At 27.8% G+C, this 72089-nt stretch overlaps 2 protein-coding genes and 1 long non-coding RNA gene across 3 annotated transcripts in view; all 3 read left to right on the top strand.

The window, feature by feature from the left end:
* Positions 1-2091: 2091 nt before the first annotated feature.
* On the top strand, positions 2092-44667 carry LOC129968279 (zonadhesin-like). Its single transcript, XM_056082135.1, has 25 exons — positions 2092-2172; positions 6023-6205; positions 9584-9760; positions 10673-10717; positions 13187-13363; positions 14342-14386; positions 16493-16669; positions 17652-17696; positions 18774-18950; positions 19935-19979; positions 21076-21252; positions 22237-22281; positions 23376-23552; positions 25414-25458; positions 28939-28977; positions 31139-31315; positions 32647-32694; positions 34232-34408; positions 35293-35337; positions 36863-37039; positions 39808-39852; positions 40756-40932; positions 41772-41816; positions 43392-43436; positions 44486-44667. The coding sequence occupies exons 1-25, from the start codon at positions 2121-2123 to the stop codon at positions 44665-44667; spliced, it is 2724 nt and encodes a 907-aa protein (XP_055938110.1). The 5' UTR covers positions 2092-2120.
* A 2803-nt stretch (positions 44668-47470) lies between these two features.
* On the top strand, positions 47471-50556 carry LOC129968126 (uncharacterized). Its single transcript, XR_008784368.1, has 3 exons — positions 47471-47515; positions 48211-48387; positions 50316-50556. It is a non-coding gene; the product is annotated as an uncharacterized LOC129968126 (long non-coding RNA).
* A 16182-nt stretch (positions 50557-66738) lies between these two features.
* LOC129969606 (venom peptide SjAPI-2-like) overlaps positions 66739-72089 on the top strand; it is a 7057-nt gene continuing 1706 nt past the window's right edge. Inside the window, exon 1 of the mRNA XM_056084252.1 lies at positions 66739-66872. Coding sequence (XP_055940227.1) covers positions 66818-66872 — 55 coding nt within the window. The 5' untranslated portion in view covers positions 66739-66817. The remainder of the gene's footprint in view (positions 66873-72089) is intronic.

Here is a 72089-nt window from a genome sequence, read left to right on the forward strand (position 1 = left end):
AATCTTTAATCGAACATTTTGATTTTTTAACCGAGAATATAAAAAATTAAAAAATATTTTCACGAGTCCTTCTTAGTAAGAGAACTATTATAAGTGCATTAGAGATTTGAAGCGTTCATTAAAACATAATGTTACCTGGTTTGAAAAATTCTCCATTAGAGAGTTTATTACAACATTTAAAAGCCTGAATCTCTGCAAGAAAGTGTCATATTAAATCATTAAAACAATTAGTAATATTTATAATATATATTAATTAAAAATTAATGGTAACAAGGAAATTGTTTACATTTTTCTAATATTTATAATTTAATCCTAACGTTGTTCTGAATTGAAAATTCTTTCACAATTCTTTCGATTTTTTTCTATAAATATTATAACTGTGCATAATCCTTTTATCGTCTGAAATATTTTTAAATTAAAATTTTAAAAAATCTCATTTGAGCAGAAAATTTTTAAAACAGCTAATAGCTAATTTTCTCCAAAGACTATTAATATTTGTTATATAAGTACTGCAAATTTTACTCATGAATGCCGAACTATAAGAAAAGTGTTAAACACCTTTTTGTAAGGATTAATTTAATAGTTAATTTTTCATTAATAAAAAACATGAAAATTAACGGAATCAATAGTTAATCGTTTGTAAACAAAATACGAATTGAATCGTCAGATTAAAAAAAATTTTTTTCAGAATTTTGTTAGTATACTCTGGCAATATTTTTCGTATGTATTCTTGTTCTTCTAAAAAATTGTTTTTTCGAAAACTTTATTTGTCTAGCCTTTATTTCAATTTTACCTCCGTACTTATGCCTTCTTTTAAGCATAGTTAAATCATTATTTTAAAATAAAAAAAAACATTGTCAGAAGATATTAATTAAAATGAAAGAAGGAATTTAAAAATGTAATTGTAAAGTAGCACAGAGTCTTGATGTTACTGAGCAAAACAGTACTAATAAATTACCTTATTTCAAAATTATATGCTTTAATTATTTTTTAAATACAATTAATGATAATTAAAGGTAAAACGAACGAACCTTTGATATAATATATTTTTCTGGAATAATTTGCCAAAAAATAGGTAAAATTTCCGGTTAATTCTCATAATTGCTGCTATTAGAAATGTTTTGTTTTCTAGAAAAAGCTTTGATTTTTTTTATTTTGTCTGAATTTGAGTGATTGAATTTACTCTCAATCTTTATTGAATCACTATATTAATATCAATAAAAAAACTGACAAAAGATATTTCTAAATTAAAAGAGAAATAAAAAAAATAATGGATAATTCAATGGTTTATCTTTGCATAGAAAAAGAATATCTTCCTTCTTAGAAAACCGTCTGCTTTGAATTTTAAAAAATTCGTGATAATTGTAAGAAAACAGCATCGAAATGTAGCAATGAAAAATAGCAAAATAATGTGCAAAAATAGTAATTAAATTGTTACCCTTGGAAAGGCAAAATTTTGAATGTCAAATGATATAGATTTCTGGCATAATTTCCTCCGAAGCTTTGTGGGGAAAAGGCATTATTTTGGCTATTTTTTTAATTAATTGAATAATTAATATACTTTTGTAATTGAAAAGTTAATAGTATTCTTTCTCTTGTTTTATTTAATAAGTATGCGACATTTGGTTGAATTTATTCCAGTTGTATAAATACATATAGCCACAATGGCATTTATTTATACTAAGAATTACAATTTTCACCACCGGCTTGTCGTTCATCTTTTGGACACGAATTCTATAAATCAAAATGAAATGGGTAACTTTTTGTTTGTCAATAATGTTGCAATATCGAGAAATATCTTAAGTATATTCGGATTTATAAGGTTTCCTCACTATATATTTCAGATTCTCATGTTTTAACTCTTTTTTAGTGAATACAAAGCGGCTCATGAATACTTCTTCATAGGTATTAATCATGGCGCAGAAATTTATTTCGTTAATATCAATACCAAAGAAATGCTACCAGGGATTAGATAGCCGATCATTTCATATACATTACCACCTCTGATTAGTATCCAAATGCGTATGTGAGCTGTGTGTTTTATAACAGGTGAAATGCATTGCAGTTTCTTTAAAAACTGGAATTGTCCGTCGAGAATGTAAAGAAGACACTGAACAATCATGAAGATCCTTTCTGTCCTGCTTGTGGTTCTGGGCTCTTTTGTGGCCATAAGTAAGTGATGTATACATTTAACAATTTAAAAGTTGGGAATATAATGCGCTTTTCCTAGTTTCTCTCGTTATTTTATATTCTTTCAAGTGATGACATTGAAAATTTCATGTTAGCATTCAAGGTTCCATTTGCTTCTAAATTTGATGAATTTGACTAAAAATTAGATCTTGGAAGTTCACAGATGTTAAGTATTTCTATATTAAAGATACCTGGAAATAATATGAATAGAATGCTGGTACATAAATACACCAAGAGGTTTCAAAGAATTGCCGGCTTCAAATCTATTTTATAGTATAGAATATGCGTTTTGAATGTTGAATATGATTGCTGTTGCTCTTAACAAATATTTTAAGTATTAATTCCCAATAAGTTTTTTTTCAGTAATTATCATAAGTAATTTTTTCTATATATATGTTCCATACTTTTCCATTGTGCATTAATAGTTTTAGGTCTACGAATGATCATTATTCATTATTTAAGTAATCTAAACATGCGAAAATAAATAGCCGAAATATCTGGTTGTTTAACGACAAATAAAATTAAAGCCATTTGATTGATTCTTGTTTTATTTTTTCAAGAAGATGGTAATAAATTTAGATGTGTAGTTATCTGCTTTGTTAACTGCGTTTTAGATGTATAAGTAAAGAAATAGTATCCCTTTTTTTTAAATATTTTCAATAAAATATAATTTTGCAATATAAAGAATCGATATTTCTTATGCTTCTTTTTTCAGAATTTTCCGCTATATCAAATACGGCAACATCTATTAATTCTATTTAAAATTTATTTTATAATCACTGTAACCGTATTCCCAAATTATCTTCTACTTTACAATACATAAATATAGATTTTTTTTTTAAATTATAGAAACAATTTGTCCAAGTTTCATCAAATGTTGCAAAAGTCTCCCCTCTAACGAAGAAAAAGAGATAGAAATTATAATTTTGTTTCCTTGTTAGGATTCACCTCTATGTTTATTATTTTATTATAAATGACATCAAGAAATTTATTTATTTTGCAAACTTTTTTTGTAATGGTAAATTTTATTTGAACATTCGAAATTTGAAATTTACTTTAGAAATATTTTACTTTCTACTTTAAATTAGTTAGAAAAAAATTTACTTACTACTTTAATCAGAAACTTTACATTACTTTTACATTCTTATATTACGTACTACTAGGAATATTCTGGAATTTTTCTCAGTTTTAGATACGTTTTTGAATTTCTTCTCTTAGCGAATTTGAAATATTTGCCATTTTTTTCTTTTTTATTAACAAATATGTTTAACAATCCCATTACTTATAATATATTTATTCCAAGATTTTTACAGAGTTTCCCGAAACAAACTATGAATATTACTCTTGGTGAACTATAGAAAAACCATAGGACCGTTTTTCATCTGTTGCTCATCTACAAGCGATTATTAATAATTAAAGAAAATAACATAGTGCCAGATTATAATATTGAAGATCATAACAGATAATTACATAAAAAATAAAGCTATTTTAAGCCTAACGATTGCTTATACATTCCTCAAAAACCTTAAAAGAAATTGTGCAAATAGCCTCTCTGATCTAAGTATATCATTTATTTGGTAGAATAAATTTATATAAGCAATTGTAAGTAAATTTTGTATTTTAATGTTCTGTTTTCAATAGATATAAAAAAATTAAGCTATTCTGAAGTATAAAAGCTCTTGAGATATAGTGTTACCAGCATATAAAAACCGCCAATTGCATAATATGAATAAATAAATGGTTGTTTTGTGAAAAATTAAATAATTTGTTTCCATGTATAAGCCTCTAGTAAGGTAAAAGAAATTTTCTTGTCAATAAGAGTGCTGTCTGTGTGATTCGATTACAAAATATTGAAACTTTGTTGGACTTAGGATATGAATAGTTTTTTTAGATCTCATTGATGTTTATTTTTTAAACTCGGTACACTATTATGGCTGTAAATAATTTGAGTATCTGCTCTAGCTTATCAACAAACTCCGATGTTGATAAGTAACTGATGCTGATAAGTATTACTCTGATGTTATTTATGAGATATCGGAATAGTCATAACATCATTGTCATAATTATTTAAATGTTTTTTTCTTTAGCTTAAAAGCAGTTAATACGAGACCTAAGAATTGGCGGGAATTCTTGGAGCAAAGTTACTGTATTGATGCATTTAGCGCACTATTTGGCTTCTTTCAAAAAAGCAAATTATTTTGAAATACAAGATAACTGAAAATACAGAATACTATTTTAAAAATTAAATGTGAATCTAGTATGAAATTTGTTTTTTCTATAATTTGAAATATTCAAACTAAAATTGGACATATTTATAATTTACCGCTTTCCGTGATCAGTCATTTTATCTATAATATTGGTTGTATTTAATTCTTATTAATCTGATATACGTAACTTGATGTTCATGATTTTTTTTCAATGAAATATTTTAAGCATCAAATTGTAACCAACATTAAAGACATATTATATATTCATATAGCTTTAATCTGTCAGTCTATTGTTCAGACACGCCATCCTGAATCCTATGATAACATAAAGCATTTGAAACTTCAATGCTCTATGTATCTATTTCAAATTGCACAATATCTTTTGTTGTAATGTAATTTCACTTGCAATTTCCTCAAGTAAACCGAGCAAGTAATAAGTAAAATCTTTCTTCCATAGCATTCAACAATGGAAAAAAATTACGCGATTAATTATTTAATGAGAGAATGAACACTGTGTGAATTTCATTGTAGCAATACAATTTATCATTGAAAAAAATATTTTTTTCGAAATTACCAAATTTAGGGAAGGATCAACAAAACTAAATTAATATCAAAAATACGTTTTTTAATTGAAAATTTAAAATGATATTTTAATCATTTGTTTTAAATCATAATTTTGTTTTAATGATAATTTTAAATGATATTGTTATATCATTTAAAATTTTAAAATGATATAACAATAACTTTTTGTAATACTGTCAAATCTGTGTTTGTGTGGTTCTTTTTATGCGATTTATTTTGTGCGATTTTTTTATGCCGTATATGAATTCTAATGATGTTGGAATTATAACACCGTTGTAGTGTTCTATCAATGTACATATGTACACTAATACAATGTGTGTGATACAATGTATGTAAATTTCACGTGAACGAATTCCAATATTCCTAAATAAAATAAATAATATATTCCAAAAATAAATTAATTCTAATGTTTTCAAGTGACGAAAGTGATTTCAAACAAAAAGATATGCGTTTTGGGTTAGTACTAATTATATGCATTTTAAAAATTTCTCCATGTTTAAAATGAAAAATTAAGTTTTTAAAAATGCTTTCATGTGTAATTTAATTATTTATTTAATTTGGTAATTACTTTCTCATTATTTCGTAAATCTTCGACACATTTTGAGACCTTTTTTTCTATGCATTTCCCTTTTCACAGCGTAAATTTTTTTTCTTTAATATGTTGTAAAAAATAATTGTTTATAGCTATTTACGAAGTTTCGGAATATTTTTTGTGCGATTTCTTTTATGCTCTCCCTATCTACGGCACAAAACAGGCTTGACTGTGTCTTTTGAGACATATCTCTAAAAACCGCCCAAATCTCGCTTAATTTTTTATTAATTAAAGTTCTAATAAAAATTACAAAAATAGAATCGTTTGGAAGTGTGCAATACCAACCTTAAAATTTATATTTGTGTCAAATTTGATAGTTGTGGGTCAAACGGTTTTGACTTATAGATCGCCGAAACAGACACATTCTATTTATTTTTATAAGACTTAGCAATATATATATGCAAATTACGTAAAATCTTTAAATTTTGTATTTCTTTCTTTTACATTTTAGATGGCAAAAAATGTCCACGGAATCAGAAATATTTAACTTGTGGTGGCTGCGACCAAGTTTGCAATAAAGAACCAATCTTCTGCGCAGCGGTTTGCGGACCACCTGGATGTTATTGCCTCCAAGGTTATTACAGGGAGAATCCATCCAATCAGAGTGCTTGCGTTTCTCGCTCAAATTGCCCAGGTTGACTTTTATATTTCATTGAAAATGTTATCAATAAGATAAGTGCAATATTAAATGCTAAAAGATAATGATCATATGAAGATCAAATGAATTTCTTAATGATGTCCTTCTTTAATCATGAAAATAATGGTATCCTTCTCTAATTATGAAAATGATGACATCTTTCTATAACTATAATTTATTTCCTGGAAATATTTCAAAACTTTACATCTTTGCACATTTTATGTGAGAAAAACTCTGAGAAACTTCTTCTATCACAGTCATCGAATAAATTATTTAATGTGCCAATTTAGACAATTTTTACATGCCTAGGGAGCATTAACTTTCACTAATTAATTTTCCTTATTAATGTAATTTTTTAAAATTTATTTTCTTGAAATTCGTTCAGTGATTTTGACTGGTAAGATTTCTTCATAGAGAATGCATTACAAATTTTTGCATTTATGATTTCCCTCAAAGGATATAGGAAAAAAAAACAGATGATCTTTTATGATGTATCTAGAAGTCATGAGCTTTCATATGAATCTGAAATTATCGAAATCAGTTAAGTGGTTTTGGCTAGCAAACTCAGTCTCAAGATTTCCCCATCGAGAATGTATTACACAATTTTATTTTTTAAAATTCTTTTCAAAAATGTTTGGTGAAAGAGGACAGACGACAATTGATGAGCAATGTAGGAGTCATTAGATTTCATAAGAAACGAAAATTCGAAATCGGTTTTGGCTGATGAACACTTTTACAAAATTTTTCCATAGTAAATGCACTATAAATTTTTTTTTAATAATTTGTTTCAAAAATATAGATGGAGCTGGGAAAGTGACTTTTGATAACATATTTAGGTGTCAAGAGCTTTTATGCGAAACCAAAATTATCGAGTTCGATCTGTGTTTGGCTGCATACTTATCGTTTTATTATTATTATTATTATTATTATTATTTTAAATTCATAGATAATTGTAAAACTTTTGATTTTAATAATTCTTTTTGCCTTCATTTATTTTCTAAATTTATTCTTTTCTGATGATCAATTTGAAATGCGGCTTTATATTTCTTAAACATTCTTTCTTTTTGATAGATGCTATCGATACTCTTATTTTATCAAACTGTATTTTAATTCTATCAACAAGAGTTTTTCGTCTCAAGAAACCATAATAATAATAATAACTGTGATAGTATATAAGTGTGAATTTGTGTTGAAATGCACTTCAAGACATAAATCATTGCACTACGAGTTTTCCAGTTGCGATAAAAAAATTTTGAGTGGTATAAAGTGGTTATAATTAAACTTTCTGATTCTGGGACAATTTCTAAATGAAACTAGGCAGCGGATTGAAATCAAAATGAGTAAGTGATAGCAAATGCATTATAGGAATCTCCAAACAACAAGAAGTCCAAAAATGTCCTCTACGGGATGCTGTGCAGCCCAATATGGCAAGTTCGACATAAGTTATAACTAAAGCATTTTATTATCATTGCCTTCATTAATTTTATTCGAATTAATAATCTCTGCCTTTCATTTTATTGATTCGATGATATATTAATTTATTACTATAATTATATTATACTATTTTATAACTAGCAAAAAAATGCTGAAAACGATATTTTTATTCCATGATAGTCATTTCCTGTTGAATCTGAAGCATTACCCTTGAGGATATTTTTGAACTAAATCTTTTTGGAGATTGCTACAACATATCAAGTGTTATTGCATATATGGATTTTGTATCAATCCACTGATTGATTTCAACTGCAGGATGCTCTAAATACTAAAACTTTACAATTAACTGCCTTATACATAAAATAAGAAATGATTACTATTTCAGAATAGTTAGATTTTTTTATTTTAGTGGTTGATTATGAAGTAATAAATAAGTGAACGAACCTGTAGCCCGGATGGGAACTTTTACATTAGAGGGCATAGGTAAATAATGCCCCAGGTTGGGTCCAAGAAGACTTCTTGCCTAATTGTTTCCAACTTCCTGGCCAAATCAGAAATGGCTTCAGGTGCCTACCCATAAGGAACCAAATGTTACCATTGAAGCTTAATCAGCTGAAGTAATTGGCTGTGGAAGAAATTCACAAGCTTGTATATATTCATAACAAAGCAAGTTGTGTGTTGTCAGGCATTGTTTCTTGAAAAGTAAGTTTAAATGGGCATAATATCAACGTGCCGCTGAACTGCAAGTGAAATACGAATGACATATGAAGGGGGCTGGTTTTTCGTAGATTTAAACCCTAAAATCAAATTGCCTTTTTATGAGTTTGCTGCGTGGGCTAATAAGAATCCATACACAAACCTGAATGAATTACGAGATGTCTGTGCTGACTATCTAGATACAACTGGAAACTGGAATCGTCACTAAACACTATTAGATCAATCCGATACACGGTTCATAGCGTTCTTACAGGTCGCTTGTCATCGGTCCTGTCGGAAGGGTGATGTGAATCACACTTCGGATAAATGATCTAATATCAGATATTTTGATAAACAATAATACAATCACATTTTTTCCCATTCTGTTGTAGAACTATGTTGACTACTGCTGTTCTGATGATAAATTCAATCACTTTTCAACCATTTTTGCTAAATCACTTAATAGGCACATCGAATAGCACCATACATCAAACGATTCTACAATATGTTCAGTCAGACTCTTAAAATCCAAACGCATAAATTTTTTCAAATACAAGATTATACTAATAAGAGGACAAATTCATCATCAAGACATTTTTTTCGATTATGATAGGCGTCTCCAATCGAAATGTGTCACCAGAATTGCATCGCCAATAAGAGAATTTCTTAGTATCCATGCTGGATGCACATTTTCGGTGAAATGGAGTGCTGGTAATTTATTCATAGAATAGTAAAATTTGATCGTATGTATGATTAGAAGAAACATTATTACGAAAGCCATTTCATAATTCTTCTGGCAGCGTCGCTATGAAATTTTATAATAAATCAAAAACCATTATCGTGATATTAGAAAGTATTAAAAAATGTGTCTAATACTTTTAAAATGGAAATGAAGAAACAAATGTTTAAAAAGTAAAATAATCGTTTCGTGCTCTAATAAAGTAAATTAGGGAATAAAGACCCATTTTTGGGGTTTTTAAATAGAATTTTTGCCTCTATATTTGAATTTTATCTTATTTATAAAAAATATACAGTTTTTTTTTATTTCAGAAGATTTCCATTTTATTGTTCGATTTTAATCGAGAGAATATTTACTATTGTTTGTTTATGCAAAATGACTGAAAATTTGGTTTTACAAGTGAAAAAACTATTGAGAGTATATTGTACTTTTGACTTTCTAAGACGTGTTTATAATAAATTAATTATAATTAATTGACAACTATTCGATATATTTCTGTATTTCAGCTCAACCACAATGCCGGATAAACGAAGTATATAAAGATTGCGGCAGCTGCGATCAATACTGTAATGAGGAACCAATATTCTGTACTGCGGTCTGCAGGGATCCCGGTTGTTATTGCCAAGACGGCTTCGTGAGAGCGTTTAGAGGTCCAGACAGCATCTGCATCCCGCCAGAAAGCTGTTAGTGAATGATTTATCATCTAAAATTATAATCTATAAATCTCTCTATGTTTAAAATTTTTTAAATGATTTTTCTTCTTTTATTTAAAATGTTTATTCCAATTAAATTAAGCCTTGGTTTTCTTAGGTTGAAGTTATTTTATTATTTTTCATTTTATTTTATTTATTATTCAATTTTAAATATCTGTCATTAATGTCGATATTATGCCGAAAGATTGTTGTGTAACCACTAACATTAAATTCGAAGAATGAAGCGTTTAGAATTATTTGGCGCTTGTATTCAGATGAAAATCTCATAAATAACTGTTAAATCATAGAAAGAAATAATGAATAGAATTTTCTCCAAATTTCAAAATGAAATAAAAATTTATTTTATTGGATAATGTTATTGAAATGGAAAATAAATTCTAAATTTAATAAACTTACTTAAAATGCATTATAAATATAAAACTATTTTAGAAGTTACTGTTTATTTATCACATTTTAAATTCTTAAAATGTGCTAATCAGAAAAAAATTAATGAGTTATTAAGTAATGAATTTAAATTTTAACTTTTAATTTCTGGGGATATATTTAAAAAAGCTCACCAGTTGATGTTATAAGTGAAGGTAAATTCCGACAATCATATAAATGCTTAGCATTTTCTAAGAAATATATTCGCAAATATATACAAAAATCAATCGAAGAAATAAATTATTTTCCCGCTATATAGTATTGTTATGCATTATAATATATTCTAATTGCGCCTCATGACGAATCAAAAATTTAATTACCTATATGAAAAAATGTAGGAAATACTGTAAAGATTTATTACAATTCCAAATATGTAGTAAGTAGATTTACTGATTTCTTCTTACATTTTCATCCCATAAATTTAAAGAGAATGTTAATATTAAAATTTATTTTTTCTAGGTCCACGTGCTAACGATCAAAGTTCTTCTTTGATTCAAAATAATGGTGAGATTATAGTTTCATTTTGATCATGAAAAATTAAATCCTTGTGATAAATTTTTTATTTTGTATATAAAATAGTTTAATTGAATCATTTAATGAAACATCTTTTATTATATTTTGGTAGTTAAATAGGCATTTTTATACTTTTATCATTTTCATAAATTTTCAAAGCATCATTATTATTAAATATCACAATCAATCCCAGCAGAGCACCACGTTTCAGTCATCTCTGAGTTTACAAAATGCAATTTTGGGATTTTGTTATGAATTCAATTCTGAAAACAATAACTGAAAAACGCTTTGAGTTAGGCGGATCAAACTTGAAATAAAAAGTTTTGACGAAACTTGTAAATTTCTATCAGATTTTGATTGGTATAAATTTATAGGAATTCTGTCTGTCTGACCATATGGACAGCTAGAAATAAATTTGAATATATTGGTTTAGAATCAAAAATGTAGTTTCTTATAAAATTTGGAACCATATATGTGAAAGGATAGACAGTCTGTCGGTGTGTATTTTCGTTTGCATATGAATGCAAAGATCATATAGCAGTAAATGATCTTACGATAACACCTATAATTCCGTGTCAAATATCGGTTATAGTCAGTAAATTTCGAGTAATAGGCGTCCAAAGCATACATCCGCACAAAATATTCAGTTAAAATAATGAATTTACGCCGTATATCAATATTTCAAAAAACAGCTCACCAGTGCATGCAAGGCATTAGCGACTTTACTCAAGGTCAACGATTTTGTAGGGGGTGAATGAGATGAGACTTTAATTGGAGAATATGTAAGAAAGTTTCTTGACGTTATTTCAACTGATTTTTAGTATTGGTTGCAAATATAATGAATTTTGATTAAAAATGTAATACTTTACAGCTTTTTTAAATATAAATGTACGTTTTAGAGATTTTATGAAAAAAATCTTGTTCCTTCATAGATTATCAAAATCAGAATTTTTATTTTTAGCATTTCATATTTCATTTGTCAGAATATTTTTTGAAATTAATTTTATATGACTTCAATATTTTAGACTAATACATCTGAGTTTAAATATAATTAATTATTTCTGAGCTTAAATTTTTAATTTTTTAATTTATTTTTATTAAATATAATTACTTAAGCTGAGATTAGTTAATAATAATCAATTTATAATTAAAAATACTTGAAATGGGATACATTTTAATGTGAAGTTAAGCAATTGATTTGACCATTTTACATTGATCCTTTCTTCCTTAATATCACTTCAATGCTTACCTTTCTAAAGTTGTGGTGTCTATTAGTTACTATAATTTTTTTTTTGATATTCAAAATTCATGTATATAATTATTTTTTCTTACGGCTACTTGAATTGATATTATTTAGCTACATGATAAGAAGGTTTTACAGATATTGGAACATTCTATTAGTTCCCTTTTCAAAAGTAAGAAAAGGACATTCTAATAAATGCGATTTGGTTTCAGCTTTATTTAAGGAGCTAAAGTTGAAAACCAACATTGTTTTGAGATATATTTGAAGCCATGTTAGAGAACAAAGTCATCAGTTGAAAGTATGAATGCGAGAAAATGTTGAAAAGATTCCAGAGAGAAGGAAATATAACTTGTTTCGAAACTATTTACATTATGAAGCAAATGAAGATTTCATTTTGATGAGAAATAATTTTGATCTATGCTAGAAACTTGAGAATTTTGAAGGACACAGTTACGAAAAAAAATATTTTTACTAAATACGCAGAACTGCTTCTAATGCTTTTGCCAATATTATATACTTATCCCAAATTGATGAAATATTTTTTTCTACTTTAAAAAAAATGTGAGCTCAGACGTATTGCGAATGTGAGCCCTTCAAGTTGAGAACTGGAAGCCGTTATGCATCCACATTTTTCTCATATGTTTCTCATATACTTCTACTTTCGTTTTTCGAAAGTATCATTATTAGTTCCTATTAAGAAACAAATTCTTAGAATCTTTCCTGTGGGATATATGGAATAGTATATGTATTTATTGCTTGGGACATTTCTTTCATTTGCAAAATTCTCTTTTATTTGGATTAGAAAATGAAATGAAAAGTTGAACAAAACCTTTGTGATTCTGAAAATTATTAAAAAAGTGCGCCATAATGATTTTAAAACTAAATAGAAATTAAAAATTCTTTTTAACTATAATCAATTTATTTCGAGTATAATGGTTTATTTTTTTTTGCATAAAATGAATTTTTCTCTCTGTATTCGAATTCCACCTTAATCAATAAAAAAGTTTATAATTGCATTTTTTTAGAAGATAAAAATTTAATAGTTTGTTCGAAAGGTGTAAATACAGAAATTAACTTATGGTTCTTTACATGAAATGCTCGAATCAAACAAACGAAAAAATCGTAGAAAACATTGTACTTCTGATTTTCCAAGACGTGTTAATAATAAATTATTTATGCTTATTAGAACCACTATTCGATATATTTCTGCATTTCAGGTCCACCACAATGCCGGATAAACGAAGTATATAAGGATTGCGGCAGCTGCGATCAATACTGTAATGAGGAACCAATCGCCTGTACTGCGGTCTGCAGGGATCCCGGTTGTTATTGCCAAGACGGCTTCGTGAGAGCGTTTAGAGGTCCAGACAGCATCTGCATCCCGCCAGAAAGCTGTTAGTTAATGATTTATTATCTAAAATTATAATCTATAAATCTCTCTATGCTTAACCTCATTTTAATGATTTTTTCTTTTCTTTATTTAAAATGTTTATTCCAATTAAATTAAGCCTTGCTTTCCTTAGCTTTCGGTTATTTTATTATTTTTCATTTTATTTTATTTATTATTCAATTATAAATATCTCTCATTATTGTCTATATTATGCCAAAAGATTCTGTTTTGTATGACCACTGTCGTTAAATTTGAGAAATGCAGCTTTCAGAGTTATCTAGCACTTGTATGCAGAAGAGAATCCTATAAACAACAGTTAAACCACAGAAGGAAATGCAAAATACATTTGTAGTCAATTTTCAAAATGACACGTAAAACTGATATTTTTTTGTATTGAATAACGATTTTGAAATGCTCAAGAAAATTTAAATTCAAAATTTTGTATAAAATTTCACAAGAGACAATTTGAAAAGTATATACTATTTTTCTAAACTTATTTAAAATGCATTCTAAATATAAAACTATTTAAGAAGTTACTGTTTATTAATCACATTTTAAAATCTCGAAGTATGATAATCACAAACAAATAAATGAGTTTTTAAGCGATGAATTTAAATTTTACCTTAAAAACTCTGGGTAAATATTTAAAAAAGCTCAGGAGTTGATATTATAAACAAAGGAAAATATAGACAATCATATAAATTCGTAGCATTTTCTAAGAAATATATCCGCAAATATATACAAAAATCATCCGATGAAATAAATTATTTTCCAGATATATAGTAATGTTATGCATTATACTATATTCTAATTGTGCCACCAGGCGAAAAAAAAATTTAATTAGCAAATATGAAAAAAAAAGTAGGAAATACTGTAAAGATTTATTACAATACCAAATATGTAGTAGGTTTACTGTTTTATTCTTACATTTTCATCCCATAAATTTAAATAGAATGTTAATATAAAAATTTATTTTTTCTAGGTCCACGTGCTAACGATCAAAGTTCTTCTTTGATTCAAAATAATGGTGAGATTATGTTTTAATTTTGATCAAGAAAAATTAAATCCCTGTGATAATTTTCTTTGTTTTGTATATAAAATAGTTTAATTGAATCATTTAATAAAACATCTTTATTATATTTTGTTAGTTAAATAGACATTTTTATACTTTTATAATTTTCGTAAATTATCAAAGCAATCTTATTATTATTAAATATCACAATCAATCCGAGCAGAACACCACGTTTCAGTCATCTCTGAGTTTAAAAAATTTAATTTTGGGATTTTGTTATGAATTTAATTATAATAACTGAAAAACGGCTTGAGTTAGGCGGATCAAACTTGATATATGAAGTTTAGACGAAACTTGTAAATTTCTATCAGATTTTGATTGGTATATCGTCTTATGACTATATGGACAGCTAGAAATAAATTTTAGTATATTGGTTTAGAATCTAAAATGTAGATTCTTATCAAATTTGGAATCATGTATGTGAAAGGATTAACCGTCTGTCGGTCTGTATTTTCTTATGCATATAAATGCAAAGGCTTAATATCGCATAGTAAATGATCTTACGATAACAACTGTCATTCCGTGTCAAATATCGGTTCTACTCAGTAGATTTCGGGTAAAAGGCGTCCAAAGTATATATTCGAACAAAATATTCTGTAAAAATGTTGGATTTACGCCGTATATCAATATTTCAAAAAAAAAAAAAAAAAAAAAAACAGTCCACCAGTGCCATGCAAGGCATTAGTGGCTTTGCTCAAGGTCAACAAATTTGTAGGGGAAGAGTGAGAAAAGACTAATTGGAGAATATACCAGGAAGGTTTGGGAGGTTACTTGAACTGATTTTAAGTATTGTTTGCAAATATAATTAATTTTAGATAAAAATTTAATACTTTATAGCTTTTTTAAATACGTTTTAGAAATTTTATGAAAAAACTCCTGTTACTTTATAGATTTTCAAGATTTGAATTTTTATTTTTAGTATTCATATTTCATTTGACAAAATTTTTTTGAAATTAATTTTCTATGACTTCTATAATTTAGACTAATACATCTGAGTTTAAACATAATTATTTATTTCTGAGCTTAAATATAATAATTTTTTAATTTACTTTTATTAAATAAAATTTTTTAAGTTGAGATTAATTGATAATAATCGATTTATAATAAAAAATACACTTTAAATCAGATAAACTTTAATGTGAAGTCAAGCAACTGACTTGAACATTTTACATTCATCCTTTCCTCCTTAATATTACTTCAATGCTTACCTTTCAAAAGTTGTGACGTCTAATACTTATTATTATTATAATTTTTTTTTAATATTCATGATTTCCTCTACATAATTAAGTTCCTCTACATAATTACAGTTCTTAAGGCTCCTTGAATTTATATTATTTAACTACATGATAGGAAAGGTTTTAGGGAAAGTGGAACATTCTATTAGTTCCCTTTTCAAAAGTAGGAAAGGACATTCTAATAAATGCGATATGATTTCAGCTTTATTCAAGGAGCTAAAATTGAAAACCAGCATTGTTTTGAGATATATTTGAAGCCATGTTAGAGAACAAAGTCATCAATTAAAAGCATGAATTAGAGAAAATGTTTAAAATATTCCAGAGAGAAGGAAATATAACTTGTTTCGAAACTATTTACATTATGAAGCAAATGAAGTTTCATGTTGATGAAAAAGAATTTTGGTCTATGCTAGAAATTTGAGAAAATTGAGAGAATTTATTAGAATGTCCTTTTCTTACTTTTGAAAAGGGAAATTTTGGTATATGCTAGACAGTTGTAATATTATATGTATATATATTTACTAAATACGCAGAACTGCTTCCAATATTATCTCCATATCCCAAATTGCTAAAATATTTTTTTCTACTTCAAAAAAAAAAAAAAAAAAGAAAAGAAAAGAAAAGTAAACGCAGCTGTATTGCGAATGTGAGCCCTACAAGTAGACAAATTGTAGCAATTATGGATCTACATTTTTTTTCATATCTTCTACTTTCATTTTTCGAAAGTATCATTATTACTTCCTATTAAGAAACAAATGTCTTTAAATCCTGTAATAAATTATTTATGCATAACAGCACAACTATACGACATCTTTCTGCATTTCAGGTCCACCACAATGTCGAATAAACGAAGTATATAAAGATTGTGGCAGCTGCGATCAATACTGTAATGAGGAACCAATCGCCTGTACTGCGGTCTGCAGGGATCCCGGTTGTTATTGCCAAGGCGGCTTCGTAAGAGCTTTTAGAGGTCCAGACAGCATCTGCATCCCGCCAGAAAGCTGTTAGTTAATGATTTATCATCTAAAATTATAATCTATGAATTTTACTATGCTGAAAATTTTTTTAATGACATTTCTTTTATTTATTTAAAATGTTTATTCCAATTAAATTAAGCCTTGATTTTCTTAGGTTCCGGTTATTTTATTATTCTTCATCTTATTATATTTATTATTCAATTATAAGTATCTTTCATTAATGTCTGCATTATGCCGAAAGATTGCTGTTATCTGGCCACTAACATTAAATTCGAAGAATTCAGCGTTGAGATTAATCTGGCACTCATAAATAAGTCTGCAAATCTCAAAAATAACTGCTAATCATAAAAAGAATTATTGAATATAATTTTCTCTGAATTTCAAAATCAAGGCAATATTTGATATTCCATTTATTGGATAATGTTTTTGAAATTTCAAATAAATTCTAAATTGAATACTTGGTATAAAAATTCAGAAAAGGCAATTTGAAAGACGTATTTTATTTTTCTAATTTTATTTAATACGCATTATAAATATATATTAATTTTAGATGCTACTGTTTATTGAAAACATTTTAAAATTTAAATATGCTAATCACAAACAAATTAATGAGTTATTAAAAGAAGAATTTAAGTTTTAACTGAAAAATTCTGAAGAAATATTTAAAAAAGCTCATCAGTTGATATTATAATTTATAGGTAATTTTAGGTAAATTTAGACAATCATAAAAATTCTTTGCATTTTCTAAGAAATATATTCGTAAATATCTATAAAAATGAATCGAAGAAATAAATTATTTTCAAGCTATATATTAGTGTTATGCATTATATTATAAAAAATTGTGCCGCATAGCGCATCAAAAATTTAATTACCATATATGAAAAAAAGTAGGCAATGCTGTAAAGATTTATTACAATTCCAAATATGTAGTAGATTTACTGATTTATTCTTACATTTTCATTCCATAAATTTAAAGAGAATGCTAACATTAAAATTTATTTTTTCTAGGTCCACGTGTTAACGATCAAAGTTCGTCTTTGATTCAAAATAATGGTGAGATTATAGTTTAATTTTTATCAAGAAAAATTAATTCCCTGTTAAAATGTTTTTGTTTTGTATATAAAATATTTATATGAATTATTTAATGAAACGTCTTTTATCATTTTTTGTTGGTTAAATAGACATTTTTATACATTTATAACTGTTTCGTAAATTATCAAAGTATCATTATTATTAAATATCACAATGAATCCCAGCAAAGCATCACGTTTCAATAATTTGTTTCGAAACTAATTACATTATGAAGCAGATGAAGCTTTTATGTTGATGAGAACTAATTTTGATCTAAGCTAGAAACTTGGGAATTTTTAAAGACACATTTTTAATTTACGAAATATGCAGAAATACTTTTAATGTTTTTGCCAATATTATTTCCTTATCCCAAATTGCTGAAATATTTTTTTTAATTAAAAAAAATGAATGCAGCTGTATTGCGAATGTGAGCTCTACAAGTAGACAACTGGAGGTCCTTTTGGATCTACATTCTTTTCGTATGTTCATCATATCTTCTACTTTCGTTTTTCGAAGGTACCATTATTAGTTCCTATTAAGAAACAAATGTCTTTGAACCTTCCTGTGGGATATATAAAACTGTATATGTATTTATAGCTTGGGATATTTCTTTTATTGTTAAAATTTTGCTTCATTGGGAACAGAAAGTAAAAGGAAGTTTTTGTATATTAAACAAAATCTTCGTGATTCCGCAAATTATTCAAAAAGTGTGCGATAATGATTTTTAAACTGAATAGAAATTAAAATTCTTTTTAACTATAACCAGTTTATCTCGACAATAATGGTTTATTTTTTTGCGTAATAAATGAATTTTTCTTTCTATATTTGAATTCCAACTTAAGCATTTAAAAGTATACAATCCCATTTTTTTCGAAGATTGCCATTTAATCGTCAGATTCCAAAGGTGTAAATTCTGAAATTAACTTACTGATCTTGACATGGAATGCTTGAATAAAAAAATATGTTTAATGACATTTTACTACTGATTTTCTAAGGCGTGTTACTAATAAATTATTTATGCTTAACAGCACAGCTATTCGATATCTTTCTGCATTTCAGGTCCACCACAATGCCGAATAAACGAAGTATATAAAGATTGTGGCAGCTGCGATCAATACTGTAATGAGGAACCAATATTCTGTACTGCGGTCTGCAGGGATCCCGGTTGTTATTGCCAAGACGGCTTCGTGAGAGCGTTTAGAGGTCCAGACAGCATCTGCATCCCACCAGAAAGCTGTTAGTTAATGATTTATCATCTAAAATTATAATCTATGAATTTCACTATGCTGAAAAATTTTTTAATGACATTTCTTTTTTTTATTTAAAATGTTTATTCCAATTAAATTAAGCCTTGATTTTCTTAGGTTCCGTTTATTTTATTATTCTTCATTTTTTTATATTTATTATTCAATTATAAGTATCTTTCATTAATGTCTGCATTATGCCGAAAGATTGCTGTTATCTGGCCACTAACATTAAATTCGAAGAATTGAGCGTTGAGATTAATCTGGCACTCATAAATAAGTCTTCAAATCTCAAAAATAACTGCTAACCATAGAAAGAATTAATTAATATAATTCTCTCCAAATTTCAAAATGAAATCAAAATCTAATATTTATTTTATTGGATAATGTTTTTGAAATGTCAAATTCTAAATTGAATATTTGGAATAAAAATTCAGAAAAGGCAATTGGAGAGGAATATTTTGTTTTTCTAAACTTATCTAAAATGCATTATAATTATAAAACAATTTTAAATGTTACTGTTTATTTAAAACATTTTAAAATTTTGAAATAGGCTAATCACAAACAAATAAATGAGTTATTACGTGATGTATTAAATTTATATTAAACTTAAAAACTTTGAGGAAATATTTAATAAAAGCTCATCAGTTGATATTATAGTCATTTATAGAAAATTTTAAGAAAATTTAACCAATAATATAAATTCTTAGTATTTTCTAAGAAATATATTCGTAAATATCTACAAAAGTCAATCGAAGAAATAAATTATTTTTTATCCGTAATGTTATGCATTAAAATATATTCTAATTGTACCTCATGGCGAATCAAAAATTTAATTATCATATATGAAAAAAAGTAGGAAATGCTATAAAGATTTATTACAATTCTAAATATGTAGTAGATTTACTGATTTCTTCTTACATTTTCATTCCCTAAATTTAAAGAGAATGTTAATATTAAAATTTATTTTTTCTAGGTCCACGTGCTAACGATCAAAGTTCTTCTTTGATTCAAAATAATGGTGAGATTATGGTTTCATTTTTATCATGAAAAATGAAATCTGTGTGATAAATTTTTTGTTTTTTATATAAAATATTTATATGAATCATTTTATGAAACCTCTTTTATTATTTTTTGTTAGTTAAATAGACATTTTTATACTTTTATAACTATATCTTAAATTATCAAAGCATAATTATTATTAAACAACTCAATCCATTCCAGCAAAGCATCACGTTTCAATAATTTGTTTCGAAACAAACTACACTATGAAGAAAATAAAGCTATTATGTTGATGAGGAATAATTTTGATTTATGCTAGAAATTTAGGCATTTTGAAAGACACTTTTTTTTTTTTTTTACGAAATATGCACAAATACTTTTACTGCTTTTACTAATATTATTTTCTTATCTCAAATTGCTGAAATAGTTTTTTTCAATTTAAAAAATATATATATATATATGAATGCAACTGTATTGCGAATGTGAGCTCTACAAGTAGACAACTGGAGGCCGTTTTGGATCTACATTCTTTTCGTATGTTCATCATATGTTCTACTTTCGTTTCTCGAAGGTACCCTTATTAGTTCCTATGAAGAAACAAATGCCTTTGAATCCTTCCTGTGGGATATAAAAAACTGTATATGTATTTATAGCTTGGGATATTTCTTTTATTGTTAAAATTTTGCTTCATTGGGAAAAGAAAGTGAAATGAAGTTTTTGTATATTAAACAAAATCTTCGCGATTCCGCAAATTATTCAAAATGTGCGCCACAAAGATTTTTAAACTGAATAGAAATTAAAATTCTTCTTAACTATAACCAATTTATCTCGATTATAATGGTTTATTTTTTTGCGTAATAAATGAATTTTTCTTTCTATATTTGAATTCCAACTTAAGCATTTAAAAGTATACAATCCCATTTTTTTCGAAGATTGCCATTTAATCGTCAGATTCCAAAGGTGTAAATTCTGAAATTAACTTACTGATCTTGACATGGAATGCTTGAATAAAAAAATATGTTTAATGACATTTTACTACTGATTTTCTAAGGCGTGTTACTAATAAATTATTTATGCTTAACAGCACAGCTATTCGATATCTTTCTGCATTTCAGGTCCACCACAATGCCGAATAAACGAAGTATATAAAGATTGTGGCAGCTGCGATCAATACTGTAATGAGGAACCAATATTCTGTACTGCGGTCTGCAGGGATCCCGGTTGTTATTGCCAAGACGGCTTCGTGAGAGCGTTTAGAGGTCCAGACAGCATCTGCATCCCACCAGAAAGCTGTTAGTTAATGATTTATCATCTAAAATTATAATCTATGAATTTCACTATGCTGAAAAATTTTTTAATGACATTTCTTTTTTTTATTTAAAATGTTTATTCCAATTAAATTAAGCCTTGATTTTCTTAGGTTCCGTTTATTTTATTATTCTTCATTTTTTTATATTTATTATTCAATTATAAGTATCTTTCATTAATGTCTGCATTATGCCGAAAGATTGCTGTTATCTGGCCACTAACATTAAATTCGAAGAATTGAGCGTTGAGATTAATCTGGCACTCATAAATAAGTCTTCAAATCTCAAAAATAACTGCTAACCATAGAAAGAATTAATTAATATAATTCTCTCCAAATTTCAAAATGAAATCAAAATCTAATATTTATTTTATTGGATAATGTTTTTGAAATGTCAAATTCTAAATTGAATATTTGGAATAAAAATTCAGAAAAGGCAATTGGAGAGGAATATTTTGTTTTTCTAAACTTATCTAAAATGCATTATAATTATAAAACAATTTTAAATGTTACTGTTTATTTAAAACATTTTAAAATTTTGAAATAGGCTAATCACAAACAAATAAATGAGTTATTACGTGATGTATTAAATTTATATTAAACTTAAAAACTTTGAGGAAATATTTAATAAAAGCTCATCAGTTGATATTATAGTCATTTATAGAAAATTTTAAGAAAATTTAACCAATAATATAAATTCTTAGTATTTTCTAAGAAATATATTCGTAAATATCTACAAAAGTCAATCGAAGAAATAAATTATTTTTTATCCGTAATGTTATGCATTAAAATATATTCTAATTGTACCTCATGGCGAATCAAAAATTTAATTATCATATATGAAAAAAAGTAGGAAATGCTATAAAGATTTATTACAATTCTAAATATGTAGTAGATTTACTGATTTCTTCTTACATTTTCATTCCCTAAATTTAAAGAGAATGTTAATATTAAAATTTATTTTTTCTAGGTCCACGTGCTAACGATCAAAGTTCTTCTTTGATTCAAAATAATGGTGAGATTATGGTTTCATTTTTATCATGAAAAATGAAATCTGTGTGATAAATTTTTTGTTTTTTATATAAAATATTTATATGAATCATTTTATGAAACCTCTTTTATTATTTTTTGTTAGTTAAATAGACATTTTTATACTTTTATAACTATATCTTAAATTATCAAAGCATAATTATTATTAAACAACTCAATCCATTCCAGCAAAGCATCACGTTTCAATAATTTGTTTCGAAACAAACTACACTATGAAGAAAATAAAGCTATTATGTTGATGAGGAATAATTTTGATTTATGCTAGAAATTTAGGCATTTTGAAAGACACTTTTTTTTTTTTTTACGAAATATGCACAAATACTTTTACTGCTTTTACTAATATTATTTTCTTATCTCAAATTGCTGAAATAGTTTTTTTCAACTTAAAATATATATATATATATATGAATGCAACTGTATTGCGAATGTGAGCTCTACAAGTAGACAACTGGAGGCCGTTTTGGATCTACATTCTTTTCGTATGTTCATCATATGTTCTACTTTCGTTTCTCGAAGGTACCCTTATTAGTTCCTATGAAGAAACAAATGCCTTTGAATCCTTCCTGTGGGATATAAAAAACTGTATATGTATTTATAGCTTGGGATATTTCTTTTATTGTTAAAATTTTGCTTCATTGGGAAAAGAAAGTGAAATGAAGTTTTTGTATATTAAACAAAATCTTCGCGATTCCGCAAATTATTCAAAATGTGCGCCACAAAGATTTTTAAACTGAATAGAAATTAAAATTCTTCTTAACTATAACCAATTTATCTCGATTATAATGGTTTATTTTTTGCGTAATAAATGAATTTTTCTTTCTATATTTGAATTCCAACTTAATCATTTAAAAGTATACAATTACATTTTTTTAGAAGATTGCCATTTAATCGTCAGATTCCAAAGGTGTAAATTCTGAAATTAACTTACTGATCTTGACATGGAATGCTTAAATAAAAAAATATGTTTGATGACATTTTACTACTGATTTTCTAAGGCGTGTTACTAATAAATTATTTATGCTTAACAGCACAGCTATTCGATATCTTTCTGCATTTCAGGTCCACCACAATGCCGAATAAACGAAGTATATAAAGATTGTGGCAGCTGCGATCAATACTGTAATGAGGAACCAATATTCTGTACTGCGGTCTGCAGGGATCCCGGTTGTTATTGCCAAGACGGCTTCGTGAGAGCGTTTAGAGGTCCAGACAGCATCTGCATCCCGCCAGAAAGCTGTTAGTTAATGATTTATCATCTAAAATTATAATCTATAAATCTCACTACGCTTAAAATTTTTTTAAAGATTTTTCTATTTTTGATTTAAAATGTTTATTCCAATTAAATTAAGCCTTGGTTTTCTTAGGTTCCGGTTATTTTATTATTTTTCATTTTTTATTATTCAATTATAAATCATCTTATATTAATGTCTATATTATGTCTATATTATGCCCTTAGCAATATAGATTTCCCTTAGTGATTAATGACAAATAATATACATTTATTTGGAGGCCCCAACAATAATTATTCGAATTCGGAATGAAACATTTAAATTGAGTTACTTATATTTACATTAAATGAAAAGAAATCCCTCACTATATAGCTGAAAGCTTAGCACCCTTTCAGGTTATTAAAAATTCGGCAGAGTATATTTTCTTCAAACTTCAGTAAAATAATACAGATTCAATATTAAAAACTCGGTAAAATCTGACAAATGCGATTGTGAACTAAGGTGAATTGAAAACAAGCACTACTCAATTTATTCCCATTACCACCAATGAAAAACTTTGATCTGTTATAGAACATACTTTTTGTGCTTTCAATTCATAGAAGAAAACGGTAGCCCTTATACTGAACATTTCTTCAATAAGTCGTTGCCTACATTCTATACTTGATGGTTTCATCAGTTGATTTTTCTACGCTTTTTGCACAAGGGACAGTTAAAACCCGATTTTATTTCTGTTTTTTCAGAGATTTTCGGCCTATTAATAATTAAAAACTGTTTTTCTTTTCTATCCACTGTGGCACCACCTAATCGTGTGGGCAGGCTTTGAACAAAAAATGTCATAGCATCCTATGACATCTTTTAATTAGCATCTTATGTTAGTACAACGCCATATCGGTAAACATTTGAATTTTTCTTTCCCAAAACAAATTCCCATTGTTTCAGGTATACTGAGATGAAATATCAGAACATTCTAACAAGTGGCTCTTCTTTTTTTCCAATTTTTGAAAATGCAACTTTAGTTACAATCACCCTGTAAACATCTTTCACTAATGTTCATATTACGGCGAAAGATTCACGTCTTGTATGACACTAAGGTTACTTATAATAATTTAGCTGTAAGAACTTATTTGATACTTGTATGCATACGAGAATTCTTATAAATATGTGCATCATGCTGCTGAAACATAGAAAGAACTGCAACATATAATTTATTCTACTTTCAGAAATTATTTTTAATATTATTATATTGGATAATATATTTCTTAAAAAATTCTTATATTAATATTATAAATAAAATTTACATAATTTAAAATTAATTTTATTAAATTTCCTGAACTCATTCATTATAATTATAAAACTACTATGGTACAGCATTCTTTCATTAATCATTTGATATTTTAAAACTTTATTATCTGTTTTAAACATTCTAAGTACAAAATATTTTAATTATCAGATTCAAAAGTCATGAAGTGACAGTTTAGCAGTTGCTCTTATAACAGAAATACATATAATCATATAATTTATTAACATTTTCTGTGAACTATGTTTACAAATATTTGTTATTGATTTACTCAAAATAATGCTTTTATAACTGCTTGATTTACTGAAAACCAATATTTATAATAAAATATTTTTCTACTCTTTGAGTATAGTGCATTATACTTTTACTGAAATTAGGAAGATAAGAACTTTTAATTTGCATATTTGGAAAAATTATAGTATTGTAATTTTCCATTTCAATTCCAAATATAAAGTCAGTTTAATATATAAAATATCATATAAAGTCAGTATTATATGTTACAGTTTTATTTTTAATTTTCTATTTTGTAAGTTTAATATTAAATGTTAACATCAAAATTTATCTTCTCTAGGTCCACGTGCTCAAGATCAAAGCTCATCCTACAGTCAAAATACAGGTAAGTTTAAAGACCGATTTTGGGCTTTTAAGATTATATTCATTTGCGAAAAATCGATGTCCTGAGTGTAAAAATAATTAGGTGAATCGATTAAAACATGCTACTTTTATTTTTTCTGTATTTTTAATTCAGATGCTTTTATAACTGCTGTCTTTTTTGAAATTCCGATTCTTTTATGAAAAAGTAATGAGAGAATAAATTTTTGTTAAATTTTTGAAATTATTGATATAAAATACAAATTATTTTGATACAAATTTAATATTTTATTGTAATTTAAATATGATAACAGTTTCTAGAGAACTAATTGAAGGTTTTATTTTTTTTCTACGTTTTATGTTTATTTCATAGTTTTTCAAAATTTGTTTAACATAAGATAAGTTGTTAACATGTTAACAAATTATCATTGTTACAAATCACATTGCCTTTTCCTCTGTGACATCTGTTTTTTCTTCTTATATAAATTTTATGTAAAGTATTAATATAGTTTTTCATATTTAAAGTGTCTAAATATTATCTGCGATTTATTACTGAAGTAAAAAAGAAAATACCTGAAATTAAATAACTAATAACGTTCAAGAATCTAACAGGTCAAGAATCTAATGTGAATATTTTTTTTGTTTACTAATATCGCTTCAATATTTTTCTTTGTACTATTGTGGGATCTAAAACATAAAATATTATAATTTTAGGTCATTATCTATATAGTTATAATATAGTGGCACCCTAAAATCCTTAAAATCACGTTGTAGAATTTGGTAGCGTCTAGAACGATTGAAGAGTTGTATAAGTTCACTTTTCAAATATAAATAAAGAAGTTTCATATAGATGCGATTTGTTAGCAGATTTATTCGGTGAACTAAAAATTAATGCAGACATTACTCTATAACATAATGGAAACAATTAATAAAACATGTTCATTGTGCAAATAAATGAATTCAAAAATTTATGAAAGGCGTTCAGAGAGAAGGTAAGTAATCTTTTTCTAAGACTATCAGCAGTATGAAGACAAACAGAGCGTTTATTTTGAAAAGAACTGTATTTAATTTAATAAATTTGATATAAATTTGAGATTGTAGGATCCAGTTATAAAAGAGCGAAAAAAATTTTAAAGGACACATAGAATTCTATCAGAATGGCAAAGTACAAAGTACGTCGGTATTATTAAGGTCCAAATACTTCCGGGGGAGATTCCATTTTGGGGGTATGTAGCTTCCGATATGAGGATGGCTCTCTTCACCCCGGTGGGTACAGAAATGGTGTAACTCCTACTATCGAAGGCATGTACTTCCTACGGGTGAAAGTGTACTGTGGCCGGTGATGGCCTTTAGGGCTTTCAGCGGTATGCGATGCTCGAGGATAGAGCCTGGGACCTTGTGGTTAGCAGTCCAGTAACTAAACCATTATACCAAAACGATCGTTCGGGGGGAAGAGTTGTTAACTGGCTTATATGCTATTCACCACAAGTTCAGCCATACTTCCTACTTATACTATCGTGGAGTTCCACTCTTTCAGTATATTCCGAGTGACTTCAAGGAGAATCGGAATAGTTATTTATTGGTTATCTGGACCCGCATTTATGAAAGTTTTAATGTTCTTGTTGCGATTTAAGGAAAGAAAGCATTAAAATGAAGTTCGAGTTATCATGTTCTTAGTATTGCGCTGAATAGCTGTTGAATCTGCCATCAATATGCTAACCAAATGTTTATCAATTTTGCATCTATCAAAAATTTTAGAGGGCAGGAAGTAAAAAACTGCAATGCATCTTGAGCTTCTAGAATTGTTACTGCTGATATTTGCTTATTAATGCTAGTAGAATTTTCACTGTCAATAGTTTTATTTAACACAATTTTATACATTGTAGTATTAAATATCTCAATACTCCAAACACCCTAATAAAATCCATTTAAAAAGTTGAACAATGAGGCAAATAGCTTGTCATTCACCAATCGCAGCATAAAGAGTCGACATGGAACTTGCATTATTGAAAACTAAAAGTCCTAACAATTAAATTCTTAACGGGTAACGGCCTTCCAAAATTAGCACTTTTTAATTGAGGCAACCAACTGAAAGGTCGACATTATTATCTAAAAATATTAATTGGACAGTTTTCTATTATTACTGTTTAATGCTTATAGAAAAGTGGATGACTAGAAACTAACAAAAGAATGTCTGAAGATTATTGTAGAAATAGGAACAGCAACAAAAGACTCCTTCAACAACAAATATTCTTGATGGTGAAGATTCGTCGACTAAAATGGTGCCAAAAGTAAAGGCATACAAGGTCACAGAATAAGACTCATAAGAGGAATAAAGATCATCAGTCTGACAGAAAATAGAATAATTGTAGCATTTAAAAAAAATCTGGACAGAAATTTGAGAATTTGAAAAGATAGGTTACAAAAATACAAGGCTTTAAGATATAATAACTCTTCAAAAAGAGATATATTTCATATCACCAATTTTAAAAAAAATTAATGCCGTATAATCAACACAAAGAAACTTTAAATAAAAAAGCAATTTAGAAAATTGTTATAATGATAATGACATGCACTGAATCAATAATATATATAACTATCACTTGTTCTAATAATAATGATGAATGTCTAATCTAAAACGGAAAAAATATATAATATTTTTAATTATTTCATTCGGCAAGGTATTATTTATTGAAGGAATCTTTGTTTTTGTTATTTTCAGTGTCAATTAATTTTTTTAAAATTTTAGTTATTTTCTATTATTATTTTGTTAATTTCAATTAATTTTATTTCTTAATCACCAGTGGCGGTTATGAATAATTACCGATAATACACAATCATACACACACACACACACACACACACACACACACACACACACACACACACACACACACACACACACACACACACACACACACACACACACACACACACACACACACACACACACACACACACACCTATCTTTTTCTAATATTTATACAATGCCGAAAATGTAATTTTTTTTATCACTGCCGTTGAATCTTAAGAATGCTTTTTTAGAACAGTCTGATATTTGTACACAGATGAGAATTTTAGAAATAATTGTATTGTACTGTTTGAAACACAGGAAGAACTACAAACCGTAATTCCTTGCACTCGGAGAAACGACATTTAAATTTAATATTTATTACATTATATAGAAGAGCTGAAATTCTTAGGAAATTCTCACTTTAATATTTTAATAATTAAAATATAGTTTAAAATCATCAGCATTTTTTATTAAATATTTTACTTCACAGAGAATGATTTGGCTGATTAAAATATTTTCCATCATTGAATGCAGTTTTATTGTAATTTTTCTTTATAGTTAAACAAAAAAATTAATTTAGCATACATGGAATAGGATTATTGTACTTTTCTATTACAAACCAATCACATATTCTTTTACTGTTTGATTTTCACTTTTACACTATTGTAAGTTCAAAGAATACATAATTACATCAAAGTATATCTTTTGTAGGAGTTCAAGATCAAAGTATATCCTTTTCTCAGGATATAGGTAAGTTTATGGACTAGCTTTATGCTTCAAAGATTGATTTCATTTGCTAAAAATTGCTGTTTTGAAAAGTGAGAAATTGCTAAATATGCAAACTAGTCAGCTGCCTTGGATCATTAGGTTGAAAAGAGATGAAAATCGAAATCAATGAAAATACAGGGTGTTTATAAAGTCCCGGACCCATTTTGATGTTTAATAACTCGTAAAATAATAAAGATATAAACAAACTTATGGCATTTATTGATGGAATAACTGATATATTTTCCTTTTCAGGTTTGAATATTTTTACTTTTGTAAATATCGTCTGCACGTGTGGTTAATTTCAGATAATTTGATTTTCAAGTCTAAATATCTGTACTTTTCTAAATATTGTCTGATTATTAATTGCATTTTTCTCTCTTTTGTTTTTGGCAACTATTGCAATGTTATGTTTACTTTTGATGTGTTTGTTCTATGTAGTACTTTTGTATGTGATGTTTTATTCTAGCGAATATTAAGGAGAGAAAGCACCACAAGAGAAAGCACATATTTTATGGTGGTTTATAGAAATGAAATCGATAGTGCAAGCACAGAGAAATTTCAGAAGAATTTACCAAAAAGATCCTCCATCCAAAAACAGCATCTTGCGGTGGAAAAAGGATTTTCTAGAAATTGGAAGTATCGAAGATAAGAAACGTTCCAGACGTCCTTGCACAAGTGATTTTGATGTTGAGCGTGTCAGAGAGACATTTTTACACAATCCTAGAATATCTGTGAGATCAGCGGCAACAGAATTGGATATCCCAATTTCGACGGTGTACAAGGTTATTAAGAAAAAATTAAGACTGCATGCATACAAATTTTAAATTGTTCAAGTTTTGGAACCGAACGATAGGCCTAGGAGGATGGCCTTTGCAACAGATATGCTAAGGAGGATAGAAGATGCTGCTGATTTTCTGAAGAGCATAACGTTCTCCGATGAAGCATCCTTTCATGTTTCTGGCATTGTTAATCGCCATAATGTGCGCAAATGGCTCTGTGGATGCCGACATGCTTGTCGCTACCTGGCGTGAAATTGACTATCGACGTGATATTCTCCGTGCGACGAAGGGGGCACACGTGGAAGTTCATTGACAAGGGTCATGAAACTTTTTGAGTCTATTTAACCATTTATGTTATTAATTTAAATCTATCTTTATTATTTTATGAGTTATTAAACATCAAAATGGGTCCGGGACTTTATAAACACCCTGTACTTTATTTTCTAGTTTCCAAATAAATAAGTTTATAAAAAATACAAATACTGCGAATAATGAAATATTAGGATAATATTAAGAATTTTTCAAAATTAATCGGGCAAGTTATTCTTTCATTACGTTCATTTAATTATCGTAATATTTATAAAACTAGACACGATGAATGCTATTGCGCAAGAGCGTAGAAGCCGGAAATAGGATCATAACAGATCCATAAAAGCAAATACACATTCACGAAGTTAAGAAAACAATATTATATATATATATATATCAATTAAAAATACATTAACATGTTGAATATGTAAAATAATGTAATTAAATTGAATATTTTATTAAAAGAAATGTCTCATAATATTACACAACTTAGAGACGCAAAACATCTACATAAAGCAATGGTTTTGAAAATAGAATACGAAATGAAACTGTCTTTTATTCCATTTCAAAAAAATATATAATAATATTCATATATTTATTACTGCTTTATAAATTCTCATAATATGATTTAAAAAAAAAACATTTCTTTTCTACATTTTTAAAAATAATTGATGTTAGAAAAAAGTAACTTTGGATATAAATTTAATTGTCTATACCATTTTTGTACCATTATGAAATAACAATTCTCAAAATGAAATACAGTTACAATAAGTTTGAAACAATAATACAGTTAGCTTGAGATCAATAAATTACTTCTTGGGTATTTTTTTAAATAAACTTTTTCTCTGTACATTTTTCATACTACCTTATTTATAAGAAGTTTCTAAATTCTTTTTTCCGAAGATTGTCATTTTATTGTCAGATTTTTAAAATGAAAATTTAGTTACAAGTTTTTCTTATACATGAATTGCTTAAAAAGTTTTGCGCTAACAGCATAGAATTTTTTTCGATAATTGCTTTTTAGACATATAATGCAATAACATTTTGCGTTTCAGTTCTACCAACCTGCGGAATAAACGAAGAATACAACTATTGTGGCGGTTGTGATCAGTACTGTAACGAGGGGCCGGTTTTCTGTACCGCTGATTGCAAGGATCCCGGCTGTTACTGTAAAGAAGGCTACTTGAGGGCATTTAGAGGTCCAAACACCATCTGCATCCCTCCAGAAAGCTGTTAGTTCATGATTTAAATTTCATTCATTTATTATGTAAAAAACAAAATTCTTTTTTATAAAAGTTTTACAATTAGAAATTCATTGGTTGGCTTGCATTCGTGACAAAACCAAATTGAAACTAGAAAAGCCAATTTCCATAGGAGATTAATGACATATAACACTAGTATACATGAAATTACAAAACTCATTATTTCAAGAAGTAATCATTATTTAGATTGAGGTACATATCAAAACTTCATTTAAGAAAATAAAATCTATGCCATATAATCACCACAAATTAACCTAATAAAAAGAAATAAAAAAAAACTTTCATAACAATATGGCATTTATAAACAATATGAACTCATCTGAAAAATGTACAATAATCACGTGTGCTAATAAAGAAGATAAAATTTAAAAGTAATAAAAATATAAAAGTTTTTATTCTTTTAAGTCATTTTATTGTTTATTAAGTCAGTATTATTTATTAAGTCAAGCTTTTCTTTATTATTTTGAATTACTTTAGTAGAAATATCTTTCACTAACATTCCTACTATGTCGAAAAATTCAGCTCTTTTTTTTTTTTTTACCGTTGTCGTTAAAATTTAGGAATAATCTACCACTTTCATGCATGTCAGAATTCTATAAATAACTGAGTTATAATTGCTGATTTATCGAAAGAACTAAAAAATACTATTTTCTTACTTTTAATAATGGCATGTAAACTTAATATTTATTTCATCGGTTAGAAGAATTGAAATGCCTAAAAAATCTGAAATTAATAATGTAAATAAAAATAAATACATTACAATTTGAAATGCATATATATTTATAAAAAAAATTTTTAACATCTAAAAAGCATTAAATTTATAACTTTATTTTAGAATAATACAATTTTGGGTGTAATATTTTAGACTTAATTATTATGAAACTTGATAAGTATAAATTATTTTAATTAGTAATAAGTGAAACAATAAATTTTTCAACAAAAATTCTAAGGAATATTAATAATTACATCATTTGGCGTTATGATTGAATATAAACTGTATGGGTAGTTATATAATTTATCAGCCTTTTCTGTGAATTACTTTTTACAAATATCTATAGTTGATTCATTTAACATATGAATCAAGAATGTATTTTCTCGATATTTCAGTGGAGTGTATTATACTTTTACTGCAATCATTAAAGACTAAAGTTTATTTAGAATGTATGAAAATTGATAAGATTTATTGAAAGTTGATTTTGCATTTAAATTTCTAATATTTTGACAGTTATTTGTTTATTTCTTCACAATTTAGTTTTTCAAGTTCGAAGAATACATCAATGTCTAAATAAATCTTTTTTTAGGTCCAAGTGCTCCAGATCAAAGTCGTCCATTCTTACCTCAAAATACATGTAAGTTTAGCGACTGGTTTGCCCTTCAAAAATTTAATTCATTTACTTAAAATTGGTGCACTGAATAAAATATAGTTAATGTAAATAGTTTAAAATAGCTTGTTTATTCCTTTTAGAAGGTTAAATGGTGTTTTTAAATTCGTATTTTTTAAATTATTTGTTTTTATTTATTTTATAAATTATCAAAACATAACATCCAAATCGCCTTTTTTACTTTGTTTTATTTAAACATGTTTTCTATATTTAGTAATTTTTGATTTAAATTATATCTTTTATTGCATTTATAACATAAAAGTTTTTTACAGAAGTATTTAAGGATTTTATCCCCCCCCACGTCTATTATATTCGTTAGTTCATAGATCTTAGCCATTGAATTTCTTTCTTTGAAATATGTTTGTAATAAATTAATTTTATGTAATTTTAAAATATTAGTCTAATATTGCTGTGATTAAATATAATTTATGATTAATTACAGAAAAATGAAACTGCAACAAACAACTGAAAGTCAACAACTAATGTCAGTTATATTGACTAATGTAAAGATTATTTATTTGCACTTTTCTTCATTAATATATCTTTAATATCTTTTTAAGTAAGGTGTAGGGCGTAAAACATACATGCAATTTCAAAAAAAAAAAATCAGGAATCTGTATAATTATTCCTTTTTTTGGTCATGGACATCGTGCTATTTATCTACATGATTTGGCAGCACCTACAGAAAAAACTGTAGTTTTTTACTTGAGTTCACTTCCTGGGCAATTAAAAAAAACTTCAAATAAATGCGATTCTGTTTGGTCGTTTTTTAATGAGTTATACATGACGGTTAAATACGGTTAAATATTATCAAAATAAAATGAAAAGAAAAACGAATTTACGTACAGATGAATAAATTGAAGAAACTTTTTAAAGATGTTAAGAGAATATATATATATATATATATATATATATATATATATATATATATATATATATATTTAGATTATAGCATGCTTAGAATTAAGGACAGAGCGTTTATTTTTTTAGTAAATTTGTTCCGTGACAGAAATTTTTGAATTTTGTGAAAGTATGAAAAAAAATATATACTTCTAATGCATATACAAATTCATATTAGGATAGCAAAATACCATTGTCGGCAAAATTAAGCGGTCCCTAGTTGATAAAATATTTTATGAACAGTATAAGTGTGTTAATGAAGAAGTAGTACGAACATGAACCTTGTTGTAGATCCGTTACTAAGTGATTTTCACATTTTTCAAATGCCTTTCTTTTCCTTCTCAACAAATATTATGCCATATTTTTGTTAAAAACGTAAATCGTCTTTGAATTTCTTATTGTGATATATAAAATTATTACTATAATATCTATTACATATTACTCGAAATGATCATTACAGTTTAACAGTGTATTTAGTAACAATAGTAATATAAAATAGTAGCTTGTTTGTTATGATTGATAAAGAATATTTGAGCAGATAATATAAAATACTTTCACAAATGAAATTTTATTTATATAAAATGTTTCACATTTACTTTAACAGATTACCAGTGTGGTGATAACGAAATATTCGAAAATTGTGGCGTCGGATGGGAATGCGAAAACTACTGTGGAAGAGGCGCAAATGTGTGCGCATATTGCGAACCTGGCTGTTACTGCAAGCCTGGCTATATAAGAGATGGCCCTGAATACGACGCTATATGCATTCCGGCAGATCAATGTTAGTATTTTATATACTTTAGATAACTTATAACTAAGAAGTAAATGTAAGCTTAAATTATAAATATTTTTGCCGTTTTCTGAAGTATTATTATGAATTTTACATTCTATATTGTGTCTTATTCTTTAACTTGATTCTCTAATCCATCGCCCACTACGTTTGCAACCTATATTCTAATGTAAAATCGACTTGCTTCTGAGCTACCATAGACAGATTTTGATAAGACTTAAAAATCATTATGTAGAAATGAAACGAAAAAGTTCTATTCTAATTATTCTATTCTTCTTATTCATATTTTTAAATAATAATGTTTATTCATAAAAATAAATCATCCATCTTAATACAGATGGATGTTGTTGCTATACGTTTTGAAAGTCAGCCTCTGTTCTCTCTTATTTTGTAATCTTTTAAATTTATCAATAAAAAGAAACAATAATTCTTTTTAAAATATTCTCTATTTTCCTTCAGATATGCGGCTTTTCGAGCAGACCTATAACAATAAAAGTTTAGAAATAATCTTATAAAATATGAAGATATATCTGGCCTCCTTAAACATCCATCATCATCAACCTCGGCATCGTTTAGTTGTCTTAAGATTTTTAGATTCCAGCAACAAATTTGGAGGAAAGATTATATAAATAATAACAAACAAAAAAAAATCTACAATTTTAAATAAATTTTAGACAACGAATGTTTAAACGTTTTTAGCCAATACTTTTTTGTGGTACAGGAACATAAATAATAAAGTTCTTTATATTCCATTATTTTACAGCTGTTTCTTATCTATGTATAATCTAGCTCAGCAGGGAAACTACTTTTTAAATCTATATTTCTTTTGTTTTGTAAATTCAAAAGATGCACTAATATCAAAATATTTCTTTTAGGTCCACGTGCTCAAGATTCAAGCTTAGATTTCAGTCAAGATGCGGGTATGTTTTTGAGCTCGCTCTGAGTTACAAATTTAACAAAAGAAAGATTTCTGTTATAAATATAGAACAGTTGATACAAAACTGTGATGTTTTTAGTTGAATGAAAAAAAGAAAATGGAATGTTAATGTCTTTTTTTCTGCTATCAAACTCACTGGCAAAGATGAATTCAGTCCCATTATTCTGGAATTTAATTCCATTTTTTTTTTTATTTTCTCGTGTAAGAAGTATAGAGCAAATACTGTAATCGTTTAAAAAAATCGTGAGTTTGAGGAATCTACACGTCTCAGATCTCCCTGAATTCAGAAAACCTATTTTTGACATTATGTCTGTTTGCTTATGAACAGGATAATTCGAAAACGCTCTGAACTAGAAAGATGAAATTTGGTATATGATTTTTTACATCAAATTTGTTGAATTAATACAAATTTTCAACGAAATCCGTTCAATTGCAGTCCATCTGTCTGGCTATCAGAGTATATATTAACATAATAGTTCACAAAATGAAGAGAGCTAGATAAATAAAATTTGGTACACATAATTAAGAGACCTCTCAAATTTAGAACAAAAAGCGTCAAAGAATTAATTATCTAATGCTCTGTACTTACTGTACGCAAGCATGTAAACACGATAGCTCAAAACATACAATGACTTGAATATATTGAGAATTGGTATGATTTATCATGATTACAATTGTAATTCTGTGACAAATTTGGTTTTAATAGAAATTTAATAAAGTGAACATTTAACGATGGGAATGTTTTTTTAATAAAATTCATCCAAAACGAAATTTAATTTTCGGTTGATATTAAGAACATTCCAGGGATCAATTACCAAAAACAAATTTCCCATTATCACATGATAGATTTAGTAAAAGCACTAAATTTACGCCAAAGATTAATATTCCGCAATTTGCTGTTATGCAGGGCATTCGTGGCCTTACTAATGTTCCACAATTTTATTCGGAGAGAGAGAAATAGTACCTTTATTAAAAAGTATGAAAGAATGTTTGGAGGAGACCATGCCATCTAGTTTTCCCTCAGTATCACAATTCACGACTACCAGTCTATTCATATGTAAGAGAATTTTCTACGTAAATATAGATTGCTTGGCTCTTCGAATTGATTCGTTATACGATAGTCTGATATCATTATAAGGCAATTTCTTTTATAATCCGATTTTCAGTACATGGATTTTCGGATACAGTTTTGTAAAATCATCTATATATGTTTTCTCTATATGTTGGTCTTTAGTATGTCTAATTCAAAATAATTCATACATTATATAATAATGATTTTAATAATTTAAAAAGATATATTAAGACTTTTATCATGATTCCTTCTTCATTAAGTCTATCGTTTGAAATTAGTATTGGGATCCATGACGTGTTGTTTGAAATAATAAAATATTATGCTAGTTAGTTTTCTTAACTGAATAAGAAAAAAAAATTGCACAGATAATCTTAATACATGACATATTATTCTTGCAAATGAAGCTGTATTTATAAAAACCTTTTCACACAATTAGCATATCAGTGTGGTGATAACGAAGTATTCAACAATTGTGGCGTCGGATGGGAATGCGAAGACTACTGTGGAAGAGGCGCAAATGCGTGCGCATATTGCGAACCTGGCTGTTACTGCAAGCCTGGCTACATAAGAGATGGCCCTGAATACGAAGCTGTATGCATTCCGGCAGATCAATGTTAGTATTTTATATACTTAAGATATCTTAAAACTAAGAATGCAAATGCAATATTATATTGTAATGAATGTGCCAAGTGATATAGCGTTATTGGGAATTAGGTATTTCATGATCCACCACTGCACACACACTTCAGTTGATTTGTTTTTCATACTTGATTAATTAATAAAAAGAGTCTAGCTTATGGTCACTCTGAACTTTTGTGATCCTATATTTTTTTGTAAAATTTATTTGTTCCTACTTCCCAAGGCTACCTCTCAAATATGTTAAAGGACTTTCAGTTACTGTATATGATTGAAATAAAAACCAACCGAGGAATTCTCCAAAAATGGGGAGGAGTCGCTTTCAGTTTTGATGGTTGGTTCTCGCTGCTCTAGTGGGGAAATGAATGTCGCGAGGCTTACTACCCGTATACACTTGACGGCATATGCCTTCTACGGATTGTGCCGTTGTCAGTGATCGCCATTAGGACTCAACTACATTTTCCGACAGTGTTTAGTGGCGACAATGATGGTTTTTCAATTTTCCCCGACGATATGAAAGGGCCAAGGTTGCGTTTTTGCGGTATGACTGAATAATAAATCATTATTTTAAGTATCACCCGAATTAAAAAAATATATTTTTTATTCATAAAACATAATAGAAAGGAAAATCGTCGATAATTAACACGATTGTCAATCTTTGTTCTTCCTTTTCTTGCAATTTCTAAAATTTCTCAAACGAAATTGCAAAAAATCCAAGCTTCAAGAGCAACCCACTGTATATTTTAAAAAGATAGATAAAATAAATTTAACATCTTAATTTATAGTTTATAATTTCTAAATAGAAAAATATAAAATATTTTAGAGACGTTAGCAGCATATCTATAAATCAGCCAAAGGAGTAAGTACATTTGAAGCCCCGTGACAGTGGGCCTGAATGTAACTGCTTTAGATCACAAAATTTATAATATTACAAAATCGAGCCAAATTTATCTTCTGTATTCTCAACCCACAAAAATAATAATAATAATATATTATTATTATTTTTGTGGGTTGAGAATACAGAAGATAAATTTGGCTCGATTTTGTAATATTATAAATTTTGTGATCTAAAGCAGTTACATTCAGGCCCACTGTCACGGGGCTTCAAATGTACTTACTCCTTTAGCCGGCTTATAGATATATATATAGAATTGAAATGTAAATCCTTCATCGATTAAATTGTTTAAATACTTTGAGATTCTATTTAATTCTTCTATGTTTTATTCACTGCGATCAACTCATTCAAATTTCAAAGATCATCGTTGAGCAATGCTAAGGTTTATGATAATAGATACTTAAGGAGACCATAGAAATCTTTATTGACATATGTGCAGAAGCTATGATTAAGCTTATATGGGTATGGCTTTTCAAAAAAGGCATATTGGAGGAAAGAGGGCCGATTTTTTTTTAAATGTTATCTAATTTTGTTACAGCAATGGATGATTTTTAACAGATTGGTTGCTCAATTGAATTGGATCTTTAAACAGAATATTGCAATTTCCACAGGAGATATTTTAAATCAATGTAATTTGGTTTAATCATATCACAAACGTGACATGATTTTTAAACTGTTTAAGAATAATACTGATTAAATGCTTTTTTTAAAAATCAACCAATAATTTAAAACTTTCTTACTTTGTTGTAATGGCAAAATGAAATGGCAAATGAGGCGCTAATGTTTGTGCGTATTGCGAACCTGGCTGTTACTGCAAACCTGGCTACATAAGAGATGGCCCTGAATACGAAGCTGTATGCATTCCGGCAGACCAATGTTAGTTTTTTTTTTTCCTTGCAGAAACGCTAAAAGCAAACACACATAATGTGATATTACAATAATTTTTCCTTTTTATGCTAGTACGCAAATAATGATTATATCCATGAATGTGAGAAAATTTAAATTTAATTCATTACTTTTTTGCCATCATAGTTTTACTAACTAACTCTTTCAAGTGTGGGGTTTCATTTTCTAAGCTACTTATATTACATAAATTGAATTTTAATTAAATAACTTTTTATCATTTAAAGGAGAACGTCTGTTCTTGTAAGCTTTAAAATACACTTTTTTATTAAGTGATTTAAAAACTAAACAATAATACTTTTCATTCTTTAATATATGAACCACGAAACATTCAGTTCTTATTTGTAAATATTAATTTTTTTTATCATCAGGTTCTTTATTTACTAACTCTTTCAAGCATGATGGTTCATTTCTAAGCTACTTATACTAGTTAAATTTTAATTAATAATTAATTAACACGAAATATTAAATTCTTTAATATATGTAGTTCAGAAAACAAATTAGCTTGAAAAATTTAACTTGTTAATTAATTAATTTATTTTCATATATTTTGACAGATGTTTTTCACATATGGCCAAACATACAGAAGGGTCAGTTCTTATAGAATTCCGTGATCTAAATCAGGAAAGCGGCTTTGAGAATAGTCTATTTGTAAAAAGACTATAAATTTAGAGAACAATTATTTACGTTATAGACAATTAAATTCTACAACTACAATTTTTTTTAAATATGAATTGATATAGAGAATAGAATGATTAATAATTTCATATTTTTCTGTTGTCCTTTTTAAGCTATATTATTTTATCTTTTATAAAATATATATGTTATTGAATATTGAACTTTTCTAATTATTTATATATATATATTCATATGGCAGTTTTAAAAAATTTTTTTTTTATTTGCGTAAATTCAAAAAAAGTAGTAACGTCAATTTTTATCTTTCGTAGGTCCTCGCGCACCAGTTGAAATCTCATACGCGGTTCAAGATGCAGGTAAGATTTAATCTAGTCGAGTTTCGAAAAGATTAAATTTGTTCGACGATGACTACTCTTTTAAATATTGATATAATCATGTCAATTGATTAAGTTATTTATTCAAATTAAAATTTGGAAACGATACTTTAATTACATGTTTTTGATAAAACAAATTTAGTCTCAAATATTCATTCTTTCCTCTAACTTATTAAATAAAACTTTAAATAACGTCTTTAAAAATTAAAAAATACGGTATTTCACTTTGTTTCACAAGTAATTTCAATTGCCTACCGAAAATACGAGCAATTAAAAATTGCATTCTGTATTTCAAACAATGGTTTCCTATTATTTTCTTGCTTCGATTTTTAATATTTGGTTTTCGGATACCGCAAGAAAGAAAAAAAATCTAAATGATCTGACACCATTTCGAAATTTGATTTCTCAAATGCAATTATTTAAAAATCGCTGATTGATTTTTCATGTCTCTCTATTTAAGGTTTTCGTTTCTTTATTTATATGAGAATTTCCAACATTGTGGGATCGTTAAGCCCGATTTGCAAAAGCATGGTTTCAGTATAATATTTTAAGAATGAATTCTCTTATCCTTATTGAACTAAATCTTTATATTCCATATTCTACTGAAAAGATTTATTTTGGCAATTGGTCAGTTTCAGTAGAAAATGGGAAATTGGAAGTGCATTGTTTTTAATTTTTCTAAAGAATAAGCAACATGACCGTTATTGGTATTTGTTATTGATATCAATTTCCTCCAGCAGCTTTTTATTTCCTTTTATGTCAATTATATCTGATAAAAACGCTAGTTTAGCGTAGAAAAATAAATTCAAACTGATAATGCGTAATACATGACAGAAATCGTCCCGATATACCTATGTAATAGTTATCATTCTTTTTTACATCCAGGTATTCAGTGTGGAGCAAACGAAGTGTACGATGTATGTGGAGTTGGACAGGTATGCGAAGACTATTGTGGAAGAGGCGCGAATGTTTGCGCTTATTGCCAGCCTGGCTGTTACTGCAGACCTGGCTACATAAGAGATGGCCCTGAATCCAATGCTGTATGCATTCCGGAAGACCAGTGTAAGTACCTTATAATCTTTATAAAAGTAATAAGAAAATAAAAGTAATTTTATATTGCATTGATATTTCCTAAGTTCTTGTACATAGGTTGCATAGCAAATCCGTGAGAATGATTTTTTATTAAATTTATTCATTAGGGTAGCATTCTATTTTGATATTTTCTAGTATTTGTTTAGGATTTTTTTTTTAATGATGCCCAAATCAGATCGCAAAATCTCTTTCTTAGTAAAGAAATTGAGTTTAAAATTAAAAACTTAGAATAATCTGATACCTGTTGTGAATTGAAAAATGAAGGGGGGGGGGGAATATAAAGACCAATTACATATAATATTAAGAATTTATAAAAATTATATTTATTTTATTCAAAATTATATTAATTTTGTTAAATATGCTTTATTTATTTAAAATTATATTTACTTTAAATTACACTTTGCACTTATGTAATTCATTCAAAATGCATTAGGTATTAAAAAAGAAAAGAAGAATAGTAGCTAAATTAAATGAAGCAATTTAATTTTTTATTTAGATTATTATTAGTTATTTAGTTTATCGCGTTCTAAGTAGATATTCTATAATAAAAGCGAAATAATACAATGACATTTCCTTAACATTTTTTCTCCAAAAATAATTTTATAAATTGGTCGAAATATGGATATATAAATTTGGACTCAGTTTTTATCAGAATGCAGTGAATCCTTCTTTTTAAATGATTTTACATACTACTAAATATTCATTAAAATATTAGAAATTACAATTTCATTTCTAAATATCGATTGATTTTACAATATCTTACTTTTAATAGATGTAAAATCGAAAAATAATGTAATATCCTTTTCTAGGTCCGCGTGCACCAATTGCTATCTCATCCGTATCACAAGATGCAGGTAAGCTCTTGGTTGTTATCGAATTTCAAAGTAGAAATGTTACAAGGACTACTCTTATAAATATTGTGCAAATGTTGTTAGTTACTTAAGTTATTTATTCTACTTTAATTGAAAATTAAACGATAATTGCTTGTTTTTGACGAAGATTTCAGCATGAACTATTCTTTTTATGTAGTTCTCTCTTTGAAATAAATTTCTTGTTTTACGTTATTTCCCTATATTTTCACGTAGAACTATAGTATAGAACTCAATGACACACACACACAAGAGGTAGAGCTAAACCAATTTATTAACTGAACTCAGAACTGAGAATACAGTAACTGACAAATCTTCTGCTTTTATACAAGCAGAGAAAGTTCCAGAATACTCTTCTGGAGACAGTAAGAAAAGTCCAGAACACTTGTCTGGTAAATTAAAGAAATGTCCAGTATCTTCTGGAACATGAAATAAAGAAAAAGATAAAATCGAGGAATTAAGTATTTACATATACTATTAATCGCATTATCTCTAGCGGGATTCGAACCCAGGTCTCTTGATCATGAGACCAGTGTCATGACCATTCTGCCTTGGAGATTCGACTGTCTTTCTTCAATACGGCAATATTATGTCTATTGAAAATGGTATAAGAAAGATTCATTATTTTAAAAAGGATTGCTAAAGATGATTTTGCTTAAATAACTGGTAAATTAAAGAAAATAAAATATTTTCTTCTTCGATATCAATCTGATATTAATACTTTGTTAAAATGTAACGTTTTAAAAAATTGATATTTTCGTTTCTTTGTCATATTGGACAATTTTTTCATTCATTTCCATAAATTAAATTTTTACACTAAAATGGTGCTGCTTCGTGCAGCTTACAAAAACACAGGTTTTGTATCCATTTTTTATTTATTTGTGTAGCTATTATCTATCTAATGACAAGCATTTTGAGATATTATTTGAATTTTGTAATAAAATTTTTATTATAATAATAAAATATTTTTTAAATCCTGAGACTAAATGGATTGTAAACTGTGATTCGTAGAATTTGACTGAATCAAAAGCCTTGTTCCATTATTTCTATATTCCAGTAGAAGAAATATCATTTTGGCATTTCAGACAAAGAAATTTCCTTAGCATTTGCTTAATTTTAATCAGAGATACTAAAACTTGGAGGTTTCTTGTTAAGTTTTTTCAAATGAAGAACCAAACTCGTTGTTATCGATTTTGTAATATTAATCGATTTTATCCTAAAAAATATTTTATTTCAATACACCTCAATTATTTGAAATTAAAACTCTATTTGGAATCTTTTTAATCAGCATAAACTATATTTGGTAGAAAAGTTTTTACTACAAGATATTCAATGAGGATCAAACGAAGTATATAATAGATGTTGAAACGGAAAAGGATACTAAAGTATTATGGCAGAGGACCTTATATACGTGAATATTGTGTAAAATTCTTTTATTCACTGACCAAAAATATAATAAATTATATTAAAATCTTCTGTTATAGATCTAAATTTAGATAATTAACAATATCTTATCCACTTTCTACTTTTATAGTAATGCTATGCTTGTGTCTTTTTTAGGACCTCTTGCTCCAATTGTAATCTCCTCTTTTGTCGAAGACGCAGGTAATTTTGGCTGTTCTCGAGTTTCAAATTAAGATTAAATGAACTATTCTCTTAAATGTTATGAATATGATCACAATTATTTAAGTAATTTACTTCAAGTGAAATAAGCGGCCTAATTTCTATTTGCTTATTTTTGATGGATAAATTTAATTTCAAATATTCTTTTTGTCTTGTATGTTGGCTCATTCTTTGAATTAATTTTTTTTATTGATTAACTTAATTTTTAAGTCATATCTATCCGTCTGCTGAAAAAGCAGTGAAACAGGAATCTGCATTTCAAGAAATATTGATTGAAGTTATTTTGCATTTATTATTACATTTTCTGATAACTGGGATCAGATTTTCTTTTATATGCGCTTGACACAAAAATCTCTTTTGCTCATATTTAATTATTTAAAATTTTTTATCCTTTTTTTGTAAGTACAGTACTATATTTCCATAATTAAGCAAGCTTTCCAATCATATGAAAGTATTTTGTCAAAAATTTAATCTCTTATTTTTCCAATCGTACTTTTCTAATTCTTATCTTTTATGTTAACAATTAGAAATAATTGATATTATTTTATTTCTTTAATGCAACATTATTGTAACTTCTATTTAAAACTTTTGAATCGATATAAAAAGTTAGTAATAATTTGTTGAATTAATTGAATCGAAAATTTTTCCCATTAGCTACATTGTTTAGCAGATTTATTTTTTGTTTCTAATACTTTACATCCCTTTATTTCTAGAAATTCAAACTCACTATTACTTTTATTAATTACATATCGTATTATATTATCATAATTATCGTATATCAATTATATGTCATATTTGTTCATGTCACATGCGATTTCTTTTAAAATATTTTAAGTAATTTTATTGTCTTAATCAAGTAATGTTTCAGCATCATGTTTAAATAAATTCGATTTGTTACAGTAAAATAAATCAAATTTGAAATGCGATGGTTAATTCAGTCAGAGCAATCAACTAACATGAACGTTTTACACTTATAAATACAATGTATATATAATAAATATATGAATAGTTATAATTTTTTTTACATCCAGGTATTCAGTGTGGAACAAACGAAGTGTACGATGGATGTGGAGTTGGAAAGGGATGCGAAGACTATTGTGGAAGAGGCGCGAATGTGTGTGCTTATTGCCAGCCTGGTTGTTACTGCAGACCTGGCTACATAAGGGATGGTCCTGAATCCAATGCTGTATGCATTCCGGAAGATCAGTGTTAGTATTTTTTGCTCTTATAAATTCTTATCTTAGAAGTTATAAGAGGGCAAATGTATTCTTATATTTTAATGATTTGCTACAGAAATCTAATATGTTTGTCGTATGCGCATAGCATAAAATTTCATTTATTTTTACATATTCAGTTATATATACTAATCGACGAAACTATCAAGCTAAAAAATGGTCAAATTTTCGAATATTAAATTCATTGTGGCTTATTCACTATTTTTGATGAGTTATTATATATTAAAGAAGCAACTGCTTCTTAAACTTATAAGTAATTTCTTAGAAATATTTTAGCGATATTTAAACCGTACCGAAAACTCCCTTTCATGCTATGTCATTATATTTTAATTAATGAATGCAATTCTAAAAAGAGACTAATAATATTTGTAGACAAATGACAAATTTTGGAATTACATGTAATGAATTACGACGTACAGTGTTTTGTGTTTATTAAAATATTGTACAAATTTAAAACTTATTGGCAACTTTGGTTATAAGAAAGAGGAATGTGCGCTTGTATGTGTATGTTGGCGCTCTATAGGATAGAACTATTTAAATTAGAACTACCAAACTTGGCAAATTTATAGTTTGGAATGCACAAACTTGCACTTCAGAGCGATATTTTTGAAATTTTAATTAATTAAAAACTATGAGAAATGCGTAATTTTTCCCGTGTTTATGTATTAATAGGAAAGTATATAAACACGTTATTGCTAATAGGAAAGTATAGAGAGTATATTAGAGTTTATATATAACGCTTCCATGATTTATATATATATATATATATTCCATTCATTCTAACCGGATATTAAAATCTAATTTCTACACGTTTAATGTCAGACTTATGCATCTAATAGGAAAAATGATATAAATGAAGTAGGGAATTCTGTTTCATGCAGTTTGAATTAATAATTTTTTTGATGAACTACGATTTTTATATTTTTTATACAGACTCTTGATTTTATGGGTCATATTTAGTAAATTTCTTGAGACCCTCCCATCTTAAATAGAAAAGGCGATACGACTAAAACTGAGAGAATTATTAAAATTTGAATATTGCTATTTAAGGTGTACATACACACTTGGAACTTCGAAAATCGTTCAAAATATCGAATTTTTTTTTTATTGCTTCAAAATGTTCGCTGATTCTTTAGCTTTCAAACGATACCAAGATGTTGTCAATACGCGGAATATTTTTCGAGTTATAAGTATTTTTTTTAGGTATTTTCACTAAAAACTCTAATTTCGGTGTTTTTTAAACTCCTTTTATGAAGAATGATATTTTCCCACTATGTTGCTTCATTCAAACAATCATAACTCAACAAGAAATTAACCAAATGCAATTATTTATATATCAAAATAATCTGTATGAAACAGTAGATGTTTTGTGCATCAATCAAAGTTATATTTATAGAAATAAATTTTTAATGGCTAATTAAATGTTAAAATGACAGAAAAAAATCTCGCTTTTTCTATTCATCATTGATGAAAAAATTGCTAAAAGAAAACTATATATTTTTATAACTTGATTGAGGCAGACAACATGAAGACTGATATTAGGCATAATTTGCAACTAGAATTGTGTGTCTGTACAAATTACTATTTAAGATATCATGTTTCAAAAAATAGGCTAATTAGCTCATTAAATATTATTTAATTAATTAATAATTAGTGTAATATGTTTTTTTCTCACTCAAATGAGTTTAAATATACATTTATGACCTACTGTGAAAAAACTGGATTTTTAAAGTTAAAATTTAAAAAAAAAATCTTCTAATGTGTACGAACACCTTAATAAATTGCGCGATTTTACACGTCTCACAGAAGATATGCCAATAAGTAGCCAAGAGTTAATATTATCAATTAAGTTATTTAAATACCTTTGAAAGTAAAACTAAAATTTATGATCAATATTTCTTTGAGATACTGCATAAATTTTTAAAAATCTTTACTATTGCACGCAGGATTTCATTGATGATTTATTTGGTTTTCTGTACTCTTATTTTAAAAAAAAAACATGTTTGGGTTCAGTAAAAACATTTTTGCTTTAGTTGAAGTTTGACCATTTCAGCTTTAATTTAAAGTTCAAATTTTACAGAGCTGACAGAAAATTAGAGTGGTACATAATGCAGTGAAAAACCAACTTAAAGCTTCTATAATTGTATGAGTTATATGATTATCAAAATTTGGTGGCTAGAGATATTTTTCAGAAAAATCCATTAAAAAAATCTAGTTGCATAAAATATTGAAGTGGACATTACAGCGGGCATTAATCTCAGCGAACGACCTGGTCGTCAAAAAGGACTCGTTTACAACAAAAATGAAATGTTTGAAAAAATTAATGTTTTTAAGCATATATAAGCTAAATAGTTTGAAACTGGGAGGTTTTAATTATTCTAAGTTCACTTAAAATATTTTATAATTTTTAAGTTCTTAAGAGTAATACTGTTTGAGAATTATTATCTTATATTTTGTTAATTTTAAATTTGAAAATATTAAAAATATTTAAACAGACTGAAGAAATATAAGAAAATGTTACTCAAAAATTTTTCGAAAAAAATATGTTAAGTTCCTCAAATTTATATTGCAGCAGAATATAAATTTTGTTGGGGTACTCAAATAGCAATTTTGATATAATCGTGAATTCTTTCCAATAATATCGCTTTATTTGTCGTTCAACAGCCTATTCATGAATATTGTGACATATCTAAATATAATACTATTTTACTATATCTATAGCACTTTATAACGATTTTTAAATTTAAAAAATGCAATAATATCAGAATATGTCTTTTCTAGGTCAAGGTGCTCAATTTGTAAGCTCATTCTTTACTGAAGGTACAGGTAAGTTATGGTTCTTGTAGATCTTCATAAATTCAGGTAAACAAAGAGTATTTTTCTAAATATAGTATAAGCGGAATTAATTATTTTTTCCGATTAGAATTAAGAGATGAAATGTAAATATCTTGTTTCCGGCAAAATCTTAGTTCCAAATATCAATTCCATTATATTGATCAACTTAATCTTTGAATTACATATTCTATGATTCACTTAATTTCGCAATTCACAGAGAATTGTTTATCACTAAAAGTGTGAGACAACATTTTGTATTTCGGTGAAATTATTTAAAATCGCTTGTATAGATCAAATGATCAATCGTGTGATTTTCGGTGATTTTTTTCATTTTTAATACCGGGCATGCATTCAATATACACACATCTGAGAATCATATTTCATTTTCAACTCCTTTTTCTGATCGACTGAAACAAAAATTTGTCTAAGAACTATAGTTGTAGTCACAAGATAACATAACAAATTACAGTTATTTAAGTCATTTCACGTTTGAGCTTTCAAGTTCAAATACATAAGAAAGGAAAGCCGACAGACTACCAATTCTTTGACTGATTTGGTTGAAAATTTACCAAAAAACTCTACATTTAGGATGGTAAATTCTTATACCAAGTTTTATTTTTATTTAGCTATTTATGTTTAATAGTTATCGTATTCAGTAGTTATTGTTTTTCTCCTTATATATTAAGGTTACAAATGCCGTCCAAATGAAGTATTTAATCAATGTGGAGTTGGACCAGAATGCGAAGACTACTGTGGAAAAGGGCCAATCGCTTGCGCTTATTGTAAACCTGGCTGTTACTGCATTGACGGCTACTTAAGAACGGGACCTAGCAACAGAACGAGATGCGTTCCCAGAAATCAATGTAAGTATTTTATACTCTATTAAAATCTCATAGAAGACAAAAGATATATCATTATCATATTAATAATGTAAAAATGTATAACACAATTTTATCAATGCTTTAAAGTGCTAATTAAAAATTTTTGAAGAATTTTCAACCCTTTAATTTTCAATTCTTAAATCATTATTTTAAATGTTATGGAATTCTGTCCATTTTAATAAATTCATTATCAAATTGAACTGCTCTTATGAAATCAAAATTCAAACAAATTGATTGAATTAATGATTACATCTGAAAATAATTAAATTATTGCAGTTATTTTGACTTGGCGATTTGGCGACCAAATTGAGTGTCAAATGCTTCTTTGGGAAGTGTAAGGTCTCGAGGCTGACTAAAATTTAATTTTTGAGATATACTCATAGAAATTTTCGAAAATTCTGATCCCTCACCTCACCAAAATCTAAGAAACAGACAACTGTTCTGGGATTCAGCTTCAGACTTGGCGGAGTTAATAAACGCGGTGAAGCTTTTGTGAGCTCAACCATATTTGAGTTCCGGCTAATATATATAGCTATAAACCGTGTTTTATTGCAGTTAAATTACATATAAATATACTTCACACATTTATATTTAATTTTTATTGTAATAATTTTATGCACTTTAATATAAATAATCTGCGTGAACATTTACTCCTTCTTTTCCGATTAGAAAACTGTACACGGTACAATAGTATTTAATCATTGCGATCACCTAAGTTCATAGAAATTTCAAAACTCTGGCAGGAACTGAGTTGGAAATTGATCATGAAGCTTTATTTTTTTAAGCATTAATTAAAAGATATATAAGCAGGTACATCTTAAACAGCAAAAATCCTTTTTCAACCTAGGCCGTGGTGGCCTGGTGGTAAGATCTCGACTTGTGAGCCGTAGGGTTTCAGGTTCGAGACCCGATTCTACTGAAGAACCGTCGAGTAAGGTGGTCTGTTGCACGTTAAATCCGTCATGCCAAACGTCCTCCCGCTGGTGTGGTGTGGAGAGGGGGGTGCCAGCTCAGGTGTCGTCCTCGTCATCTGACCGTGGTTCAAAATGACGAGGTCCTTCCCAAAATAGCCCCAGTGTTGCTTTACAACGGGACTTTAATATTACTAAACCTTTTTCAACCAGAGGCAGTCTCCCCAAAACTTTCTGGCATATTCTCTAATAAACTTTTCTTGCTAGAAAACGCATTACATGGCGTTGGCGTAAAATAGTTATGAGATATTAACTTTTGGCATGAATTTAACATTTTTACTTAATCTATAAAGTCCCCTTGGGGAGTTATTTGGCGATTAATCTCTGGCATACATTAATTGCATCCGAAAATTGAATTTATGTTTTGACAAGTTTTTCTCCTATTGAAATAAATATTTGACACAAAATTTGGCTCTTAGTCACAAAACTCCCATACTAAATTTGATAATCATTTCATTTTTGAATTATCGCGTTTAAATTCACTCAATATACACTATAGATGTTTAATCTGTATACCGAATTTTATCTGGCTAGCTGTTTTCGGTTTTTATTTGCCGTATTAACTTATATTCGAACAGACGGGCAAATGAATTTCATCTGAAAAGATTTCACTCAAAATGAGACAAATCTGAAAATTTAATGTAGATTGTATACCAAATTTCGACCGGCTAGCTCAAAGCGTTTTTGAGTTATCTTTGTCACAGACGGATATTTTTTTAAAATGAGTTTTCCGAGCTCAAGGAGATTTAAAAAGAGGGATCAATATCTCGAATTTGAATTCTTTAACGATTACTATACTTCCTCTAAATTAAGTATACGGGAAAATAAAAAGGACAACTCTGACATATTCATAAAATCACCATTATCGGAATTCGTGCTATAATTTTAATCAAGATATTATACTTTATGATACTAAGCCTACTATTTTGTTCATTTTAGGCCCAGTAGCACAGAAATGTCTTCAGAACGAAGTGTACAATGAGTGTGGAACAGCCTGTCCGGATAGCTGCGATGGCCAAAACAGAGTTTGCACCGAAAATTGTGTACCCAATTGTTTCTGCAAAGAGGGATACATCAGACTACATGATGACACTCAAACCACGCGCTACAAATGCATACTACAAGACCAGTGCCCAGTTTCATAAATAATGAAAGTTACAACATCGATAACCTATTGTAAAGCTTGTGATAATATATAAATATGATTACTTATTTAATATGTTATGTTTGCTGTAGAGTTTAAAATTTAACTAGCGTTATTTGTTTCGATATAAAAACGATAATAAAAATTCCAATTTCAAGAGTTGAATAATTTGTATACGATCATATGGAAAATTGATTTTTTAATTACATGGATTTTTTTTTTCCATTTATAACTAATATACGTGGATTTCAACTTCAAAAATTGTTTTACTATAAATACTATGATATAAAAAATTATTAATTCAAACACGGTACAAAGATCTGAAGCATAAAAATACATCATCGGATTTTTAAATAAAATCTAAATTTCAGTTTAAGTATGAAGAGATACTCAGTAATACAAAGGTTTTGGTATTTTTGGATACTTTTGCTTGTTTGCCATTTATAAAATCTAATTTCAAGGAACAAATACCATTTTATTTGGAAGAATGTCCTCTTTAAAAAGATTAAAAAGGCATTCACATTTGGGTTATCTATATATTTGTAATTTCATAACCTTCAAATGTTCTAGTTGCAATAACTAATTTTTTAAAATATTTAATTGATTCTGCATGATTAGATATCTCTAAATATAAAAGTTTAGAATAATTGGTTCGAAAGTAATCACAAATACACAAGATTTAGATGATGCTTCAATAAATGCAGATGTAGAAAATAGGTCACTTTATTAATATTTTAATTTCTTCAAATTGTTATTTCAATCATTAATACAGTAACTTTGATCTAAGAAAGATTATTGAAGTTTTCTTTTAATCGCAATGAAACAAGGATAAAGAAAAATTTGAAATTCATACTTTTTATTTGTATAGTTAATTTTAAATAAAATAAATATTTTTCGAAACATATTGTTTAAAGTAATTTATGTAGATTTTTTTTATTACAAGCATAATTATAATACAAGCTTTAATTTTAAAGCTTAAAAATAAAAATCAGATGCTCATTTTCTGAAACAATCCTCTATAACTGAAACATAAATAACACTATACTGTTGTTTGAATGTTCAGGATTCTACCAAACGATACTTTAAATCATCCTTAAGATTTTTATTATTATTCTCTATATACCAGAAAAATATTAAATAAGAAAATTATTTATCAAAAATATTTATTCCATTTATTTTCAAAAACATATGTAATGAAAATCAATGGACACTGCCGTATCCATAAACAAGCGTTTGTTTTCGCTATTTTATGCTGTTTTATTTTTTATACATTTCAAGCTATATAAATTTATACTTTGCACAGAATTTTGCCTTTAAGTTTTTTTTATTAAAAAAGTTCTTTAGAATAACTTCTACAATTGTAATTTTCTCCCATTTGTAGCAACCGAAACTTCGCTTGACATGTAAGAGAAGTCCATTATGTAGCAAGTATCGACTTTTTCCTCTTCACTTTAAGATTTATTTTAGAAAGCGAAATTAACCTTAATCAAAAGCGATGTTGAAAGATATGCTTTGTTTTCCACTCTCTTTTATCAATTTTTTTTAATTCCTGCCAGTTAAACCTTTTTCAAAGTTGAAATGCCTTCTAAAAATGTGAAAATAATGCTGTTCTGAATACTTTATTCCTACATAACTTAAAATTATGTGAAGGAAATTAATGAAATTCGGTATAGTGACGTTTTAGGTCTTGCTACGTTGATTAACTACAAAATTCCTGCAAATTTCTATTCAAAAATTTTATCTTGTGGATTTAAATATTAAATATAAAAATAAAATATACTTTCGTATTTTTAAAAATGTATAACTTTTTTCTTGTCTTTCTTATTGAATATTTTAATATAAAATAGGAATTATTGTGAAAAATTCATTAAATCTTGAAATATATTGAAAAAATCCATAACTCTCATTTAACAATTAGAATTTAAATTTTCAATTGCTTATAGCTTATCAAAAGTTTACCCTTAAATTTAAAAAAAATTAAGCGTTTTTGAGCCTTTTTAATCTGGAAAATTCAAATATGTATATTCGAAATTGCAAGCTTTTATTTGAAAAATTCGAATTTATGTAAAAATAAATATGGAAACGATTCCTTACATGAAAAATTATTTAATACAATTACAGAGTACATATATCTATAACGGAACTATCACTTATAGTTTTAATGTGTTATTATTAGTATTGAATTAAAGAACAGTGTCCAAATACTTGATTTATGGATCGTACAAAACGTACACCCTCGCCTACGCATACCCATATTCCATGACCAATGGCCACCGAGTAGTTTGAAGAACATGACGTAGGAATTTTATTTAAAACATAGAATTTATAGGTATTTTTTTAATCTATACTTATAATAAAGCTCAATGTGTGTGTGTTGGCGCTCTACAGGCCAGGTCATTTGACATACAGCTATCACATTTGGTACATGTATACCTTAGAGGTGGGGATGTGCACCTGGGGTCGCTTTTTTTGAAATTTTAATTATTAATTAAAAACTAACTTTCCCGCCAAAAAAATCTTCTATTTTCCCCACCGCCAACTTTTCCGCCAAAAAAATCTTCCATTTTCCCCATCGCCAAATGAGTAAGGCTTCAGTATTTTTTTTCTCCCAACAGTAATGAGGCTAGGGTTAACGTTTTTCGGCGGATTATTTCAAACGATTCTGTTTATTTTCTTAATGTTTTATGCATTTAAAATTAAACATTGTTAATGAATCCATGTTTCAGATTCATTCTGAAGTACTTTTGAATTAAAATAACACAGAATAAAGGAAATTAAAAATGTATAATCTGCATAGCGTTACCCCAACTGGCGTAGAAAAATTCACGCATTTGCGTTACAGTAATTGGCGAAGAAAATTCACGCATGCTCATTGTGTACCGATTGTTGCTATGACAACCATTATCAAAGGACGATTTAAATTATTTTTAGGTTAGTTGCATGCTTTTGTAAGTAAATTGTATTTATGTTAGTTATATATTTTTTGTATATGCTTATAGTTTTAAGTACATCTTTTTTTAAGTAGTTTTTTTAAACCTGTTTTCGACCGATTAATTTAAACGATTCATTTTATTTTCTTAGTGTTTGATGCATTTAAAATGAAACATTGTTAATGAATCGATCTGTTCATGATGAATCTGAGAAAATTTTGTTGACAAATTCTTGAGATATTACATAAATTAAGAAAGATATTCTTTAGTGCCCATAAAATTTAAACGCTCAGTGACTCTATTATCAGTAATCATATTATTAAAAAAATGCTTTGTTTCAGTAAAAAATATTATTATATTAATTGCAGATTAATCATTTACACTTTAATTTAAAGCATAAATTCTACGAGAGCTAACAGAAAATTAGAGAGATACGTATTACGTTATGACTGAAGGCCTTTATAATATTATGAGTGAATTATATGACTATCAAAATTTGAAGTTTTAAAATATTTTGCTGAAGAATCTATTAAAGTTGGTATTGCGTAAAATATTTAATGGTACGATCGGAGTTTAACCCCCTGCTTGGTGCAATTTTTAAAAATCGCCAACAATGGCCTTGCTAAATGTTCGAAAGCAAAGGAGCAGATGTTCAATTATAATGCATAATAAAGATTGCCAGCTTTGGCGCGTTATCGCAACTTGGTGAAGAAGGGGGTTAAACTCCGGTTCAACTTATTTAATTATTAAAATTTAAACGAACATTGAGATTGGCGAACCGGCTGGTCGCCAAAGGCGGCTAGTATTAAATAATTGCATACATTTGTTTATTAAACATAGTTCAACTATTCATTTTATATATATACATTAATTAAGGTATATACATTAATTAAGAAAAATAGTCTAGGTGAAGTAAATAACTATATTTAATGTAGTTTAAGTCAAAGATGCTCTGATGAAATACAAAATTTTAATGATTCTCGATTCAACGATTCATTAATAAAATATTCTTGAGACAAAAAACTAATTTGAGTTATGAAAATCTGAATATCAATATTTTATCATAGCTGATTTTAGACTACACTACTGACCTCTTGAAGAAAACGCATTTACCAATGCAGGCAGTTTCTTAAGGGGCCATCTAAAATAATAAAACTGTTAAATGTCTTAAAATAATGTTATTCAAAACTTCGGTCAGATTTAGCTGTAGATGATTAAAATGTTTTTTGATTTAAAAGGTGGAGTGTCAAGGGCATTTTACTGAATATGATTCATAGGATCGAAAAACTGTATAAAATTTAAACTTCATAATTCTTTTCCCAAGTGAATTTATTAACTGAAACAAAATATTATTAGTCATGTCATTTAAATCCCTTTGAAGATAAAACTGAAAAGGAGTTTCAAAATGATTTAAAGATTTTTTCTTGTGTGTAATCCTCTGTAATACGCATGAAACTTTATAAAGATTCTATTTTTTACACTCATGCTATTAAAAATCACATTTAGTTTTAGAAAAAGACTTTGTATTAATTGAAATTTAATCGCATCCCTTTCAAATTAAAATTTAAACTTTAGAAAAGATGACATAAATTTAAATAAATGCATAGTATAATAAATAGAACAAGCCTGCAAAACTTTAAATATGTAAAACTGTATACGTTTATGAGATAAAATACATTTTTAAATCAGCGAATACATATAAGCACTATAAAATTAATATATCAGTGCCTGCACACGTTCTTCATGAGAGGAAAAAATGTTCAAACTGCATTTAATGTTTGACTATAACAATATTTGACCCAAATTCCCACAATATTTTTTATAAACAAATTTGATATATAAAAGTAATTTTTATACGAAAATTCTTTTGTCTCTTTGTAATAGAAAATTCGTCACTTTTCTTAATCAATAAAGTGTTACCAATTTGTAGGATATACTCCAATCATCTTGGATCAATTTGGGATATTATTGATGCTGTTCGCTTAAGCTGTAGATACGTTATAGAAAATAAGCCTGTAAAAATATACTGTAATGAATCAGGAACTTAAGATATCTACGCACAATTAAAAATTAAAAACGTTATAAGAAAGTTATTAAAAAAATCAGCATATATTTTCAAATCCCTCAATCTAATCTCAGTCTCAGAAAGTTATGCAAGAGATCATGTCCAAATGAATTTTGTTTGTATGTTCAATAAAGCTTCGCTTATAAAAAAGGAAGCTGAAGTTAATCTTATTGCAAAATAAATCCTTTCACGGAAATATAATAATAAACAGTGATCTTAACCACATGATAATGTCCTAATACACTTCTAAAATATATTACCGTTCTACTTTAAATAAGCAGTGCTTTCTTAAAAAAAAATATGGTTTTTAAAAATGCACTTATAATAGTGTACTAAATAACAGAATGCTAATTTTATAATTTTTTTTCTTTATAATTAATTAATATAAATAGTTGGATTCATGGAATGGATTATTTCTCAAATCCATTACCAATTGGTGCTACACGTATAGAATCGAAATTTAATTGAATTAATCAAATGACAATTTTGATCTGATTATAGTAAACAGCATTATATGTAATGTTATATTCATAGCATTACATATGTGTATAAAAAAATTTCAGAGTTCCAGTATATAAAAAATTGTTGGTAAACTTCTCTTTTTGCAAATAATTTATTTTCTCTCTACAAGTAATTTTAAATTGTCTTTTTACTAGTCGAAGCAAGTAATGTTAAGTGAAAGTTTAAATGTGTAAAACATAAATAAAAAACATTTGTTAAATTGTTTGTGACATATATCAGTCCAAGGTTACTCACCTCACCATTCAGTTAAATTAATACATTTTGAAGAATTTGGCAAAAAAAAAAAAAAACCCTCGTTATCAATGGATTTGATTTTAATAATTCATTCATTCATTAACCTTGTAAGAATTCAAGGTCCATATATATAAAGAAAGATTTCAAGAAACTATGATAATCGATAATTAGTTCATGTAGTTATCTATCCAGCTATGTAAATCGATTTAACATGATGTGATAGCATCTACATCGATATATTATCAGTTATCATTTGAACTTTTATGTGCATTTATCCAGATAGAATTGCGCATTTTGCATCCATTAAATCCAAGAAATGTGTCAGGAGGTTTTCATTACCATCTCTTTTCGTATTAAATTCTATCACTGACCGACTAAGAAATATTTAAATCAGATATATGATTTTGAACAGATGTAGCATTACCTAATATATAACAGGAAAATCCTTTATCTAATGAAAGTATTGAAGAAAAAAAGATTATAAGGAAGTGGGTCCTTTTCATTTGCTTTGTGATTTTGATTTTTATTAGTGCTATAGGTAAGCTTTTTTAATTTTACAATAACTACTGCCCACGAATTTAAACACAATTAGACTTCTTTTGTACATACAGTCAATCACAAAAGTTTTTATATAAATATCAAAACACACCGAATAACACCATGCTTATATTTTGAAAAAATAACTTTGTTTTATTAAACTTCTTAGACAGTAATTGATATTTAAAAAAACTCTACTCATTGATATTTGACAAAATTGTACAACACTCTATATAATATAGTAATAAAAATTTAAATAAAGAATGTATACACCATTTATTCATAATTAATGGCTCAGAATATCAAATTAATACTTTTTAGAACCCTCTTTGAAATCTAACAGCATGCATTCGTTTTGGCATTGACAAGACAAAGTTTTTCGTAGCATCGGGAGTTAAGTTTAACTATGCCCACTATATTACTATCTTCAAGTTTCTTTACTTGAGATTACGTGTTGTTAAATTCAACGATCAAACCCTTCCCAAATACGCTCGATGGAGTTCAAGTTTGGTGACGAATACAGTTGTCCGAATATATTGATAAGATTTGGTCGATTTCATGGATTTCAATTAAGACGACACAAGGAGAAATTTATTTACAGTTGTTACTGACAAATACTTACAGTTAATAAAGTGAAAACTCGATAGACTAATATAGCAATGCATCATCTCACTCTTCAAGCCTTTCGGTAAATTGTTTCAGATTCTTAACCAAGTTCAGCAGTTTCGTCCGCAGTCAGAAATACCAAAGATTACTCACTTAATGTAAACACAAAAGGAATCCTTCATCAGCGACTATAGCAAAGCTTTATATACTTTAAAGACACTCGAATTTTTCAAAAAAAAAAAAAAAAAATCATAACGCTAAATTACCAAGTGTGTCGGAAAATTTAGTCGCCATATTTCTAAACTTTGCACCAGAAGCCGAAATGCTTGTAATTTACATAATTTATAACAGCAGTGTTTGTAGTAATTATTTTGTACCATCCGCCTATGGTGACCAATTCATTCATCAGGATTAATGATTGTTAGAAACTGGAATGTCAGTTTAAAAAGTTGCGAAATCTGTACTCGCAAGCTGAATTGAATATTCAGCTTAATGTTTTCGTTAGTGTTTTCGTCAAATTGGTGATATTTTGATATATTGTATTCAAATGTACTCTAGATTATTTCTCTGTTTAAGGTGGAAATATATGCAAAGAAAATGAACACCGTTATGATTGTGGGAAACCTTGCGCCATTCATTGTGGAAATTACAAAGATCCGGGAATGTGCCAAGCCTCTTGCATGTCTGGTTGTTTGTGACGAAGGTTATGTTAGGAAGACCAATAACGAAAGCAGCCAATGTCTGAAGACTAGCGTATATCCTTAATCTATTGACACTGACATTGGAATGTGTCGTATTTCAAATTCGGCAATTGATTGTACAATTTTTTTAAATAAATATTTATCCTTAGTTTCCTATTTCTTATTCAAGAATTACATAAAATTATCTCTATATACTTAAAGAACAATAGCTCTTACACATCGCATTGTATATAACTATTCGAAATATAAATATTTGGAGAAATGCAAAAGTAGAGATTATTTTTTATCTGTTTTGTCATATTATAATATCTTGCTCTGCAGATGGTTATTAAAAAAGGCTGCAGGATATAAAATTAGTTCAATTTCTCGTCAATTGGCCAAAACTTCAATAGATGTTCGCCATCTTCGATAGCTGTAAGATATAGTTACAAATGTGTTGTGAATTTGATATGGCAGCCCTAATAATTTGAATAGATGAATGACCGATGCATCCTAGTGCACTCTAAATCCATAAAACATCAATGTATTATGGATTTAGAGTGCACTTTTATAATATTATTAGCTGATATTTACATTAGACGTATTTAAGCGTCGATACATCGCCATATCGATCGTTCGATAAAAATTCTATAATAATGATAATGTCGCTAACTCTATAATGTTAAATAAAACAAAGATTATATATAGTCTAGATGCTCAATTCAGTCTTTTAGAAGAATGAAATAAAATGGCTTTTGGAATTGCAATAAAAATTTGTCAAAATTACATTTGGCGAAAACTTGACCCCAAACAAAATTTAAAAAAATGGCTTGCGGACATTAATCTTCGATTCCAAAATACTTTGAATTGATATTTATAGAAACTATAATAACAATTAACACTTTTAAACAAACTACAAACTCTTTTAAAATCATTTGAATTCATTTATGCGTCTACTTTATCACAACAGTTGATAGTAAACTTTGTGATAAAGAGGAAAGAATTGTTCATTCATTTTTAAGGTTCTATCTAATTAAATGATACACAAAAATGTAATTTATTATTTAAGCAAAAACTGCATACTTACTTCCGAAATTTCTGCAAGATGTTAAGGCGAATCAGGCGTGCGATAACAGATTTCCAATATTCAAAATAGTTCCCAAAACAGTCCAACTTTCATCAGTTGTAAGCAAACTTACTGCAAAATGATTTGCCTCTAGTTCCTTGCAAGATATGACAAAATAGACTCGCACTTTTTTTTTCAAATAGGTTCGCCAAGAAATGTTAGTAACTGCTTTTAGGGTTACAATCGAAATTATTATTGTTGCCAAAAATCGCCAAATAATACAACTTTGGCCACATTTTATTAACCTTAAATTCGTGCCAAACTATTTTTAAATAAACTAGGAAAAGAGTATTGAAATTTGAAATAAAATGTCTATAATTTTAGTGATGATAATAATATACTTGGTAGTGACTTTTCGCTTTAAAAATTTATTTTAATACAAAGTAAATGAAAAATAATTTTATAAATGTATTACAATCATTTTGGTTTCTTACGTCAAAGTCATTCTGAGCAAAACTCAACAATGACCGAAATTGGATTAATATTTTTCAAAACAATTTTGTAATATGCATGTTATTTACATGAACTTAAAACTTTTCTATCAAAATAAAATAAATTTAAAAAAAAGCTATATTAATTAACCATTTTAGGATTCAGTAAAACATATTTTTCTTTGATATAAAAAAGTATTCTTGGAAATAATTTCTGCTAATTGTAATTTCTTTACGAATGCAATTCTGCTTGTGATACGTACTATTTGTCCTGAGTATTTATAAAAAAGTTTTACTGATAACAGAATTACAACTTTAACAACAAAATTAAAAATTTAATTATAAAATAACACCAGTTTTATCAATAATTATGCATTTTTTTTACTGTGATTTGTTTTATGTTCGTTAAAATTGAATTTCAAATAAATTTTCCACCCATTTCTTGGTATTCATCTGAAATTTTGTACATTTGTGCATTCTCAGCAATAATAAATAATTTCAATATACAGCAGAGATCGGAGCAGTTTGTAACAATTTTGGAAAAATGTCTAAAATTTTCACTGTATTATCAATTACATGATAAGAACTACTTTTTTATAGGCCACTAATTCATTCATAATATGCACTAAAAAGCATTCATTTATGTTATCACTAGAAATATTTTTCAAAAATTTGCTAGCTATTATATGGGGAAACTAAATTTATTTCCCAGATAATATTAATAGGAGTAATTTATCCCCCTATAATTGTATTACAAATAATATAAAATAATCATTATTATATTCCCCGAATTAGGGAAGCAATGTATCAACAATATTTGAAAATAGTCTCAAAACAATCCTATCGTTGCTCCAAATGGGTTAGTGAGTTATTATACAATAATATAACATCAGAGTTGTACACATCTCAGCAAGTTAAGACAGGATCATTTTTCTGTTGTTATACTCTCGAAATCCTCCCTGTTTTAAAATATTTTTTCTTAAAAATTTCATTCTACCTTATCCAATTTCACCTTCTCCCCTTTTTTTCATTTCTTATTAATTATGTAGCCGCTATCTTTTACCATCTTTTTTTCCCAAATAGATTAGTTAGAAAGTAGAAAATTTTATAAACTTTGCCTTTTTTCCAAGATGAATTCTTAAAAAGGAATCTGCTGTTTGAATGTGCATGCTAATATTTAGAGCAGAGAGTTGAACTACATTAATTAAACACAAATTAATATAAACTTTGCAAGTTGTAATATATTACAACTTGCTCCATCGCATAGTTTTGGGCATTTTTTCTGAATAATAAAATAATACTGAGAGTGGAAAAAATTATATTTTAACCCTTTAAAGGGCCATTTTTTTCTAGTCATATTATGCTAAAATATTTTTAGGCTTGAAATTAGAATAAGAAAAGGGATTCATTTAGCTTATTAGATAAATTAAATTTGATTAATTAAATAAATTGGTTAATTAATAATTAAGTAACAAATCAAGACACATCATTTTGTCTGAGATAAAGAACTGAAGCATCTAAGTTTCTGACTTTCTAAAAAAAATTTGTCAGAACTTATGCCAACCTACATATGTCATTGATAAGATTGATAAATTTGGTGGGAAGCATACTTCCCACGGCCCTAGAAAGGGTTAAGACTTATTACATAGTGGAGACAAATAAATAAAAATATCTTTGGAAAGATCAACTAACTTGTTTTAAACCAAAGTTTACGATTTTTTCCCAATGGTTAAAACAGATTAAACAAATATTCAGCATTTTAGACTAATTACGCTAATGTAAATCTCTATGGTAAAAATCCAATTTAGTGAAAATTCCTATTAAAACTTTAAAAGTCTCTGCATAAAATAAGTGCAAAAGTTAGCCCCGGTCTCCCTAATGTTTAGTAGTTTCAGAGTGAAATCGTTAGTGCATAGAATAATTTAATTAAATGTTTATTCTATAAGCATAGTATTACCTTAAGAGTAATCTGAGAAAAATTGATATAGGATTTTAAAATGTTTAAAATAATGAATTATTAATCAAAGGCTAAAGCTTAAAAAACAAAATAAAATTTTAAAAATTCTACTTCTGAAAACGCTAATCAAACTATCTTCTTTTAAGTATTTGTCTGTTGAAAATGTGATTTACAATCTTCTTAAACATTACCATAAATAAATTGACTTTCGAATTTCAATACAAAATTTCAATCCGAACTTCTACAAAAATTCAATCCTAGGGAAATCGCTGACATTATCAAAAAATTTTAGGAGCTCGATTTTACAATCGCATTTTCTTCAAATTGAAAAAGATGTTTTTTGAAGATTATCTGTCAATTTTACAACATCTGATTGCTTTTATCAAAAAAAAAAAAAAAACTCGAGGAGCAATGATGCATCTTTTTGTCGTCATGATTTCAAAGTTATTTCCGACATATTTTATCTAAAATAAACTTTCGCTACAAAAAACAATCTTGAGATTACAGCCTTCCAGAAAATTGTTGATCATGTGAAATCACAAGAATGTAATTTCAAGATGTTCCTGCTAGCTTATCTTGTTTCTGTAATTGTTATAATACTTGTTCAATACTTCAAAAATATATCTTTTCTTTCTTATCTTTGAATTGAAGATGCGAAAATATTTCAAATTTTAATAAAATTCACCTGTTATATCATTCTGTTTTATAGTTTGCTTCAAAATATCTACTTATATTAGAAATCTCTAAGAAATTATATTACATATTATATATATATATATATATATATATATATATATATATATATATATATATATATATATATATATATATATATATATATATATATATATATTATAAAAAATTATATATATACATCTATATATATATATGCTTTTTTCTCAATTCCATGCTTTTGCATATTATTTGTTATAAAATGCGAAAGTGGATGCTAAATGACTTTAAGTTTCTTTAATTCTATAAATAACCATTCTGTGCAATTATTTCACTCATTTTTGGACTTAATTAGAATATAATTCAAAAATTTATATTCTAATTTCTTAGTGCATCTTATTGTAAATGATAGATTTAATTGCCATTTAAAGCGTAAGTGTTGGTAGTTTAAACATGGTTCAGATTTTAATTATTAAAAATACCTACAGAATGTAGATGACAGAATAAAGATGTAGATTCATTTTTCAGGGAAGCTCAACTTAAAACAGTTGCCTGTATTTACTTTTTGGTGTAATAAACAGGTCTATGTATTAAGTGAATAATTATACATCGAACAGGTCTATGTATTAAGTGAATAATTATACATCGAACAGGTCTATGTATTAAGTGAATAATTATACATCGAACAGGTCTATGTATTAAGTAAATAATTATACATCGAACAGGTCTATGTATTAAGTGAATAATTATACATCGAATTGTCTTTCCGAGTGCAAATGTTTAAAATAGTTAAAGAGAAATTGTATTTTTATTACGACTGAGTAGGATTCAAGCATTGGTCCTCAAACGATATTAAAAATCCTTCTTTGCAAAAGCAATCATGAGGCATAGAGCATAGAGAGATGAGGCGGCATCCTAGCATAGGGCTAGTGCGTCTTCCCCATGATTTGGGCGTCCTGGGTTCGAGTCCCGGTTTGGGTATGGTTGTTCTTCCTGTTCTATCTGTGAGATGTGTGAGTGTGCCCTCCTGTAAAAAGAGGTTGTGCAAGCGAATGAGTGATGCGTGAGTAGTCAAGGCATACTCTTGGCCCAAGTTGGCTCTACGATAAAAACAAGAGGCGCTCCCCCTTAGGCTTAAAATCGGCTGTCTTCGAACAGCGGGCTTGTCCGTGGCAAGTGCCATAAGAAACAACAACAATAGAGAGATGAAACCGGATCATTAGAAATTGGTCCGCCTATATATGCTTTGTTTGGTAACCATGACTGTGCAAGTGAAACGAAATATTTGTTTTTATATCATAAGCAGTCATCACTTGGCTGTTTTTAAAAGTTCGTTCTGGTAATTTTACAGCAATCACTTGATGTTTACTCGGATAGAGAACGTTTTACGAGAGTAGTTCAACTTCTATCCGTAAGAAGTCCAGATTATAATATTTCTTCAGTGCGTTTTTCAGAAAAATAAAAACTTTTAATAATACGCTTGACTTTTTTCTTTATTTATTCTTTTCGAAAAGTCGATCTAGGGCGTTTATATGACAGTGTCATATAAAAGCTTTCTTGTAAATTTTTATTCAAATGCAAAATTTCTTATGACTTAATGATATTAACTAAATGTATGAAATGAAATTAACGAGGTGAAACTAATATATGCAAACTTTAATTCTGTTATTTTTGTTATAATAACCTGTTTTTATCTTCCATTCAGTAGTGGCAGGTCTTGGTTCGATATTAGAGGGCTTCGAAATCGGTTGTGAATGCGGATCTGTTGCACATTCACTCAGATGTCACGGACGAACGTGCTCTCGTTGGTATGGTGCAGATGTTTAAAGAAGTGGGTGCCAGATCAAATATTTACTGCGGTTCAAAATTACTATTAAAATGTATTATTGAAATCAGAAACATGGTTAGAGAAATTAGATTTTAGATAAATATTGCAGATGTTTAGAGAAGGAGTGGAAGTTATCGGGGTTCAAAATTACTAGATTCGACTAAATAGCTCTAGTAATGCTTCCAAAAGGTACATTGATATAACTAATATAAATTCATTCTTCTTTCAGTGCTGAAAGGTTTTTCATTTTCAACCTAAATTCATACATAAATGAACTCACCCAAATTTTAAAACAAAGATTTGAAAACAAAAATCGTATACTTTATGCTTCAAATATGCACATTAACCCTTCAACCGGCTTGAACGTAGAAAGTCATCCTAAAGAATCACTTTATAAAGGCTCGAACGCCTTTATTACTTAGTAAAGCGTTTTCTGAAAATTGCCCAAAGATCGTCTCCGATGTAAAAATCATTAGTGCTTTCTTTCAACTTTTATGAAAATTGCCATTTTATGAAGATTCAGATGCTGTGTATTTGACGGTCAGTGGGTTAAATAATATGTTATATTAAAATTTCATACTGAAATAAAAAATATGGTTAGGGAAATTAGATTTTAGATAAAATTTCCAAGCAACACAATGGGAATTTAAGAACATATCTTTTAATTTTATACAGTGGTGATAGAGCATGGTCGATATTTATAGCTGCCTTCCCCTTTGAACCTTTAGAATACATCAACAGATGGACGTTTGACCCTAACTTATTTAACCTGCACTTGTCTGGTATTCAATGAGATCAAATATGATAATAATGATTAGAAGCAGATTTCTTATTGCATCTTAGCTAGATATCTTACTCTTCTAACTTTTATTTCAATAGAAGAATATTTGACCTATAATTCTTTTAACAATCATCTGACTCGCATTCACGTTTGATGGAATCGCGTGACTATGGTCCAAATAAAATCTCATCTGAATTAATGCTTTTTGTCTTTTTGGAATCTTCAGATAACATCGAAAGAAAGATATCTGGCATCTTTAACTGCACCCAACTCATATTCATGAAATAGTATTCAGTAATATCAAGTGTCATAACTATGATCGAAAAAGATTCAAAGAAGCAAATGATGCTGCCACTTGGTTTCAGTTTAAAAAGATTTCTGCATAAATTTTATCGTTTGGAGAAAAGTGTCAAACTGTGTCTGTCAAAAAGGAATTTTCGTTGTTTTTTTTTTTTAAACAGTCGTCTAATAGGCACTCTGACATACAATTTTAAAATGTTATATGATTTTTCCTTACTCATACATTTTTGTAAAATTTTAGATAATTTTGTAATAATTTAGATAATTTTGTAAAAATTTAGATTTAAAAAATCTAATACTTAAAGTGTTTTATATGAAGAGTTGCAAAACGTTGCAGAGTTTAAAAAAATGCTACAAATTTTATTAACGTTCTTATTTTAGCAACTGAGAATGGGTTAATGAAATCTGTATTTTCCCAAAGCTGTTTAAAGTTCTTTGAGGGCTTAATGGAATGAAATAAGCTTAGGGAAGGGCAGCTGACTGTGAATCACAGTGGGCTTCCCAACTCACCACAGCCATAACGATAACTTATATTAAATATCTTTAGGTAATGTAGGATTAGGCCGTGTCCTGTTATAAACGCGATTTTTTTTTTGTTGAATTGAGCTTTGGTAGGATGTGGATGTTAAATAACTGTGTAAAAATTGTAATCACGAGCAACTATTCCGACTCGTTCGGAGGCAAAAATATGGCACGGATTAGAATGCTGCAATAGCATGGGCAAGAGCTATGGTTGAATTCTGAAGGCTGCTAGCGATCATGGTACTACCCCTCCCGTAGGAGGCTCATCCTGCCATTGGTAGAGGATAGCCGATCCCACACCATTTCTGCGAGAAATAGTACAACAGGGCTACGAAAAACAACCACCATACTGAAATCTACTAATCCCTATATTTAAGGCACCCCCCCCAGAGGGATCATATGAGAAGTAATTTAAAGAATATGGAAAAATAAAGTAAAAGCTAAGAAAATAATTTTGGTTTAAGTTCCACAAAAAATTTAGTTATTTATTATACGAGATTATTATCGAAATAATTATTTAAATAAATCAAGCATAGATTTTCTAAATATGCAGATCTTTTATTTTATTTAATATATCAGAAAATTCTTCGATTGAAGAATAATTGGAGTAAAATCCCCAAATTGCATTCTATTTGATGCATATTTCATTTATTTTTATGATTTCTCATATAATATATACTTCAGTTGTCACAATTAGTTTATATAATGCTGCTGTATCATTAAAACTGATTGTCGATTTTCTGAAACCAAAATGTGCTGAATGTCAATAGTAGAGAAATATTTGCCAAATTTCAATTTAGCAATGACAATAATTAGCATATATGTTAAATTCTATTGAACCTTGACTTAAAAGGAAGAAAGATTCTTCTTAGGAGGAAATGGAGGTGGAAAAGGGAAGTTTTTAAAAGGAAGTGGAAGTGGAAATGGATCTTTCTTAAAAGGAAGTAGAAAATTCAAAAAAGGAAGAGGAAAGTTTCAAAGGAAGCAGAAAACTCTTAAAAGGACTAGTTAAATTTCATTTAAATTAACTTTGCATTTTAAAAGAAACATCAGGGAAGAAGAAAATACACAACCACTGTTGTAAATAACTCTGAAATTGAGACATAATGAAGTGGCTCCTGGTCAGTTCTCTTCTTGTCTTCGGGTTGCTTGCTTCTATAAGTAAGTTCTGCATGAGTTTGTTTTAATGCTAAAATATTGGTTGGGAAGGGGGAGGCGTGGACGAATTGACTTTTATAATTAAATGGCAAGGAAAACTGTTTCGTTGTTTAAGGAATTATTTCCCTTTCTATGTCACTTTTCTTGCACAATGGAATAAAGTCAAAGCATTAAATCTACCAAGTATTATGTTGGAATTTGACATATGCAAACTAATAAGTATTTAATACGAGGCATGCCCTCACGAAGAGAATGACGAAATTAAAAGAATTTCCTACTTAATGGCTGCAAATTGCCAGTTGTTTCAAAATGGATACTAAGGGTTTTGATCTACGTAATATTCATTACATTTGACTTGCATTAATTGAAGGAGTCACTCAAACTGTTTTATATATAACTACTTAAAGTCCCATTCATCATATTGAGTATGTCAAACCTATAGGTAACTTTGCTTGGCATAACTGGAGTAATTTGTTTAACTAACTTTCATCGTACTCTTCAACTTCGATAAATCAATTGATAATTGAGACACATAATACATTTCACTATAAATTTATGAAGAGAAATTTCTTAGAGTTGGGTGTGAATCTAAAATACACTCTTCCAAGTTCAAATTCTCTTCAGACAATTGTATATTATGACTTATGATACGTTTTATGGTTATTATTGTCCCTAGCGGGAGTGGCAAACGAACTTAATAGGCAATACAAATTCACATTTTGAAAACTGAAAAACACAAAACTATTTCCATTTGGGAAACCCTATTTTTGCTATTCAAAACTTCACATGAAAAGTAAGAGTTTATGAGTATGCAAGCAATTAATACCTGCATCGTTTTTCTTTCAGAGTAATATGTAATCTTTATTACAAACATTATTTAGGCGATATAATAAATAGATAAAACACTGATATTCCTTTTGAAACTCCCTGCGTATTGAATATCTATGTCATTATTCGGTTTATGAAGTAATTTATGGAATAGATTATACATATTCGGTGAAATTGAGTTTCAAACTTATGATCTTGCTTTTCATATTTTTTTAATTGATTGAAAATGAAAAATGAATATTAGTAAAAAATATTTAGCCTGTTTGTTTAAATTACCACATTGGCAACTTCCTGTATTCAGAAACTTCGTTAAATGGAACGACAGGGGTATTTGTCTTGTCTCAATAATGCCATCACCCCCCCCCCCTCCTCCTAGAATTTCTAAACAATTTTTTCCAGTTTTACTTCAAAACTCCTGCTCATTTTGATTGTTACAATCAGTCCATTACGCATTCTAGCCTAACTATGATGAAAAAAAAAAACAATTATAGTTGAGGTTAATTGAGTAGTGTTTATCCCTTAATTTAAAGCAAAAGACAATGTAATCTACTGGCTTTTAAAAGTTTTTCATATAATATAAAAATGTATAAATAACGTATAAAAAACGTATTATAAAAACATTATAAAATATAAACACTCTTTAAAAAACATTGTAAAAACGTATTTATAGGCAAATGAAACTAAAATAATTACAATGTTTTAAGAAGAAGAATAAATAAAGATATTTTAAGATAAACTTGATACCTTGTAGCTATACAAGTAACAAATACACTCCATGAGAATTCTCTAAAAATATATTCGTTTTTAAAAGCTTAATACTGTCACAGATTTAACGGAGTTCTTCTCATCTCTGCATTATCTGAGTGCTTGCCTCGTAAGAATTATATTCATATTTGCAGTAATTATTCTTTAACACAATTATGCAAATGCGCTGAGCATTTAGAAACAAACAATTTCTTTTTCTGAAAGTCCTTTAAAATTTCCTTCGTTCGATTCATTTGCATGCGAAATTTATTTCCTTTTGTTCATTCGGTAATATTTAACAACAATTCTTATTTATTTAACTCATCGAAAAAAGGCTAAAAATATATCGCACTCGTTAGTTATATTTGTAAAGTGAAATCACGTGATAAATCTATGGTTACTGCATTTTGCTACCAAATTCTATGCCTATACAGCGTAACGTTTTGTGGAGTCCTATAAGAAAAATATTCATATAGATACTTGCCTAACTAATTGATGTGCAGTTTTGGATAATATTATATATTATATAGTTATTAAAGACTCAAATACATCTGGCTATCCATCCTGTATTATTATGATGGTCTTTCAATCCGTCATAATAATAATCCGTCAATTTGTCAAAAAGCAAACACATAAGATGATGAATGGAAATTCTTTTTACCCTCTCGTATATAAGATTATACCAGTTCAGGAACTTCGAATTTTGCATTCGATGAAAACGCAAACCAAAAACGCCTTATATTTTTACCTCTGCCTAGTTTACAAACGATAGTAAAGAATTATATATATAAATTCACTATTAATTTTTTTTTCTTTTTCCGATTTTGCACTAGAAGGTGTTATTCATATAGAATTAAAATTTGAATAAAATCATTAGATTAAATGATAATTGAGTATTAAAATATAAAATTTTTATTAAAAACAAGCAACTGTACTAAATCTTACTACTCTAGTACATAAGGAAGTGAATGAAATATTGATGATAAAGTTCTATGCTTACAAACATGAAACAAGTCAAATTCAATAAAAAAAACGTAATATCACTTATAAAAGATGATTCTATAGTTCGTTGTATTTATCGTTGACTAAAATTTCTGGAACTAATTATTAAGAACAGATGAATGAGTTTGAATAAATGTTAGAAATAAAATCAGGATGAATTTTTCTTTTAAGCAAATCATGCTCTTTTCTGAAAACAAATTGTAAAATCACAATAATTTGCTAATCTTTTACTAAAATAAAAATTCCTGCTATTATTGAATAAAATAGTAAAAGAAGAATAAAAGATATGCTTAATAAAATCTTGCCAGTTTCTAAATAATTGCTAGAAGAAAAATTTATATAAAACGAATTTTCATACAATGCACTTGTAAAGTGAAAAGATGAAAAAAATTAATGCATGATTTATCAATATTTAAGAAAATTCAGATTTGATTAGCAAATTGAATAAAATGATTTCGATGAATTGGAAGAAAATTAGCTTAACTATCTTAAAGAAGAAGAATACATTAACAGATTTTCTAAATCTCTAAATCATTAGTTCAACAAATATACTTAAAAATACAAGGTGATCAAAATTAAAACACCCCTACTCTGAGCTCTCTATACAGCGAACTATTTAGTGTAAAGACTCTAAAATTCTTGAACAGACTATTCAAGACATGGAGAAACGGAATAAGCGAAAAAAATTAGTTCTAGAAAAGTCGATACTTATGGCGCTGTACAACAAAAAATATGCTGAAAGGACACAAAATACAAATTTGTAACACATTTTATTCGAACGTATCAAACATTCAATCACAAGGACCTTATCGTTGCAAGGGAAATTGCTCAATATGGTTCCCTTCTTCCAGATGTAAAGTCTGCATTCTATGGACAGCTTGTTCAACAGTTTATCGTAATCGATCGATTGAGATGCTTCTCACAAGTAGAGTGATACTTTCTTTCAAATCTGTCAGGGTTATGAGTCGTCCTCGATAAGCAGGATTTTTAAAGTATTCCCAAAGTCAAATATCACAGAGATTAAGATTTGTAGAACGAGATGGTTAGGTTGGAGGAAACGCACAATTAATTACTCTATCATTATTAAAATGTTGCCGAAGAAATTGCTGTACACAGAGTCCAATGTGTGGGGACGTTTCATCTTGCATAAACGTAAATAAATCAAGACATTGGCGCTGTTGTATTAGAGGTACAACAAAATTTTCGAGCATGTTTTGGTACCTCCTGGTCCTTTGATTAAATTCCCAAGTCGGCGAAACTCTTGAAATGCAGCTGTAGCATTTCCTTTGTTTTCTTAAAATAACTTCACAAGCAAAGCGCAAAGCCATCGTTGATAAGAAAGACATTTTCCCAGCTTTATCCCTTTTATGCTTAGCAACAAACCAAAGATTTATGCAAATTTTTGTGCATACAGTGCGAAATTGTAGTTACAATGACAGTTTCAGTTCCTCCACTTTTTTAAAAAATCATTTTATCTTTTTTTTTCCATACAAGCAACAGAAATTTGAAAAGAAAAATTCCATACCGCATGTCTTTTTGTGATTATCTTTGCTTTTTTTAGCATATTTTCTGTTGTACAGCGCCATCTATCGATGTTTCTGGAACTATTTTTTTTTCCGCTTAATCAGTTTCTCATGTCTTGAATAATATGTCCAAGAATTACGGAGCCTTTACACCGAGTAGTTCGCTGTATCGAGAACTCAGAGTAGAAATGTTTTAATTTTGATCATCTTGTATATAACAATTGACAGAAAAACTATTGAATATCTATTCTATTAAATTACACTGCTATTAAAAGTTAAATTAATAAATTTGGAGTAAAAAACATTACATTTGCAGACTAAATAAGAGCTCTTATTTTTAAAATGCATATTGTCATCTACCCTCTACAATAAGAAAATATCTTGATTTGTGAGTTTATCAAGATTAGAATAAAATAAATCTCTGGATTTTTCAATAAGTCAATTGAGGCATACGGAAAATGTTAATTATCAACAGTTTCGTCATACTATGTTCACTCAAAAATTTTCATTCTTACTATTTTCAAGGTTAAGTTAAAAAACTCTTCATAAAGAAACATCCCTATGAAAAGGACTGTCTATACTCAGTAATAATAAACAATTAAATTTGTCACAAATATACTGTTATTAGTGTGCTAAAAACATTTTTTTTTGTTTTATTCATTTTCTACTTTTTAATCAGCAATTTATATTTCATTATTATTAATACAATGATCTTGAAATTTATTTCTCAAGCTTATTACTGAATGAAATCAAATATTTGAGCCTAAATTTTCATTCGATTAAATAATTGTCGATTTGCAGAATGCTTTAAAATGATGTGCTGTCTTGAAAATACACAAATTTGCAAAATTTCAAAATTTAAGTAACATTTAATAATTTTGTTTTGTTGATATGTGTGTGTGTGTGTGTGTGGTGTGTGTGTGGTGTGTGTGTGTGTGTGTGTGTGCGCGCGTGTATTTGTGTCTGTGTGTGTGCATCTATGTTTGAAAAATATATCTGAATTTATCAAACAAATTCAGTTAAGAATGTTTTGAAACCAATATGTTTCATGACAGATTTTAGACAACGTAAGCCGAATGCATATAATGAAAATAAAACCCTTACATATTCATTGATATTACCA

The sequence above is a fragment of the Argiope bruennichi genome, chromosome 5 (genome assembly GCF_947563725.1).
Source record: "Argiope bruennichi chromosome 5, qqArgBrue1.1, whole genome shotgun sequence".
Taxonomy (NCBI): Eukaryota; Metazoa; Arthropoda; class Arachnida; order Araneae; family Araneidae; genus Argiope; species Argiope bruennichi.

Bases quoted from the DNA above. Each gene is read 5' to 3' on its own strand.
- LOC129968279 (XM_056082135.1), top strand. From the start codon at position 2,121: ATGAAGATCCTTTCTGTCCTGCTTGTGGTTCTGGGCTCTTTTGTGGCC. The intron at 2,173-6,022 runs GTAAGTGATGTA...TTTACATTTTAG, and splicing joins GGGCTCTTTTGTGGCCATAA to ATGGCAAAAAATGTCCACGG. The intron at 28,978-31,138 runs GTAAGTTTATGG...TTTGCGTTTCAG, and splicing joins ATCCTTTTCTCAGGATATAG to TTCTACCAACCTGCGGAATA.